Below are 71,290 nucleotides of genomic sequence, written 5' to 3' on the forward strand. Positions count from 1 at the left end.
CCATACCCGTGTAGGCACTCATGGAATATATGTGTTTTGAGGTGTCCCCCAAATGGATGTACCACAGGCTGGCTGTCCACCAAATGTACACGCACTTTAACAGCTGAGAACTCAGTTTTCCCTCCTTTCAGGGTGAGCGGATTTGACGTAATGGGTGAAGCCAGACTCAGCTTGGAACCCAGAAGATGTATCCTCTGGCTTTGTGATGGGGACACATCCAGGATGAAGTGTCTGGTCCCGAACGGGCCCCAGTCCAGGCATCCAGGGCCGCTGTGGACAGAGGATGCGCAGAAACACCGAACACAGTGATTCTCGGTGTTTGCGGTTCCATTGCTTCAGCAGCAGCAGCGCCTGGACCAGAACTGACGCAGCCACGGAGCCGCACACATCAAGAATCGTTCCTTCGGTTCGGTGTGTGTACGCTTCTCTCTCAATAGCTGCCCTCGATTCCTGGACTGCTGGGTGTTGGGTCCCCTCAACTTTAACTTTTCTGTGTCCCCATAAAAAGTCTTGTGGAGACATGCTCTTCGTTCAAATCTTACCGTCTTCACTGATTTCTTCAAATCTGTTCAAACTGAAAAGAAGTGAAAATTAAGTGCGTTATCAGCTGTTAATGTGTCTACATTTTGGGGGGATACTACATGTACATTCAATGGAGAGAATTTTCCATCAGTTGTCTGAGCTCTTTGTACCTGTTTTGGGGGACAGCCTGTATTTACATTCAATGGGGACTCATTGTCCATCAGCAGCCCTACCTCTCTTTACCTCTTTGGGGGACAGCCCATACTAATATCCAATGGGGACTCATTTTCCATCAGCAGCCCTACATCTCTTTACCTTTTTGGGGGACAGCCCATATTAACATCCAATGGGGACTCATTTTCCATCAGCAGCCCTACATCTCTTTACCTTTTTGGGGGAAAGCCCATATTAACATCCAATGGGGACTCATTTTCCATCAGCAGCCCAACCTCTCTTTACCTTTTTGGGGGACAGCCCATTTTTAAATCCAATGGGGACTCATTTTCCATCAGCAGCCCTACCTCTTTTTACCTTTTTGGGGCACAGCCTATATTGACATCAGTTGGCATCAATCTTTCTCTTTGGGAGTCACACCTCTAGTGTGTATATGGCCGGTTTCCTGACACATGGTTTCCGGTTTCCTAAGGTGCTCTCCTGGGATGGGCTTGGCCTGGGGACCGGGGATCTATAAAGAGGTTTTCCTTTGGCCTTAATGTGCTGACAAAGAACTGGGTGTGCAAAAGTGTTGTGTCTCTGAGTGCTGTGACCTGTACTGATTAGCCATTGATTTTGGAACACAAGGATGGGTTTGTAATAAAATGAGTTGGAGTCGAATTGAGTCCTGGATTTCCTCACCGCTCGTCACTGGCAGCGATGCCCGGGCTCCAGGCTCCCCGCTTCCGCCCCCGGGTCCTGGACCCCTGGAATGCAGACCTCCCTCGGCCAGGAGGCCAGAGAAGGGGAAGCCAGGTTTCCTGTTTCCCAGGCAGCCGCTCTTCCCAGGCCTTGGTGTATTTTAAGTCCCTCTAAGTGGAATCCCATTTTGATTTGGGATTTCTATCACAGCAGGAGCTCAGCTTAAAATGATCCTTGGGTTTTCCAAGGCCACTCAACTAGGAAGAGGCCGAGGAGGGAGGAGGACGGCAGGTGAAGATCCCCCCTGACCTGACCTCATGGCGGCCCGTCCAGCTGCCGCCTGCGTGTCCCTCCTCCCTCACCAGCCTCTTCTGTAAGGTGCTTCCTGTGGCCTCCTTTCCCCTTCTTTCCAAGGCCCTGCCCCCGGGGGAGCCGCCCCCTCTGCGAGCTGCCCTCCCCAAAGATGGGAGCCAAACTGAGGGTGTGGACACCTGAGGCCGCCTCCCCTCCGCCATTGGCTGTTGCAGGGTCTGAACCTGACCGGTCACCCCTGAGAGCTCTAAGCCTCTGTCCCCTGATTCTCTCCCCTCTGGGACAGCTCTTCAGGGTGCACACTGGCCGGTCCCTGGGTCCCCCCTCATCCTTTCCACAAACACTCATTGGAGTTCCCTGTGTGCTCACTCCCAGGTTCCATCGTGGAGGCAGCCCCCTCCCTGCTCCTCTGCAGGGCTGAGCCACCTGCTCCCCAGCACTGACCGCTCCTGAGCTTCAGGCCTGAGGTCGCTGCCTTAGACCCCCTGCCTGGGCTGCAGGCTTCTCCACTGTCCCTGACTCCTCTGGGCTCCCTGCTTATCCAAGGCCACCTGCTGTCAATCACAGAAGCCAAAACCTGGGTTGCGGGCTGGACCCCTCCTCTCTCCACTTCCCACAGGTGTTCGCTCCCCTGAACCTGGGTCTGGAACGGATCTGGAATGTGCCCACCCCTCTTAGCTGACTGTTCTCATCCCAGGTCCCCCCGACACCCCTGTCCCTGGGTCTTGGCAGGGCCTGGCCAACTGGTCTGCCTGCCTCCCACAACTTCTCAGCCCCCTGGCACCTCTGGCATCCACCCCGCTGACCTACCTTTGTTAACCTCCCTCCCTCAGCCTCCACACCAGCTACACCCGTCCTTCTGCGGACTATGTGTTCCACGTGACTCACCGCGGGGTGCACCCCACCCGCTCTCACCCCCCTCCAGCCCCAGACAAGATGGTCGTACCCACAGCTTTCACTGCCATCTTCCCAGAAGGCTCCCAGCACCACTAGCCCAGGCCTCTCCTGGGAACCCCCAGATCTGTTCCCAGCTTGGAGGTCCCAAAGACACCTCCACCCCACAATGCTCAGCACACCGTTCACGCTCCTCCCCCACCGAAGCCTCTGTGCTCCTCCTCTCATCCCCTCTGTCCCCTTGCCCCAGACCATGCTGGGCATCGCCCTCCCTTCCCCGTGTCCTATCCCTCACTCCCCCAGTTGCTCCCAACTCTGACTTCTCACTCACATACCACCCAACCCAGGGGGTGGTCCTCCCAGGGCTGTGCCACGGGATCCTGTTGCTGAGGGAGCACCCAAACCAGGCCCTCCTGAGCTCCAGGGCCCCACCTCTCTGCACTGGCTGGGAGCTGCGCGATCCGGGGGGTGGTAAACATCCACGTGACTGCTCAGGGCTGAGGTCTGCCTGCAGAGAGGGCGGGGTCACCTGTGGCACCAGAGGGGCTCCCCCTGGGGAGAGCAGGAAAGTGAGAAAATGGGAAAAGCTCAGACACACCTCGGGAAAGAAGCATCCAGCCACATATTTATCAACCAACCAGAGGAAGAGGAGGGAGTGTGTTTATATGTCCACACACACATACACAAACACAGACACACACAGAGACACACACATAAACACACACAGACACACACACACACACGAGAATATAAACATGTAGATACACAGCCCATTGACTCCCTTTGAAAGCTCTTCTTGATTTTTGCCAAACAGGTGAATTTATAGCCACCCTATGCTTGCCCTCAACTGACGGATGAGTGTCATTCCAATGAGAATGTTGGGTGATGCTTGCTGTTATGTTAGCAAGTAAGACAAACTGGAGGTGCCTATGAGACGCTCACTCTTTTGTTCATGATGTGGTGACTACTCAGTCAGGTAGTGGTTTTCTGAATGCCAGCCCAGTCCCTCAATTCTTATAATGTGTTGGCACTGCAAGGCCTACAGAGGTCTTTTTAAAAAACAGAGAGACGATTTACGTGTCATAATATTCACCCAGGGCACACTTTTAGGTTTAATCTTCACTATTAACATTTTCTGCATCACTTTCTCAAGTCTAGAGACCACAGGCACAGAAGAAAACAAATCAAGTCCCGATTTGGTAACACTGGCCAATTACTAGGGTGCAAATATTTTCACCAGAGGTGATTTCAGGATGCTGACATGGTGTCCCAACCACGAACCTGGGGATAGATGTATGGTCCACCCTGCTCTATAATATCACCTCCATGCAGGTACGATAGGTCTGAATAACCCCAAGAGTATGGGTAACAGGGAAAAAATTACAAGTAACCAGTTTTGGGTTTTTTTTTTTAATCTATTTTTATTGATTTCAGAAAGGAAGGGAGAGAGAGTGAGAGAAAAGAGAAACATCAATGATGAGAAAATTATATATCGGCTGCCTCCTGTACACCCCCCACTGGGGATCAAGCCTGCAATCCAGGCATGTGCCCTTGACTGGGAATTGAACCGTGACCTCCTGTTTCATTGGATTCTGCTCAACCACTGAGCCATGCCAACTAGGCCAAGGGGCAAGTTTTGAGTATTTATAACCTTTCTTTCTTATTATGTTTTTATTGATTTTGAAAGAGGATTAGGGAGAGAAAGAGAGAGAGAGACATTGACCAGTTGCCTCTGCCAACACCCCTACCATGAACTGAACATGCAACATGGGCCTAAATCCTGACTGGGAATGGAATTGGTGACCTTTGGGAGCACAGGACAATCAATGCCCAACCACCTGAGCGACACCGGCCAGGGTTACCACCTTTGCTTTTAATATAATTTATTGAATTCCAAGTTCAAATAAGTTAATTGTTAGCCATGTCTGTGTGTATCACGTGGCCTCTGAAGCCCCTGGACACACCCATGGGCTCTCACCAGCAGCACAGGCTGCTGCAGCTCAGCCAGGGCCACTGCCTGGTAGGGTGGGCTGAATGGCAGGGGCCTGTGAGGGTGAGAGTGAGCCCTCTGCCAGCGCGTGCACTGAAGAGGACCCGCAGGAGGAGCGGCAGGACCATGGTCACAAGGATGGGAGAAGAGACTGGGCAGCTCCCAGGGTCTGACCGAATGTTCTCCCCAGGCTCAGGGGGGAAAACAGCTGGGTGTGGCTGGGTGGCTGGCTGGAGGGAGCTGAAGAAGAGGGTTGGGTGACCTTGCAGCCTAGGGTCCCCCGTATCCCTTCCCGTCTCACAGGGTCTCTCTATGCTGATCTTCCACCTACCAGATGGGCAAAGATGAAAACCCAGGAAGGAGTCAATGAAGGAGGCGGTGTGGCGAACAGGCGCTCACTCTCCATTTGAGTGTGAGCTGGCACAGAAGGAGCTTGGACATTTGCACTTACCTTTTCATTAAAATAGATTCATGCATTTTCCCTAAGCTAGTTCTAGGATGACAGCCTAGGAAACACTGCATGTCCTGCAAACACACACACACAGACTCTCTCTCTCTCCCTCCCTCTCTCTCTCTCATGCACACATGTGTGCACACCAGCACCCTGTCCCTAGCACTTGCCCTGTAGCACACCTGTCAGTCTCTGTCATGCTTGAACTGTCCTATGTTTGCGACCAGGCCTTTCACCAGGAGCAGAGAAACAGAACTTCCTGTCCACCATCTGCCCTGAGTGCCTGTGGAGGCCGCTGGTATTTATTCACTGAGCCTCTGTGCCAGAGCCCTTGTCAGCACTCCGTGGGAATAAATCGATTCACTTCATTTGGTTCCTGTGAAAGGGGGTGACTGACTCCCTCTTCCCAATTAGCAACGGAGAAACCACTGAATGACAAAGAGGCATGGGCTCCAGGGTGTAAGACAGAGGGAGACGCTGTAGAGACTTGGGTGGGGGTAGTGAGGGTGCTTAGTGTACGCAGTCCTGCAGGCGGTGGGAACCGATTGAAGGAGAGCTTTGTCACTCCTGCTCTTGAGTTTCCCTCGCACAGCCCTGCGCCCTGGTCCTCAGGCCCTCTGGGCAGATATAAACCCAGGGCCACAGGTCAGGGCACAGGAGACAGTGCCCGGGCGTGTGGGCAGGGACCGGAGCTCTTCATGCTGCCTGAGAGACTCTCACCCCTGGGATCAGGGAGAGGGCAAGGCTGGTCCTCCTGGGGCTGCAGAGAAAACCTCTCCCAGCTTCGGGTGGAGCCAGCTGTCCTAGGTTCCTGGGCTGGGAGCCCCATCCTCCCACCCATCTCTGCGCCCAAGTCATATGACCATCTCTCTGCCAGCGAGTCCCATTTCCCTCCACAAGGACACCTGTCACTCAGTGAGGCCCACCCACCCCAGACCCTGAGACCCCTCTGACCTGGATTACACTGGCCAAGGAGTACACCGCTCTGGGCTCCGCTCTGGGCTCCGCTCCAGGGCTTCCAGGGCCCAAGGCCTGTGGTGTCGGACCCTCATCCTCCTCAGCCAGAGGGTTCGACTGAGACAGAAAGTCCCGTCGGGAGTGAGAGCCATGGACCCCGACCACCCGCTGCCCGACGTGGCCCAGGAGGTCACTGTGCACTTGGCGCTGCAGTCTTCCCCCGCAGCAGGACGGACACCGGCCATGACGCGCTCAGGGACAGCCTTCAGCTCCAGGCCTGTCGCGACCGGGGCGTCCTCGTGGGGCCCAAAGTGTGTCCCCAGCCCGTGCCCCCCCCACCCCTCCCGAGCTGCTCTCGGCTCCTGGATTACACCGGCCATGTTGGGCCACGGTCACTCTGTCCCATCTGCATGGGCCTGGGGGCACAGAACACACCCCAGAAGAGGCACCACGCCGCACAGGGAGGCAGGAGGCCCCGGGTTGAGTGGCAACACCAGGCTCAGCACAGCAAGCAGAGTAGAAATTGCCCGTAAATTCTGGCCAATATGCGCCCAGGCCACGGGCACATTCCCTATGGCATGTTCTCACCAGTCCATGCGCCCACCTGTACATGACATGAAGCCTGCGACAATCAGGGCCCTTCCTTGGCGGGGTGGGCAGAGGCCTCTGCACCAGGACCTGCAGGGCTTCCCTGTGGCAGCGAGAGCGCCCCCTGCCTCCCCTGCTCAGGGCACAGTGTTCCCACAGGAGGCACCTGGCAGCAGTCCCTTCCCTGTGCTGCTGCCTCCCGCCACCAGGGGCAGCCAGGGACCCTCGCTGGTACCGCCCACCGCGCGGAAGTCCCGCCCCTTCCAGAAGTCAGCCAGGTGCCTGTGGAGCCAATAGCATGGAGGTGCGTGGACTGTCTGACCTGAGTGGCTGCTGGCAGCTTGGGGCCGGACAGCCTCCAGGCTTCTGCGGGGTAGATGGCGAGTGGGGGCCCCCGGGCTGAGGACCGCCCTGCTCAGGCCCCGGGTCCTCGGGGCGGCGGACCCTCGCTCTGCCCTCACCAGCGTCTGGGGGAGGCGCCTTCCTAGTCAGGGTTTTGTGTCTGAGGAAGACGCCCCCTCACAGGCCAGGCCGCCCGCCTCCCTGTGGTGGGCACTGGACCTGGCGCCGGCCCTGCCCTGTGTGGCCCCACTCTGGGCTCTGCTCCAGGGCTTCCCGGGCCCAAGGCCTGTGGTGTCGGACCCGCATCCTCCTCAGCCACAGGGTTTGGCTCAGACAGAAAGTCCCGTGGGGAGTGAGAGCCACGGACCCCGACCTCCCGCTGCCCCACGTGGTCCAGGAGGTCCCTGTGCACTTGGCGCTGCAGCCTTCCCCACGGCAGGACGGACACCTGCCATGACGCACTCAGGGACGGCCTTCAGCTACAGGCCTGTGGCGACAGGGGCGTCCTCTTGGGGCCCAGAGTGTGTCCCCAGCCCATGGGCCGTCCCCGAGCTGCTCTGGGCTACTGGATCCATCAGACAGCAGGTCTGCAGAATGTGTGCACGTCCCATCGGAATCACTGTAGGTGCTCGAGTAACTCCAGCCACATGAATGCTATTGCTCGTTTTAAAGGCTCTACTAAGCTCTATTTTATTTATTTTCATTTTTTATTTCTTTGGCATTTTCTGTCTCTTTTTCAAGAAAAAAGATTGTAAATATACTAATGTTACATGCAGTAAACAATATTTTAAGAAAAAGAATTTAAATATAACTAGAGGCCTGGTGCCCAGATTTGTGCACCAGTGGGTTCCCTTGGCCTGGCCTGCGCCCTCTCACCATCTGGGACCCCTCAGGACATGTCCAAGCCCCACAGGCCAGGTGAGGGTCCCCATGGGGCCTCTAGTGTGCATATAAGATCTTTGGTGCATCTCTTCCAGCCCTCCCCCAACCCCTTCCCTCTGAGATTCATCTTTCTGTTCAATGTTTCCATGCCTGAGCTTTGAGTGTCTGACCCCTAGTGGTCAGTGCACATCATAGCACTGGACCAAGAGTAGCTTAGGACTTTATATACACTGAGGGGCTAGATTATTATGACCACCTGATGTGTGTAGGCAAATAAGCCATACACTGCATTGTTTGGGATATGGAAGCTGAAGGCTTGGTCGAACACCTTTGCTGTCTGCAGTTACCAAATAAAACATCTCCAATTTGCATAGGAACACAAGGATTGGATAGTTGAGCATTGGAAAAAAGTCATGTGGTCCGAAGAATGATGTTTCCAGTTGCATCATGCAGATGGCAGAGTGAGAATTTGGTGGAAACAGCATGAAAGCATGCACCCCACATGCATGAGTACAGCCCTTCAAGCTGGTGGGGGCAGTGTTATGGTCTGGGGCATGTTTTCCTTGGCATGATTTGGGCCCTTTAATTGGTATGGAACAACATCTGAATAGCACAACATACCTAAGTTCATGCTATCATGTTGAGGGCGTATCCCAATGGAGATGGCTTCTTCCAACAAGACAATGTGCCATGACGGTGCTCGTATGGTGCAGGAGTGGTTTCATCAACATGAGGGAGACTTTACCTTGCTTAGGTGGCCCCCACAATCACCAGATCTCAATCCAATTGAGCATTTGCGGGACGAAGTTAAAAGAACCATCAGGCAGCTGGTTCCACAACCATCAAATCTCACAGAACTGGACAGTGCTATTCATCAGGCATGGTGTCAGATTCCTCACATCACTTTTTAACATCTCGGGGAGCCAATGCCAAGAGGATTCGCCGCAGTATTGAAGGCAAAACGTGGCCTAACGAAATACTGATGGTGTCATAATAATCTGGCCACTCAGTGTATATAGGCTTGTGGCCCAGTGCCCGAAATTCGTGTGTGTGGGCGGTGCGGTGTCTCTCAGCCCTGCCTGCACCCTCTCCAATCTAGGACCCCTTGGGGTGGTCTGAATGCTGGTTTAGGCATGATTTCAGGGATCGGGCCTAAACTAGCAGTCAAACATCCCTCTCAGCATCCAGGACCGCTGGCTCCTTACTGCCCACCTGCCTGATTGCCCCTAACCACTCTGCCTGCCAGCCTGTGTACCCGCAGCTGCCTCCCAGCCATCTGTCTTACCCTCAACTGCCCTGCTTGCCAGCCTGCTCACCCTCAACTGCCCCCCACTGCCAGTCTGCTCACCCACCACTGGCCCCCAATGCTGGCCTGCTCGCCCCCAATTGCCCACAATTACCGGTCTGCTCCCCGCATCTTCCATTCCTGCTGGCCTGCTTGCCCCCCAACTGACCCCCCTCATGGCCTGCTTGCCCCCCAACTGACCCCCCTCATGGCCTGCTTGCTCCCAACTTCCCCCTACTGCCGGCCTGCTTGCCCGCTGCTGCCCTCTCCTCCTGGCCTAATCACCCCTAACCGCCTCTGCCTCGGCCTCACTACCATGGTTTTGTTCCAAAAGACATCTAGAACAAGGGTCCTCAAACTATGGCCCGCGGGCCACATGCGGCCCGCCGAGAACATTTATCAGGCCCGCCAGGTGTTTTTGCCGCTGCTGCCTGTCCTGCTTAGCAGCCAACTCGTCCCGGGCCCGCAGTGCGCATGCGTGGAATGTCTGAGGGACAGTGAACTGGCCCCCTTTTAAAAAGTTTGAGGACCTCTGATCTAGAAGGTCTCCTGGTCTAATTAACATATTAACCTCTTATTAGTAAAGATGTTATGTGCAATAAACATGAATATTTCAAGAAAAACTTTTAAATATAATATTACCTGTAATAAACATTAATATTTCAAGGAAAAAAGATTCAAATTATAATAATATTACCAAAACTATACTAACATAGTATATCACAAAAGTTGTAGGAAATATTAAAAATCTGCAAATAACAGGATTACTTCTATTATATTCTAAAATAGTTTTTGTTCTGGCTCTATTTTTTGTTCATCAGTTTACGTTTTTCATTATATTCCACAAATGAGTGAGCTCACATGATATTTGTCTTTCTCCAACTAGCTTATTTTGCTTAGCATAATGCTCTCCAGGTCCATCCATGCTGTTGCAAATAGTAAAAGTTCCTTCTCTTTTAGGGCAGCGTCGTATTCCATTGTATAGACGTACCACGGTTTTCTAATCCACTCATCTGCTAAGTGGGGCGCGTAGGCTGTTTCCAAATCTTAGCTCTTGTACATTGTGCTGCTATGAACATAGGGGTGCATATGTCCTTCCTGATTGGTGTTTCTGATTTCTTGGGATATAGTCCTACAACTGGGATTACTGGATCAAATGGGAGTTCCATTTTTAATTTTTTGAGGAAACTCCACACTGTCTTCCACAGTGGTTGCACCAGTCTGCATTCCCACCAGCAGTGCAAAAGGGTACTGTTTTCTCCCCATCCTCGCCAGCACTTGTGTTTGTTGATTTGTTGATGATAACCATTCTGACAGGTGTGAGATTGTATGTCCTTGTCGTTTTGATTTGCATCGCTCTGATGATTATTGTCTGATATTTTGCTGCCTATGGATTCTTCTGCGTATGGATATATGCCTGATATTTTTCTGCCTATGGATTCTTCTAAGATTTTTATGGTTTCCCGCCTTTAAATCCTTTATCCATTTTGAGTTTATTTTTGTGTTTGGTGTAACTTGGTGGTCTAGTTTCTTTCTTTCTTCCTTCCTTTCTTCCTTCCTTTCTTTCTTTCTTTCTTTCTTTCTTTTTTTTTTTTGCTTGTATCTATCCAATTTTCCCAACACCATTTATTGAAGAGACTATCTTGACTCCATTGTATACTCTTGTCTCCTTTGTCAAATATGAATTGAGTTTAATAGCCTGGGTTGATTTCTGGATTCTCTGTTTGATTTCATTAGTCTACACGTCTGTCCTTGTTCCAGTACCAGGCAGTGTTGAGAACTGAGGCTTTGTAATATGGCTTGATATCTGGCATTGTGAGCCCTCCAACTTTGTTGTTCTGTCTCAGGATTCCTGTGGCTATTCGGGGTCTTTTTAAATTCCATATGAATTTTTGAAGAGTTTGTTGTAGGTCTGTGAAATATTCCGTTTGTATCTTAATGGGATTTTCATTGAACCTATAGATTGCTATCAGTGGTATGGACATTTTAATGATGTTGATTCTACCAATCCATGAACACGGTATATCCTTCCATTTGTTTATGTCTTCCTCTATCTCTTTTTTCAACATCCTGTAGTTTTCCGAGTACAGGTGCTTTACCTCGTGAGTTAAGTTTATTCCTAGGTATCTTAATTTTTTTGGTGCAGGGGTAAATGGAATTGTTTTATTAGTTTCTCTCTGTGTGAGTTCATTATTGGTGGATTTTCTGAAACAGTCTGAGGAGTATACTAGTAGGTGTTAGTTCTTCTTTGAATGTTCGGTAAAACTCCCCTGTGAAGCCATGTGTTAGATGATTAGTGACTTTGACTAGGTTTTCATATGTCTCTTGGCCTTCTGTGTGTCCTCTTTCGAAAAATATCTATTTAGGTCCTTTGCCCATTTTTTGATTGGATTATTTACCTTGGTTTTGTTAAGCTGTAGGAGTTCTCTGTAATTTTTGGAGAATAAACCCTTATTGGACATAACATTGGCGAATGTGTTCTCCCATAAAGTGGGCTTTCTTGTTCTTTTGGTTGATGGGTTTTCTTTTGATGTAGTCCCATTTGTTTCTTTTCTCCTTAGTTTCCATTGCCCTAGGAGCTGTATGGGTCAAGGTATTGCTGTACTTTATTTTAAAGACTTCAAATAAATTCAAACTTTGAGAAAATTTGATGTAGTTAAGTAATTCCATTAGTGTGTTGAAAACATTCAACCATTCAAACGTTCAGTTTTATACATAATTTTTATATCTGTAGAATTCTAATTTCTCTTTTAGAAAATCTATTTCTGTTGATTTAGGAGAAGAAGGGAGAGGGTGAGATAGAAACATCAATGATGAGAGAGAATCATTGACCATCTGCCTCCTGCACGCCCCACAGTGGGGATTGAACTGGGCATGTGCCCTGACCAGGAATTGAACTGTGACTTCCTGCTTCCTAGGTCGGCGCTCCACCCCTGAGTCATGCCGGCTTGGCTAATTTCTCTTTTTTAAGTTCTATTTGAACATAATGTCGTGGTCATGGTTTGCTCTCCAGGTTGATTAGTGAAAAGGCTCCAATTGGGAGTTTACAGGTTAAATGTATTATTTATTAAATTAGGAGTAGCCCCTGTCTATGGGCGCTGGCCTCTGTGAAGTCATGGTTCCCTCCTGCTCATCTGCGCCCCTCCTGGAGCCTTCTAGAATTTAGTGTTTGCCTTCAGCAGTGACACGTGTTCATGAGACCCTGACCTGGCGGGCCGAGCTCACCTGCACCCACAATTGAAGCTGCCCCCCAAAACCTGCTCTTCCCCCCCCAGGTTTCCTCTTCCAGCTCCTGGTCCTCAGAGTTTGATCTTTTCCATCTAGTGGCTGCGTGGCTGGTCACAGCTGCTGGGTCTCCGGTCTTCCTTCCTGAGTCCCAAGGGACTGCGTCTGGCAGGTCTCCCTTCTGGACTGCCCCTTACACAGGGCTCCAAGTCCCCACCTGGTGCTGCTCCTGCCCCCTCCCCCGGGCTCACCTGGGCGTCAGAATGAGGGCTGTGGGATGTGCAGCACTGCAGACAGATGTGCGGTGCTCCGTTTCCAAGGAGCCAGACGGCTGCTGGCTGAGGCGGCCCCGCTGGACTGAGAGGGCCAGAGGGCGGCTCCCAGGCAGGGCCCAGTGCTCTGGCAGGTGCTCTGGGCTGCAGCCAGCAGTCCTTGTGGCCCTGTGCCAATGCTGCACACTCAGACCGGGTCTACAGGGTATGTCCTGTGGCCCTGAGTGTCCTACCAGGTGTGTGTTAATGCGCTGGTTCTAAAAGGACTGACTCTTTCAGCATAAACGCCTCAGCTGGCTGAGAAGAAGGGTCCCTGAGAGGAACGCGCTGCCGAGATGGTCAGGTGTGTGCGAATAGGCTGGGTCTGCTTCACTCCTGCAGGTCGGAGCTCCCTCTCTGGAGGCCGCGCTGAGGAAGTTCCATGACGTCTACAGAAAGGGAACCAGGGGCACAGAGGGTGGCAACCGGCTTGCCATCCTTGCCCTTTTGTATGACTTCCACCTGCTACAGTCTCTCCGCATCTTCCACATTTTGGAAAAACTGACAGGAACTTTCACAGAGAAAGATAAGGAACTGATCCTGTTCAGGCTGAGAAGTGGGGATTTTCATTTAGAAAACACGATGCTATGTCCCTGGCAATGATCAGAGAGACCAGGGCAAAGCCAGAGGGGCCGTCAGCACGTTCCGGGACCAGACCAGGGACGGTGGGTCCCTCGACCTGCCTCCTAAGTGCCTAAGTGCGCAGATGCTGAGCAGCAGGTGAAATAAGTGGGGAAATGCTGTGTGCCATGCCCTAGCCATCTGTTATCGTGTGCTCCTGGGATGAAGATGTTTTTATCGTGAGTGTGTGAGCAAACCTTATTCCTTTACTAAAACTCGGGTCTTTTGTGAGTTAAGAATCGATTTAATTCACACTCATCTGTTCAACAAATGTTCACTGAGGAAGGCCGTGTGGCTCGGGGCTCAGGTGTCAGCGACCTGGACTTCTGGCTCAGCAGTGGACAGCAATGTGACCTGAGTCTTCCAAGCCTCAGTTTCCCCTTGTAGAACACAGGGCTGAGCAGAGCTCCTGCCTCTTTTCCTTTTGTGCAGATCAGAGATAGGGGAGGGCGGGGGAGCCCCGAGGGATGTGTGAGGAGCCGGGAGAGGGTGCGTGTGGGGCCCACAGGGGAGCAGGGCAGAGGCTGTTGCAAGGACTTGGGCGTTGATCCTGGAGGCACCTGGAGGCTTCTGAGTGGGAAAATGGACTGGGAAGGGTTCGTGCTAACGGTCACCCTGGCTACAACGTAGAAGACGGAGGTGGTCAGGCAGGAAGACCCCCTTCAGGGGTCAGAGATGGTGGTGGGAGGATTAGCTCTGTGGTAGTGGACGTGGGTGTGGGAGAGGGTGTGGGAGTTGGAACTGACCAGGCGGAGAATGGGTGGGAGGGAAGGCGGGGTCAGCGCATGTTCTCAGCTGGGCCTTTAGTGGACAGCACTACATGCAGGAGACACGGGCTCAAAAGGGAGGACGGGATCATCCTGAAACCTGAAATGCTCACTGGGATGTGCTGTGGTCTGAGCCCTCTGAGGACGCACAGCCCTTAACATACGCAGTGGACACTGTGCATGGGTGGGTGTGATGCTGTGTAAATGTCCTCACTGAAAAGTGAATACTTGGAGAAATCTCAGACAGGGGTATCTGGGAGGTCTCTGAATTGTGCTTGCGACTTTTCTCTCAGTGTAACATTCTTTCCAGTTGAAAAGTTAAAGAGGGTACAGGCCAGGAGTGGGGAAGGAATGGCCAATGTCGTGGAGAGGAGGGGTGGCTCAGAGCCCAGGGCCAGGAGGGAGGAGTGCAGGGAAGGGGGGGAGAATCCATGAGCAGGAGAGGGAAGGGGAGCTCTGTGGGTAGTGGTCCAGGCCCCGGTGGAGGTCTGGCGGGAGTCCGGTGCCGGGTCATGTTAAAAGGCTGCAGAGGCTGGTGTGGGGATGGTCTGCCTGTGACCATCGGGTTTATCAGCAGTGGCGGCCACGTGCAGAGTTGGTTTGTTTCTTCCCAAGTTGAAGTGATGACCATTTGAAATGGATGGCTCTCTCTTTCTTTTCTTTATGTTTTTAAGGTTCGCTGTGTGCTGGAAACAATGTTGGTGCTGAAGAGCAGTGGCGTGCAGAGGATTCCGGGCTGTGAGCCTGAGCCTGTGGAGAAACTGAGGAAATTGCTAAGAGGGGAAGTGAGTGCCCTGTGGACGTGGACCCACCGTGGAAGGCTGGGAGGTAGTTGGAGCCGCGAGTCGGGTGCCCGGCCTGGTCAGCAAGAGTTGCGAGGGATCGAATGGCAGCTGTGTTTCTGCAGTGAGACCCTGTGAGGGGCCCGTGTGCAGTGAGTCCCTGTGAGTTCAGCATCTCCCACACTTAGCCGGTGGTGCTGGACTCGGCTGTGCAGCAGAATCACCAGAGACCTTCTGACCACTTTGGAAGAGGGCCCACCAGGACCAGAGGCGTTAGCCCAGCAGTTGAGGGGCTTGCCTATGTAACCACCCCAGGTATGTTTACGTGGGCCACAGCAGAGACCCACTACCATCTCCAGTCAGGGCGTCCTCTACCATTACTTCTTTATTCATTTTTCTGAGGAGAATTCTTATTTTATATATACTTTTATTGATTTCACAGAAAACTGGAGACAGAGCGCGAGAGAGAAACACCAATGATGAGAATCACTGATTGGCTGTCTCCTGGACACCCCGCATTGGGGATGGAGGCCACAACTGGGACATGGGCCCCAACCTGGAAGCCAACCATAACTGCCTGGTTCTGGTTCATAGGTTGACACTCAACCACTGGACCAGGCCGACAAGGCTCGGGTGCCGGTAAACCTGCTTGTATAAAGAAAAGAATGGTATTGCTGGTTTAGTTAGCTTCAGGGTATTCTTTAAACTATTGGGGAGGATGCTAAGAATTTATAACTGAAAATTTGAGAATGACTTTCTACGACCTAATGGAACCCACTTTTTCTTTAAATCCTATGGCAAGGATGTGCTTATTGATTTGAGAGAGAGAATCATTGATGTGAGAGAAAAGCATCAGTTGGTTGCTTCTCATACACACTCCCACTGGAGACTGAACGCCCAACCTAGGTATGTGCCCTGACCGGGAATTGAACCCACAGCCTTTCCGTGTAGAGTATGATGCTCCAGCAAACTGATCCACACCGGCCAGGTCGTGGACCAATTTTTAGGAAAGAAAACTTTCTGTGACTCCTAACCTTTGTGCATATCCGTGGTCCAAAATACAGCTCAGTCCATGGGCGTTCATGGAACACCTTGATGACTTTGAGTTGAGTGAATGAGATGCAATGTGTGCAATGTGCTCATCACTGTGCCAGGCTTGTGCTCACTCTTTTGTGGTTTCAGTCGGCCTCATCCTGTTTTCTGTGTCATTCTTATGTATTTTCCTTAAAAATAGCACTAGGTTCATAACTTTTGCATCGTTTCTCTAAAATGTTGGCCCTGAAAACGGGGAGCAGAGAGTTTGAATTTTTATCATCCAGTTTATATCCCTTTGGCATAAGCTCATCAATTCAACTGTTCTTGAAATCTTGATTTGCATAATGATAAATAATTTTCATTATCTCAAGATTCCTTAAAGTATATGTTATTCGCTGTGTTCTCACTTCAGGTCACTGCATCTATAAATTTGTTTCCAGGTTAGATCACATTTCGTTGGACATGAATTGAAATCTCATCATGCTGCCCACAAATGAAGGCGGTTAGATTTATGGAATAGCTTCTGTACGAGGAATTGATTGAGATAGGTATGAAAAAGTAACCACTTTAGGTGAGATTTTTTTCAGTTTTGTTCTTTTGTTCGGGGCAGGAATAAACTGCTGGGGACTCGCTATGATTACAAGGAATATTAATGGTGCTCTGTTAAGCATGATTGTTCTGTTCTAATGAGGGAAAGCACGTTCTGATCTGGTGGAGAGTTGTCCGCCCTGGGACATGGGAGCTAACAAGGGAATGCAGGCCACCCTCCTTTCTGAGAAAGGCCTAGATCAGCAACCTCGTTGCCTGTAATCTGGTCCCGGAGCCACCCGGCATCTGCCAACACCCAGCCCGAGTTGCCTGTAACCTGTAACCACTATAACTTCCTAATTTCCCAGGCCTGAAATGTCTGCTTTCCCGTGTGATCTTTGTCCTTCTACCCAAGATAAGCAGCTGGCTTATTGGGGGAGGGGGACAGGGGGTAGAGCAGACGTTTGTGGGTTACCTGCTGCTCTCTCCTTCTGCTGCATTCATGGAATAAATGATCTCAACCCTGTCTCTGCTCATTGGCTCAAGGAGTGACCAGCAGCCCGGACCCATTGCTTGTCCAGATTCACTTTCAGTAATTTTATAACAGTCATTGGAGCTGGATAATGAATCGAAATGCTAATCAGTACTCTCCCCCCACCCCCAATCTAAGTCCAAAGATTTCATCTACTTTAAACAATTTAAATTTGTCTTAAATTAAGAATGAGTTTTTTAATTAACCCAAGTAAACCATTACTAGTTTAGAAATAATTGATTGGCAGCCTAAATGTTTAAATTCTGTTCTGAGGGTGCCTGTATATTTGTTCTCTAAATGTCTTTCTTGCATGTGCTAATTTAGTACTCCTTGCACTGAAAGCTACGTACAAAGTCCTTTTGTTAAAATATTTTCCAGTCCGGCCGGCACGGCTCAGTGATTGAGTGTATCACTACGACCAGGAGGTCACCATTAGATACCCAGTCAGGGCATATGCCCTGGTTGGGGGCTTGATCCCCATTATGGGGCGTGCAGGAGGCAATTGATCAATGCTTCTCTCTCATCATTGATGTTTCTCTCTCGCTATCTCTCCTTTCCCCTCGGAACTCAATAAAGATATATTTTTTTAAAATATATAAAGTATAGCCCTAGCCAGTTTGGCTCACTGGATAGAGGGCTGACCTGGGGATTGAAGGGACCCAGGTTTGATTCTGGTCAAGAGCATGTACCTTGGTTGTGGGCACATCCCCAGTGGGGAGTGTGCAGGATGCAGCTGATCGATGCTTCTCTCTCATCAATGATTCTCTCTATCCCTCTCCCTTCCTCTCTGTAAAAAATCAATAAAATATATATTTTTAAAAATATATATGTATATAAAATATTTCTCAAATATATAGCTTTACTTTGTTCATTTTTCTTATAAACTACACATTAGTGAGTGGTCTGTCAAATTGTTTTTTAGGCAATTGACTGGTGGACTTGAGGGGTCTTACGTATGAACTATTGACAGTCGATGGTGAGAATTTCCGAGCTGGGCTCTGTAGGTAAGACTTCACAAAATAAAATGATTGTGTAGTTCCCTGAAAGGAACGAATCAAATTTCTGTAATGTGGCTGATGGGAAAAAATAATTTTTTGAAACATAGACAGACATATCAGAATGACGTGGTTAATTTCCATTGATAATGGTATAGGATCTATAAACATAACCTTTATGTTTCTTTATATTTTATGTGCCAGATAGATCTTAATCTTGATGGGGAGAGTGTCCTAATTTTTGCGTATTCCTAAAGCAGTTGGCATGGGGCATGAGCCTCTGGCAGAGCCGTTTGGAATGCTTGGCCTAGAGCAGTTTGGTTGGGGAGCCATGGAGACAGTGGAATGTTAGGTGTGAGGTCGGTGGGCGTGGAGTCGGTGGGCGTGGAGTTGGAGGGTGAGGAGACGGTGTTTGCGGAGTTGGTGGTGCGGAGTTGGTGGTGCGGAGTCTGTGCGAATTGTCAGTGTGTGAAGAGTCCGTTTGAAGAGTTGGAGTAAGAAGAGTCGGTGGTCGTAGAGTCGGTGAGTGCAGAGCCTCTTCCTGTGTGAGAATGGACTGTCCCTGCCTCCCCCTCAGGGCTCTTGTGAGGAGTGACTGTGCAAGGACAGAGGGCACCTGGCGCAGGGCCGGGATGGGCAGAGAGACAGTGTCCAGGTGACTCCCAAGTCTGTGAACAAACCTTTCCCGCTGCCAGGCTTTGACCAGAACCGTGTCCACTGGCGGCAGGTCCACAGCTTCCCTTCTACCAATTGGGATCCCTTGGCCTGGCCTACGGGAATTGGGCTGAAACTGGCTCTCTGACAGCCCCTGAGGAGTCCCAGATTGCGAGAGGGCATAGGCGAGGCAGTGGGACTCCACTGGTATATGATGAGGGCGGGGAGGGACACAGGAGGTTGGCTAGTGGGGAGGGACCCTCGGAGGGCCCCAGGGCATGTCAGGCCTGTCTAGTTCAGCCCCAATCAGCCAGACCCCAGCAGCAAGCCAACCTGCCAGTTGCAGCGTCTGCCACCCAGTGGTCAGTGCACGTCATAGCAAGCTGTTGAGTGGCCTTAGCATATCATTCGTGTATTATGCTTTCATTGGTTGAATGGATGACCGGACACTTAGCATATTAGGCTTTTATTCTATAGGTTGTTAAAAAAAAAACCAAAAAAAAACAAAAAAAAACAAAAAAAAAAAACGGATAGGGCCTGACTGCTGTGTTGCTTTCTGTAAGGATGGATGTAGGTGGGTGACTGGCAATAAGGGTTTCTGCTGGCAACTAGGATGTGGGCCGAGCTGTGATTTGGGAGTCCCTACGGCCTTTCCAAGACATGGTAAACCAGCTAAGGGGCCTGAGAGCCGCCCGTCCTCCTGTCACCTGCTTTACAGCCCTGTGCTGTGCGTCACTTTGCTCAGACACCACAGAGGCCTCATGGGTCTTCATCACCTACAACGGGGTCAGCATGTCTTTTAGTGGCTGTAGGTCTCCCAGAAGGACCCTGTGTTGGAGTCCCTTCTGTGAAGCTGAGCTCTAGGAAGCGAGCAGGTGCATGGAGGCCCTTCATCCTGGGGAATGAGGGTAGCTGCACTGGGGCGGGGCAGGCCAGCGGGTTCCATGGTGCGCATCCTCACCCCACCCCTCTTCCTGCACTAGGATCGTGGACACATCCCCCAGCAGTTCCTTGAGGAGCTGCTGGGGGACATCATGGCCCTCGAGGCTGAACAGGTCCAGAGGAGGAACCAGCCCGCCCACCAGAGCTGGGACCTGGAGCTGCTGATAGAAGGTAGGCAGCAACCCCTGGCGCCGGGGAGCCAGCCTGGCTGTGGCTTCTCCCTCACCCAGGGAGCTGAGCCCTTGGTTCTGAATCTCCTGGGTCAGCCCACCCTCAGCCCAAGTCAGTAGGGTGTGATTCAGGGGCCATTTGGGACCGTTTCATTGCCATTCTACCCAAGGGGAACATGAGGGGCCTGGCAGCCTCAAAGTCAGGACATGAACTACAAGTAAGTAGATTCAGATTTCTCAGCGCCCGTGTGGGCAGTCCCGGGAGCTTCCAGATGACAGCACGCTGACCCCAGAGGCTGTCTTAGATCTGTCCGTGGGGGATTGAAAGCTCTGGATGGCAGGAGCTTCCCCAGTGCTCACTCACCTGCATTATAACAGAGGCCTGGGCTGATTTCCTCCATTCATGTCCTCCTCGGGCAGATGGGTGCAGTCTGCACTCTGTCTCCCTGGGCAGAGACTGCTCAATGACCTCTCCTCCCGAAGGACCTAACCCACGGGTGGCAAGTCCTCGACACACGCGCCCCAGATCCGCTACCCCCCGCAGGCATACTGGTCAATTACCGTGCCTCCCAATCCCCAGCTGAGCCACCCAGACCCCCCCCCCCCCACTCTGACGGCTGGCCCGGACCATGCCATGTCTTTGCCATCTCTGTGAGTCTCTGAAATCCTTGACTAGACAGTCAGTTTAGAACTCGGTAAAAAGTGGTTCCAGAAGTTCCAACGTTTGGAACTTCTGCTTTGGCCTCTCCAAGGTCACCTGCCTTCTTCTTAAGGTCTGGATGGCTCCCCTACCGGCCCCCAGCTGAGCCAGCACAGGGGCCACAACCAACAACGGCAGCACCTTGTGTACGACACCCAGCTGACCATCCCCGGCCCTCACACCTTGGCCTCGGGGTGGGGGGGTGGCCGTCTGGGGTGATGGTCCTCTCGGGGCCAGAGTCAGAGAGGGGAAGTGGAGGCCCTGGAAGCTGGGCTCTGACTCCACTTTGTTTTTCAGCCTGCACGCGGATCACTGATTTGGAGGAGAATACCCATGCCCTCCGGGGCACAGTAAAGACGCTGCAGGAGGAGAACCAGCAGCTCCGGAAAGAGGTAACGGTGGGCGGTGTCCGGAATAGACGGGCAAGCCGGTGGCCAGGTGTCCCGTGGGGTGACAGGTTTGGGGTTTGCTCTCAAGCCAAGTTCACTCTGTGACCTGACTGTGTCACGGGCTGGGTCTTTGGCTCTGCAGCTGGAAGAGTTGGGGACCCAACTCACCCAGGACAAGGCCAACAGCCAAAAGGAAGAGCTGGAGGGAGAACCCCAGTCTAAAATCGCCAACACCGTGAGGCCCTCCAGGGCCACGCAGGTAGGCCCTCCAGAGCGCATGTCCCCCTGGCGCCCCCGCCTGCCTGAGGGAGCCTCCGGGATCACAGCCGTGTCCTGGTCATTGATCAGTGATTCCTGGGTGACCATATTCCCTCGCTCAGCTGCAGCTCAGGCCAGCAATTCTCAGCCGCTGCCGGCCGCGGGGGCAGGTGTTGCCTCCCTGGGACACTGGCCATCTTGGTGGTGGTTGACAGGACTGAGGGGAGGAGGAGGGCGGTGCTGCTGGCTGTGCCCATTCGATGGTTGTTCCGTAAATATCAGGGTCAGTTGGCTGCTAGTGTTGTTCAGATATTCTGTATCCTGACTGCTGTGCTATGTACTTTTTCTTTTTCTTTTCTTTTTAAAATATTTTTATTGATTAAGTTATTATTTTTTTGTGTGATTTATCACTATGCTTTTATTATGTTCAATTTGTAACAATGAAATTGGGGGTCACCGCAACATGAGACACTGTATTAAAGGGTCGCAGCATTAGGAAGGTTGAGAACCACTGGTTTAAGGTTTATTTCGACCTCGATTGCTGGCCCCTACCTAGCCTGGCCCTGTTCCGGGCTTGGGCAGGAGGCAACCAACTGATGTGTTTCTCTCACATCGATTCTTTCTTTCTTTCCCTCTCTCCCCTACTCTCTCTAAACATCAGATATCCTCTCTGGGTGGTAAACGTGGTCGGGGGTGAATGTTCTTGAGCATCCCCAGGAAGGCCTGCGGGGATGCTGCCTCCACATTCTGGAAGGTGTTCTGGACTCTGCCAAACAGGATGAAGGCTTTCTCCTCCAGATCGATGAACCCCAAGTGGTTCTCATCGAACAGGATGACGACTCCAGGGTAGCGCCAGTGTGAGGGACATACGGGAACAGTTTCCATGCCATAGAAACACATCCTGCAGGTCCAGGGGTAGTTCTGGTCCCCTGGGCTCACGCCCACAGGCAGAACAAACGGGATAGGCTGCTCCTCTGCAGCTGCAGCCCCGGACTCCCCTACGCTGGGCTGGGCGGGGCTCTGCCAGCCATGGCCCTCGCTTTCCTCGGTCCCGTCTTCTTGTTGCTGCTGCTGCTCCCGGAGCACCTGCTCCTCCATCTCCCGGACCACGCGGGAGAGCTCCTGGAAGTCGCGGAAGATCTCGCCATCTCGCAGCTGGATGCAGCGCGTGAGGTGGATCTCTAATATGTGGAATGCGATTCCCGTGCTGTGCGTGAGCCTGGCACACTTCCCGTGGAAGCTGAGCATGAAAATCGTGAGGCCCAAGCGATCCGATCGCATTTGCCTTGGAAGAGGCCTGGCCTGATGAGGTCCTCCGGGTGGCTGGGCAGGAGGTAGAGGCAGCGGTAGGTCCAGCAGTGATGCCGCACTGACTGTGACATTCCATATCAGCGCCCGCAGTCCCGAATTCCTCCCTAAGCCGCGTGGGTGAATCCCTTCCGTGGTCTCTCTTCTGGCACTGGCTGGTGAGCCTGTCCTTCCGAAGCTGCAGGTGGCGGCTGTGGGGCCTGCGGTGGCGGCCTTCCATGCACTCCACCGTGGCTGATTTCCGCTCCGTCAGGCGGATTCGGAACGCGGGCTTGAATTGCATTGGGACGTCCACATGGGTGTTAAGACCAGGCCTGTACGTCCAACCAGTAATGCCTAAGACGTCCACCGCTACATACAGCAGTGTTTTATAGAGCTCAATATCTCGCCCCCACAAACCCAAAATGTGTCTGTCTGGGTGGAACAGCTTTGCATAGACTTCTCGGTAAGACTTGCCTACTGCCTCCAGATTCTGCAAGGTCTCACAAACGCCAACCTCCTCCCGGCAGCGCCGTCTCCAGATGTTGTCCAGGTGCAGGGTGCGGCAGAATTTGGTGCAGACCTGGGCCAGGCTGGCCAGGTCTGTGACGGGGAGCGAGGCACAGATAACCACCAGCATCTCCACCCGCAGGTCCTGCAGCGAGCAGTGCGGGGGCGGCCTGGGGCTCGCGATTCTTCCACTTCCCACCCAGCACCCCACTGCGGAGTCCGCCTCGTGCTGCTTTTCTGCTGGGGCCCGCTTGCCCTCGGCCGCTGCCTTCTCAGCCGGGCCCTGGCTCTTCTGAGGACACCGCTTGCCCTGGGCCTTTGCCATCTCAGCCGGGCCCTGGCGCTCCTGAGGACACCCACATCCCCGCGAAGAGTCCAAGCCCCAGAGGCAAGCGCACTCCTCCATGCCTCCTTGCTTACCAGCCACCACAGTCCATTAAGTTATTACATATGTGTCCATATCCCCACATTGCCCCCTATTGGTGTGGGGAGGGAACTCATGCTCTCAGCCCCGTGTTGTCCGTGTCCATTGGTTAGGCCTATATGCTGGCATAGAAGTCCTTTGGTTGATCTCTATGTCCTTTTAAAAAAATAGGCTTTTACATGTGGTCACAGAGGGCAGCCAAGGAGCTGATCCAGAGAGTGGGCATCCTGTGCCCCTAAAGGTCCCGAGTGTGGAGAGGGCGCAGGGCTCCCGTAACACCATGTGGGCCCGGCCAGCGAAGTTCCTTCAGTGCTGGGGGAACCGCACTCAGCACGGCTGGTGCTGCCTGCCCCGAGGGTCCCTGCTCTTCTGGGGTCTGCACTTGCCCTGCTCTTGGCCCCTCACTGCATGTGGGGGTGCAGGGATACGGGGTCTGTTGCTCCCCGGGGCCGGCACCCAGTGAGGCATCCTCACCTTTTCCCTCTGGGCAGGAGGATCCTTCCAGTCTGGGCCCCCAGAACCAACAGGGGGCCGAGGAGAGGGAGCTGGAGGAGCCGGGGCAGCAGGACAAGCAGGTGCCCGAAGCCCAGGAGGCCCTGAAGCAGGAGCAGGAGGCCAAGGCCCTGGCCGCCGCCAGAGAGAACCACGGAGAGGAGGAGAGGCTGCGGCAGGAGAACGACAGGTACCCGCCTGCCCCTGCAGTAGCATCTCCGCCTTCAGTCACACCAGCTCCCTCAGCTCCCGCTGCGCTCAGCTCAGGGGAGTCCCCTGGTAATGGTGCCCTTTCACCTGCCCTGTCACGGTCACAGCTGATGGTCAGGAGGGAAGGGCCTCCAGCTGGTGGCTGGGATGGAGCATCGTCCAGGTGTGTGTGACCGCCCCTCCATCATGGATGATGGGGATGACTGTGTCGGATACGGCCATCTTCATCCTCTCTCACCAGCCATTCCAGAAGGACATATGCTTGCTCCCCGTCATTCCCGCGTTCCCTGTTGGCGAACTCACCTCCTCACTGAGATGCACTTGTCACCCCCCTTTGGTCCCCATGGCCTGTCAGGGGCCTGTCCATAGGGCGAGATCCTGGAATCGCCTGATGTGCACATTTGCAGCTGCGGTTGAACAAGGCCTCTGACTCCTGCCTGTTTCAGCTCTCACACTCCACACGAGCGTCCCTTCTGTGGTCCATGGAGTGCCATGGAGTCCTCTTCTCTTGCTTTTTGGTGGCGATTTCGCTGTTTGAAACGGCCCCCAGATGGAGTGCTGCAGTGCTGTCTAGTGTCCCAAGTGCACGCTGCGCTGGGCCTCAGGGAAAATATCCGAGTGGCACATGAGGGTCGTTCCGGCCCGAGGTCTGGTGCTGTTGGCTGTCCCAGTGAGCATATGGCACAAAGCGTCCTTATGTCTTGATTGGTTGACAGAAATGTGGCCAGAGAACTGGTGGGGACAGTTGCAGTCTACACTGCTCAGTGCTCGCGGGGGCTCCATAGGACATTATACCGCGAATCCTGAGAATTGACTGCGTTTTTATCCTTCTCTTCAAACAGATGAGGAAAGAGGCTCAGAGAGATTCAATAACTTGTTCGGGCCAGTCCTGAGTGTAGTGGCCCAGTCAGGACTCAAATCCAGGTCTTGTCTCAGCCCAGTGGCCTGACCACGTGAAGCCTTCCTTCGCACAGCCTTGTTTTAATATGTTTGGGGCTACACAGTCAGGTGCCTGCGGGGCCAGGCAGGTCCAGCAGGTGGGGAGGGAGTGTCAGCGGCAGGGCAGGCCCTCGTGGAGAATACACACCCTCTGAAGGCGGTCAGCTGCGGGGCGGACCCGGGCTGCCAGGCCATCCTTTTGTTTCTACTTTTTTATTCTTCTTATTATTTAATCCTCATCCCAGGATACTTTTTCCATTGCCCTTCTGAGAGAGAGGGAGGGAGGGCTGGGACGGAGGGAGGGAGAGAGAAAAAGCGATGGGAGAGACACATCTATTGGATGCCTACAGCACACACCCCTCTATGCCGGGGAGCAATCCCACAGCCCAGGGACATGCCACTGGGAATCCAACCCGTGACCATTCCGGACACAGGCTGATGCTATCACTGCTGAGCTGCCCCTGCCAGGGCCTTTGCTTGATGCGTTCTCCCCACCCTCCCAGAATCTCGGTCGCTGAATGTTGATGTGAAACGGAACATTTTTAGAAATATTGAATAACTAATTACTTTAAATTAAATCACGGAGACTGTGTGGGCCTCACAGGGCCCATCTGTGTTCACATGGAGTCCATGAGCCTCTGGTCGTTGAGATTTCAGGTAGAACCCTTACTCCTGGAAAGCCAGTCGGGTAATTATGCTGATGATAATGATGATGATGATGTCAGTGGCTTTACATAATGCTCCAGAATCTCTTATTTGTGTCAGGAGTTGGGATCAGAAAGGGACTTGGAATTGGGGAGAAGAGCTGGGCAAAGGCAGAGTTTCAGAGCAAAGATGATCTGATTCCAAGTTTATCAAGAGTGTTTCAGTCGAAGAACCCTTTTTCCAAGGAGGCAGACATGCAAAGCCTTCCATGGGAAGGATTTTTCACAGGCTGCTTTGTTGAATTGTGTCCCAGCCTGCCTGTCCTGTGTCCCAGCCCTGAGTGTGGTAGCCGGGGTGGCCGCATAGAACCCCAAGGGACACAGTTTAAGAACCTCTGAATGTGCTCAGCCCTCATTTCCACAGGGGAAAACCTGAGGCCCAGAGAGGATGGGGGTGTGATTGAGGTGTATGTGGGACAGAGGCTGGGAGTGCTCCTGAGCCCTGGGCCATGTGGCTCTCCACCCACAGGCTTACTTCCTGGACTGAGCTGCTTCAGGCGGAGCAGGAGGAACTACGCTCCCACAGGCAGGAGCTGCAGGCCTCCATAGAGGAGGTGGAGCAGAAGATGCGGATCTGGGAGGCTGAGTACCAAGACCTGAAGGCGGAGCAACTGCCCAAGGAAATCTTGCTCTACAAGCTGAGCATGCTGTGTGAGGTGAGGCCGGGGGCTGGTGGGCCTCAGGACACCGGGCCTGAACCCGGGGCTGACAGCCTGGGGCTCAGCCAGGTCCGAGTGGGTCCTCATTGGCATCTGTGCCCAAACACTGTGCGGGAATGTCACCCAGAGGCCGCGAGGAAGCCAGAGGCATTTAACAGGGACAAGCACCTTGGCTGGAGGGGATGTGTTAGAAAAGACCTCTCACCAACCTTTGCTTTTGTATTTTTTAAAGCTATTTTTCTTGATTTGAGAGAACAAGGGAGAGGGAGAGAGAGATGGAAACATCTATGAGGACAGAGAATCGTGGTTCCGCTGCCTCCTGCACCACCCCCGCGGGGTGCCAGCCCACAACTGGGGCATGTGTCCTTGACCGGATTCGAACCTGGGACCTTTAGTTCGCAGTCCGATGCTCTCTCCACTGTGCTAAACTGGTTAGGGCCTGACCTTTCCTTTGCGCAGGGCCGGGGGGCGGGGGCCGTGCATGGAAGCAGCTAAGTGCTGTTTTCATTCTGTCCTCGCGGCTGAGCTCTTTGCTCTGTGCTCCCCGTGTCATCTCACTGAATTCTCACAATGCTTTTGTGAGCTGGCGCCCATCCTCATCCTCTGAGGTTGGGTCTGAACTCAGTTTGTTTGAAGCCAAAGCTTGGGCTTTCCCGCCACTCCAGCCCGATGATGTTCTGGGTGGAGAGTTGAGCAACCTCAGCCCCGAATTCCTATTCAGCCCGGCATTTATTTTTCTGATGTCAGAGAGAGGAAGGGAGAGGGAGAGAGGGATGGGAACTTCAATGAGGAGAGAGAACCTCTGATGGGCTGCCTCCTGCACGCCCTGTACTGGGGATCAACCCCTCATCCTGGGCGTGTTCCTTGACCAGGCATCTCTTTTGTGAACTCCTGGTGCATGGGGGGCCGCTCCACCACCTGAGCCACACCCTTTGGGCTGCTTCCTAATGAGATACTTTACATTCCTTTTGAAAATGGCTGTCAAGTCCTCAGAGCCTCTTGTACATTTTCCACTGATGGCGCCTCTCTGCTCAGACTGGCTGTGTTTTCAGTGCTCAGTGGCCACACGTGGGCAGGGCTGCGCGACTGGCCGGTGCACTCGGCCATCCCCATGTCATTGGCTGTGTTGGTCCTTGCGACTGGTGAAGCTCATGCCGAAATGGCCATGTTCATGCACGTGGCCCTTTTCTCCTTTTGGGAGCAGTTTCCCAGCAGTGGAGTCACAGGGGCCCGTGGTGTTGAGGACATTGTTGATCTGTGTTTCAGTCGCTCACCCTTGCGGAGAAGGACTGGCAAGAGGAGAAATGTCGCCTGAGGAAGGAGATAGACACCTTGAAAGAGCTGAACCAGAGCCTCCTGGACGCATGGGGCCAGCACTGCACTGAGAACGTGTAAGGGGGAGGGGTGACCGACACCTGTCCGCACAGGGCTGCGGGCTTCCAGCTCCACGCCCAGGCCTCCACGTTCTGGGCAGAGAGCCCGCCAGCGAACTGGTGTCCCCAGGGCAAGGGAACAGACCATCTTCCCAGTGCAGCCTGCTCTCCTCTCCCCGGAATGGCTCTAGAATTCTGTAAGGAGCGATGGTTGGAATTTTCTGGCTTCAACGACATGGCCCACTGCCAGCTGCTTCTTAATCTCCTTTTGGAATTAAGCTCAGTTTAAAAATGATGACAGAGGCAAAGAGAGGTACCTAGGGAAGCCATCCAGGTCGCGGATTGAGCCCGTTCTCTGTCTGATTTCCGCTTGAGGGGCTGGAGAGAGGGTTGTGGGTGCGCCCCGGTTGTCCTCCCTCTGCTGACATGACACGGACCTGGCTGTGGCGGAGGCCCTGCGAGGTGCACAGAACCAGTGACCTGGTGGCCACACACAGTCAGGGGTGATGGCGTGTGAGCAGAGCTGTGTGCCCAGCAGACAGATGTTGAGGAGATCCAAGGAGGCGGAGAAGGAAGCATGGTGTGGGAGTTGGGGTTCTGCAGCTGACCCGGATGTGGACAGGGCTAGCCGGGGGGGCGGGAGTTGGGGGGACGTGAAGGTGGAGCACGGGTGGTCGGGGTGCAGGGAAGGTGCAGGCAGTGGCAGGAGGGAAGGCTGGAGCAGGGGGCACTCAGATGGGGAAGGCCTCCATGCCTTGCTAAGGAGTCAGATTCCCTGGGAGTGAGTGTTTACGGGAGGCTGGTCTAAGGGCCGAGGGAGCTGCCAGAGAGGAATCAGGAGGAAGAGGCTTGGTGCTGGAAACCTTGTGGTTGGAAGTCAAGTGACCCGAGATGCATCTGGTGGGCCCAGGGTGCTCTTCACCCCTCAGTGCTGAGCTGTGGGACTGTCCTTCCTTGTGATGGGGAGTGGCTGGCCAGGAGGGACAGAGGGACACGGTCACAGTGGCCACAGGGGCACTGACCCAGCCCAGCGGGGTCACGGTGCTGCTTCACTTTTCTCCCGGGTTCTTCTGCTCGTCTACAGCTGGCTCGCCACCTACCCAGGATGGTTTTCGGGGAAAGCCACACTGTAGTTTGGGGTGGAAATGACCGTGGCCTGAGTTGGCTCTCTTCAGCGCAGCGGGTCCCAATGACCAGCAGAGGTTGGGTAGGTGCCAACTAGAAGCATCGGGGCCTGGTACCCAGGGGGATGATCTGATGAAGGTCTTGCATTAGACAGTGTGTGCAGGAGGCCAGGGAGTGGGCAGGCTTCCTGAGCTGCGCCGAGTGGAGTCTTCCCAGCCCGGGGTGGGTTGGGGGCCTGTCTTGTGTGAATTTGTGCTCCTAGTGGTGGGGGTCGGTCAGAGCCAGACAGGAAAGCGCTCTAGCATAAGGCCCAGCAGCACGGCTGAGGGAAGAGAGGAACACAGACTTGAAGAACAGATGCCGAGCCAAGGCCGCTGGGAGCAGGTCAGGGTCGGTGGTCCTGGGCCCAGCGGTTTGCGAGTCATCGCTTTTCACAGCTGCTCACTTCACGGTGAAGTCTCAGAAAAGCCCGCGTCTTAGGTGGGACCTGGGCAGCCTCATGGCCAAAGGAGCCTGAGCTGCTGCTTCGATCCAGGGGACTCATGTTCAAGCAAGGAAGCCAGGGTCTCTGCCGTCATGGCCCACGGGTTTGCCATCCTGAGTTGCACATGTTTCGGGGCTTGCTCTCCTGAGATGTGGTCCAGCCTGCTCCTTGGTGCTACAGCAGGTCTCCTCATGTGTTAGGGTTCCCAGACCCACGCCACAAGTTCCCCTCCCCATCTTCACCCCTCGGCGAGCTTGACGGTCATGAGCACTGTGATGTCCGAATCCCCAGAAAATGCCGGCCCTTCTGGGCCATGTCCCAGCCAGGGCCGATGAGTCCATTGACACGTTTTATATAAAACCAGACTGTGCTTTCTTTCTCCTCTGTTTCCAGCGACACCCGGCAGACTATGCCTACAGGAGAGGCGGAAGAGGACAGAATTGGGGCTCCAAAGGAGGCTCAGTGTCCTGCTCCTAGGAAGTGAGTTGATTTCAGCAGCAGGAACTTCAACTCAGAACAGGAAGCTGCTCTTTCACGAGTGGGGAAAGCCATGTGGAGCAGTGACCAGTGTGTGGGGCCCTCACCTTCCCCTCTAGGGCAGGTCCCCTGAGCGCACCTCCCTCCCAGCTCTGAAAGAACTGAGAGTTTCTCTCCGGCCTTCCTCGGGGTTATCCTCTGAGGGTGGCGAATGCCAGCTGCCATGTCCGGTTGAAGGGGCAGAGCGTCTGGATTAGAGCCACTGAAGCAGGACTATCAGGCTGTGTCTCCAGGTTTCAGGACCTAGAAAGCCATGTTTCTGTTTTGGGAAGGAAGCGTGGGCCGGACACCTGGGCCCGCACCCATGGTCTTCAGTCACAGGAACCTCTTGGTCTTCCCTACATTCCTCTGGAGTCTCTGGACGCCAGGGTGGTTCTCAAACACGTTCCCTTCTGCAGAGCAGCAGCCCCGGTGGTGGGCGGCTCGGTCCCCGAGGCTGTGGGCTTCCGTCCAGCAGGCCTTCCCCTGTGTCCGGGCCTGAGCCCCAGGAGCTGGGCCTTCAGATTGTCCTGCCCCAGCCCAGCCTTGAGGGCAAATCACCATGAATCCTGCAAGGGCTCTCTGTTGACATCACAAAACCACATAATTTGCCACCCTCTTCCTGTCCCTTGTGTTGGCGGGGACATTGAGGCCTCGATGAGGAAAGTACTCGAGTTGAGTCAGCACAGTGTCGCTCTGTGGCAGAGCCAGGATTAGAACCAGCTGCGGTTCTTCTTGTGACATTAGAATGCCTCCATTTCCGGTTAGCTGCACTGTATGACCCTTTAAGTTCACTGTTTTCATTGATTTGTTTTTATTTTACTATATATATATATGTATATGTATATATATTAGTATATTTTAACTGAATTCAGAGAAGAAGGCTGAGGGTGAGAGAGAGAAACATCAGTGATGAAAGAGAATCATTAATTGGCTGCTACCAGCACACCCCCCACCGGGAATTGAGTCTGTAACCCGGGTATGTGCCCTTGACCAGAATGGAGCCCAGAACCCTTCAGTCCATAGAGTGATGCTCTACCCACTGAGCCCAACCGGCTAGGGCTATTTTAATTTTGCTCAATCCTCACCTGAGGATTTTTTTTTCATTGATTTTTGGAGAGAGTAGAGGGGAACAAAGGGTTGGGGGGAAGAGAGAGAGACATCAATGAGAGAGACATCAATATGAGAGACACATTGATTGGTTGCCATCCAGCACACGCCCCCAGTGGGCCCAGGGATAAAACTGCAACCCAGGTACAATCCCTTGACCCAGAATCAAACCCTTGACCCTTCAGTGCTTGGGCCACTGCTCTAACCCCTGGGGAACACCAGCCAGTGTCCACTCTTTTTCATCCACATGGCCCACTGGGCCAACCCTGTTCCCCCCTCACCCAGATTCCTCAGTGCCCGGAAGGGGCTAAGTCTGCCCCCCTGTCTCACCTATTGGGAGCTCCAGTGGGAAATGAGGAGGCCCTGACTCTCCCTGACATGGCCCTGGGATGCACAATTGCCAGCACACCTAGATGAGCACAGCACCTCTCCCGGTGCCTCCCGGTGACGCAGAGTGGAGGCTGCATGTGAGGTTCTGTTTCCCGAGAGGCTAGTGCGGGTTTCTGCCACAAGGAACGCTTCTCCCGTCCCTGGGTCTGTGCGAATGAACTGCCAATGGTGCCCCACGCCCTGAGGCCACATGCGATGGTCCTGGTGCTGGCCATGCAGATTCGTGGGGAACCTGGTGCTGAACCCCAAGGGAAGGGCTGCTTCCCCGGCTGGAGGGGCAGTGGGGGTTGGCAGTGTCCTAACCCTCTACTCCTAATAGGAAAAAGCGCTGGAGTCGAGCCAGAGCCTTCCTCAAATTGTTCCAACGCCAGAGCGACCGCTCACGAGGACAAGCCAATGGCCGTCCTGGGCCCCTGGAGGCCACCCCATCATGCTCACACTGGGAGGAGAAGGGAGACGCCCGCAGTCGGCCCCCACCAAAAGGTAGGAGGGGCTGGCCTGGCTGCAAGAGGGCAGTGAAGGGGAGGATCTCAGGCCTTCCTCAAGGTCAGGGCAGAACCGATGAGATGCGAGCTGGGTGCGCACACGTGTGCTTGGAGCCTGAAGGGGGCTCCGCACGCCCTCGTCTGCCCCCTCAGGTGTGTGAACACCCAAGTAGAACATGTAAGCCCACGTCACTGTGGAGGCAGTTTCATCCAGATCCATTTAGTTCCTTCAGCATGAGGAGCCTCCCCATCACGTACACTGTGGTAGGTCCTCGGATATCCAGAGCGGATCTCCAGACAGTTACCGCGGAGACACGCTCAGGAGAGGATGTGTTTGGGGCTCCTTGTCTCTGCCAGGCCTCAGATTAGCCATTTCTGTCGGGGGAGCCCCCATGTAACCCGTCGTGGACATCTGCCAGGCCTTCAGCCAGGCTCGGGCTCTGCTCTTGCTGTTGCTCTGAAAAGCAGGGGTGGTTCTCTTCTCCCACCTGACCTGGCCCTGAGTCCTCCCACCAGGGGGCGCTGGACCTGCTCATTGAGGGCTGTGATGGGAGTGAGCCATTGGCTCCACAGTGGATTTGTAGCTGCATGTGCTGCCTGTGTTTCCTGGGATCTAAGAGGCTGTCAGCTGTCAGCTGCCCGATTTTGTGCTCATAGAAAGAAAGTGATCCGGTGGTGGCAGTGAGGGTTTTGTCAGAATCGCCACCAGCTGACAGTGACTGGGAGGGATGCTCCAAGCTGCACCCTGATTTCAGAGATGGAAGGTTGAGGGGGGGTGGGGGGAGTCCTCTTAGAACCAATTAAACAAAGCCATTGACTGAAAGGTGGTTTAGTTTTCACATTCACTTTGAAATATCATTTTATTGATTATTTGCCGATAAACCTGCCAAACATGCCCCCTGAGAAAGTTAACAATTTGATGAAGGACACTAGGACTTTCTGAAGACGGGGCCAGGCCCGAGACTCGTGGGCTCCCAGGGGCTGGGGGGACAGGACCTGACAGGACCCGGGGCCGTGACAAGGCGCCCTGTGGCTGTGACGGGTGCAGCAGCCATTCCGGGTGGCAGTCACCACTGCAAGTCCTGCTGTGTCACTCGAGATGCAGAAATGAAGTGTGCGCACGCGGACACACTGTCTGGGGGCTGCTGCTTGCGTTCCCGGTCTCACAGGAGGTGAAGTCGGGGAAACGCTCACGTGCAGGTAAATGATCATGAAGCTTACTGCCTTGTTAGCATGGGTTTTCTCCAGAGGGTTCTGTGGCCTGGGGTTTTCCTACTGGCTCCTCACACTTTTGGACATGTATCACATCCACTTGTGTGATTGGCTAAGTTGATGAATGAGCTATAATCAGCCCAATTGAGTCAGCAAAACCTTCTGAGAAAAAACTGCTTGACAGATCCCCACTGTGGTTTGGATCCCTGAGTGAGCAGGTCAGGGGCTGCAGTTAGTAACGGCAGCCGTGCGAGGGGGCTTTCTGGGCTCAGCAGCCTTTCGGTAGTTGACCCACTTTGTCCGTCTCCTTGAGGTCTAGCTGCCGTGGGAGGTCGGCGCCATTCCTGTCCCCCGTTCAGAGCTGGGAGGGGAGCTCAGGAATGCTTGACCAGGCTCAGCACTGGCCCAGAGAGTCAGTGTTGGAGCTGGGACCCGAACCCGCGTCTGACAGGTTCCGGGGCCCGAGCTCTTAACCGCTGTGAGCACTGCCTGCCCTTCAAGCTGCTGTGGTCCCTGAAGATGCTCAACCAACTTGGGGCCCCAGCACTGAGGAGTGGGTCCCTTCTCTGTGGTGTGAGCTGTGTCAGCAGGTGGCGCTGCGGGGGGAGAAATAGCAGAGGTGCAGCTGTGCACTTGAATCCTCCATCAGGACTGGAGAAATCCCTTCTGTTCATGGATTGACGTGTTGAGGAAGTCACTAGACCAATTGCCTGCTCTCATAAGACTAGAACTTAAAGGCTGTGAGGGCTAAACCAAGAGGAGAGGGTGCGCCGCGATCTACACTGGAAGAATGCTTGCGTTTGAGGGTGTTTTGGTATCAGATAGAGGTAGGTATTTTCATTATGTGCAAAGTCATCCTGCCATCAGAGGCTATGAGAGGTACCAGAATTCTTAGTGAGCCTGCCTGCTTGTCTCAGTGGTTAGAGCATCGAAGGACCGAAGGGGCGCAACTTAGATTTCCAGTCAAGCGCACATACCTCGGTTGCAGGGTTGATCCTGGCCGCGGTTGGGGTTTGTGAGAGAGGCAACCAGTGGATGTATCTCTCTCCCATCGATGTTTCCCTCTCTTGCTCTCTCCCTCCCTTCACCTACGTCCTCCCATCCACTCTCTCTCTAAAGACCAATGGAAAAAAATCCTCCCGTGAGGAGTATTTAAAAAGAAGTATTATGACTGAGGTGTCCAGGTGGACTGTTTCACTGCCTGCAGCAGGCCAGAAGCATGCCACTAAGTGTTTGGAGGGGAGCAGGAGTTAGTTGTGTGTGAGACAGGATGCCAGGGAGCCTGTCATTAAAATGGATGAGTAAGCGCAGCTGGTGTGGCTCAGTTGGGTGAGCATCGTCCCATGAACCAGGAGATCACCTTCTGATTCCCGGTCAGGGCACACTAGTATGGGCGTGCAGAAGACAGCCGATCCATCTTTCTCATCATTGATGTTTCTATCTCCCTCTCCCTCCCCCTCTCTGAAAATCAATAAAAACACATTGGACAAAAAAGCGGATGAGTAAGGAAAGCTGCCCCCTACATCAATAAACACCCTTGCTTAATAATGTAACCCATGGAAATGGAAAAGCAGTCTAAGACATCCACTCCTTGAGCAGTACAGAATGCTCCTCTCGTGCTACGTGGAGCCCTGGCTCCAGCTGCCACTCCAACACTTGACTGGAGTCCGAGCAGAAAGGGTCCACGGGGCCCTGATGCTGGTTGTGCTGGGGGGAATGTTGCCGTCTCTCCCGGGCTGGACTGGATTCTGACTTCCCAAGTACATTTGGCGAATGTAGCGTCATTTGTCCATTATTCAGTTCATTTACTTGCTGTTTTCTGTGTTTTGATCCTTCCTCCCTTGGTTATCCGGGATGACAATTTAGCGACGGAACAACGCAAGAGTGCCTTTTGGAACAGAAAGAAGCATGTTGCGGTCAAAGACAAGCCTCCAGTGGCCAGAGGGTTGTTCGGGTGGTAACCAACTTGGTCTAACGTCATGAAAAGCTGCATTTAATGCACCCACCCTCTCCTCCCTAACTTGCCTCTCCCTTTTTTCCGACCACGAAGATTTATAATCCTTTCCCTTTATCCCTGTCTTGAACATATACCCTTTATTTCTGAAAAATTTTTAAGTTTCTTTTAAAAGAACAAAAAAACTCCAACAACAACGACAACAACAAAAGCCCAAAGAAAACCAGTTCGCTTGGAAGCAGAAAAATCCTGAACCTAATGGAAACCTCAGTCGCCATGACAACAAGGCCACGCCAAAGCAGGAGTCACCATCGCCCTGACTTAGTGGCTTGATGTGTCCCCTACTTGGCCTCTTGCACCGGCTGTAGCTCCTGGGCTGGCACAGCCTGGTCCTCCCTCGGCCTGTCTCTGTGGGCGCAGTTGGAAACCGGAGGTCTCTCTGGCTTGGCTGTGTGCGCCCCTCTGCTCCTCCAGGTGACGCCAAGCAGTGGAGGCCTGATGTCAAGCGGTAAGATTTGGGTGCTTCAGACTTCATGGTGGGTGTGACATTGAGTGGCTGAGGGGTAGGGGGGCAGGTCCTGGGAGAGTGAGGAGGGGCCCGCAATCCCCACAGTGGGTGTGGCTCCGGGCCCACAGCCCCAGGGCTGCCTGGAGCCTACGCTGTGCAAACAGCCTGTCCTCCTGCTCCCGGAGCTCCTCCACACACCTGTGCCACTGGGATTGGAGAGCCCATCGCCTGTCCCACGATGAGGTAGTTGCAGGTCTTTTCGGGGTTTTGCCCTCATGTTTTTTTTTTTAATTGGGATTCTGTTTAGCTTTGACAAGAGTATACGTTCATGGTAGAAAATTCAGAGATTGCAGAAAGCACAAAATACCAGGTAAACTCATGGTGCAGTCAAAGTCACCATGCAGAGAGGAGGACTTCTTAAACAGAGGGTTGTTCGGGTGGTAACCAACTTGGTTCTCAAATCCTAAGGGTGCCCTCCTGGACCGTGAGGGCCCGGACCACAGGTGTGGAGTGGTCCTAGGCAGACTTGGGTCAGGGTGCTTTGAAATCAGGGATCTGAGGACACAGTGTCTCACGGCAGGTGTGCCCAGGAGTTATGTTTTGGCCTTGTGCCAACATTTGGTGCAGCCTCGTGAGTTGGTCCCCCAAGTTCTCCCAGCTGCTCAGAGCCCGCCCTGTGAGCGATGGGTAGAGTGAAGGCCTCCACTCAGGCCTGCGGCCAGGGCCTCCCAATCAGACCACAGCCCGTGAGGCGCAGCCCCACCTCTGTCCCTGGGCTCCGTGGGCCCCGCTGCCTCTGCTGCTGGGCCTCGGTGTGGTCGCCCCCCCTTGGCATGGGGTGTTGCAGCCCCATTTCTCACTGTCCTTCTCTGCCCCAGGCCCTGGGGACCCGATACTGAAGGGAGTGGCCCTCCACGGAGGCAGCCTTGACCACTCAGATGCCTCTGCTGACCCAGTACCCAGGCCTGGCGTACTGACCAAAGGCGCTGCGGGAGCTGGGGTGACGCTAGGCTGTGAACAGGCTGAGCAGGAGCGGAAACTTTGGTCCTGGCCATGTGGCCTGTGAGGGGCGGCCCTGGGAGGGGAGGGCTCTCTGAGAACCCTCCTGCCCTCACTCCGTCCTCTCCTTCCTTCCTCTCTTCTCTGTAGGACACTCCCAGGTGCCCAATGACCTGCCAAGGTACCTGCTCAGAAACACCTTCATCTCCTGACCACCGGGGGCCAGGCAGGCGCACCTGCCAGTAGCAAAGGGAGGATGCCCTCCAGCTCTGTGCCCGTAGGAGGACTGTCAGCCCCTTGCGAGGGAAGCTGCTGAAGGCGGGGCGGTATGTGAAGCCCAACTGGAGACCTGCTGAGCCCGAGGCCCACCCAGTGCGCCCTGAGGCAGCCCTGCCTCCCCAGAGCCTTTCTCTGGGCAGAGCCAGGCCACCCCATTCCCCCCTTGCCCCCCCACCTCCCACACAGCTGCCCGCTGGTGCCTGTCCCTAAATAGGGCGGTCAGCCTAGCCTCAGCCCAGCTGCTTGGGACCGCAGGCCACAGGCCGGCAAACAGGAGTCACCTGAAGGCGGGGGCTCTGAGGACTCGAGGGTCAGAAACAGCCAGCCACACCCTCTGCCCCAGCTCCTTCACCGCCAGGGTCCCCAGTGCCAACCACTGGACAGGAGGCGCTTCTCACTGGCTCCCCCAAAGGAGGAGAGACTGGCTCCCCTGCAGCCTCCGCCACGGCCCCGCCATGGCCACGGGAGGTGGCGGCAGCAGCAGCTCCAGCCCCAGCACCACACAGTGACTGCAGCCCCGGCTGCCAGGACGAGGCCTCAGCCCGGGACGTTCAGGGCAAGTGGCCACCGTGGCCCCTGTCCTGGCAGTGTCAGTTTCTCAGAGCCCGACGGGTCCAGGGCAGGACCACAGGGAGGGGCTCCCTGCCAAGAGCCCACGCAAGTCACCGGACGTGGCTCCCACGCCAACGGGCCCCTGAGAACGTCAGTCATGGGAACAACTCAGAGAGTAGGCGGGCGTCGCCACAGCTGAGTGGGACCAGCAGGTGGAGCTCAGACGATGAGCGTGGCTGTGGGCGACTGGTCTTTTGGACCCGCAGCCCCTGAGCCTTCAAACTCCTGACGCCCATTCTGACCACCAGGGCCCCCTCTCCCATCGGCCTGAGGGGCCGGGAGCGACTTTGGAACGGGGAAGCCCAGACCGGCCAGACGACCAAGACCTCGCAGCCCTGGGTGGACCTTGGAGTCGGGCTCACTGTTACCCCAGAGCGTTGCTGAGCCAGGCCTGGGCCCCACACTCCTGAGCCCGGGGCCGTCCAGGCAGGTGGCCTCAGCCTGTGCCTCTCTCCAGCTGGCTCCTGGGCCCCGGACCTGCCCCCGGGTTCACTTTTCTACCATCATGGGCTCTGCTCCGCCTGGCACAGAGAAGCCCTGCCCGCCCCCTCCCTGCAGAGGCCACAGTGTGCAGAGGGGAGCGTGTGCGAGAGGCGGGTGCAGCCTGGTCGCTAACGTGGCTGTAGCCCCCGGTGTCCAACATCGAGGATGACACTTTGAGTCTTTGTTTCTGAGTCACTCCCCGGGATAGAAACCCAATTTACTACATTCCATACCCGTGTAGGCACTCATGAAATATATGTGTTTGGAGGTGTCCCCCAAATGGATGTTCCACAGGCTGGCTGTCCACCAAATGTACACGCACTTTAACAGCTGAGAACTCAATTTTCCCTCCTTTCAGGGTGAGCGGATTTGACGTAATGGGTGAAGCCAGACTCAGCTTGGAACCAAGAAGACGTATCCTCTGGACTTTGTGATGGGGACACATCCAGGATGAAGTGTCTGGTCCCGAACGGGCCCCAGTCCAGGCATCCAGGGCCGCTGTGGACAGAGGATGCGCAGAAACACCGAACGCAGCGATTCTCGGTGTGTGCGGTTCCATTGCTTCAGCAGCAGCAGCACCTGGACCAGAACTGACGCAGCCACGGAGCCGCACACATCAAGAATCGTTCCTTCGGTTCGGTGTTTGTACGCTTCTCTCTCAATAGCTGCCCTCGATTCCTGGACTGCTGGGTGTTGGGTCCCCTCAACTTTATCTTTTCTGTGTCCCCATAAAAAGTCTTGTGGAGACATGGTCTTCGTTCAAATCTTACCGTCTTCACTGATTTCTTCAAATCTGTTCAAACTGAAAAGAAGTGAAAATTAAGTGCGTTATCAGCTGTTAATGTGTCTACATTTTGGGGGGATACTACATGTACATTCAATGGAGAGAATTTTCCATCAGTTGTCTGACCTCTTTGTACCTGTTTTGGGGGACAGCCTGTATTTACATTCAATGGGGACTCATTGTCCATCAGCAGCCCTACCTCTCTTTACCTCTTTGGGGGACAGCCCATATTAACATCCAATGGGGACTCATTTTCCATCAGCAGCCCAACCTCTCTTTACCTTTTTGGGGGACAGCCCATTTTTAAATCCAATGGGGACTCATTGTCCATCAGCAGCCCAACCTCTCTTTACCTCTTTGGGGGACAGCCCATATTAATATCCAATGGGGACTCATTTTCCATCAGCAGCCCTCCATCTCTTTACCTTTTTGGGGGACAGCCCGTATTAACATCCAATGGGGACTCATTTTCCATCAGCAGCCCAACCTCTCTTTACCTTTTTGGGGGACAGCCCATTTTTAAATCCAATGGGGACTCATTTTCCATCAGCAGCCCTACATCTCTTTACCTTTTTGGGGGACAGCCCATATTAACATCCAATGGGGACTCATTTTCCATCAGCAGCCCAACCTCTCTTTACCTTTTTGGGGGACAGCCCATTTTTAAATCCAATGGGGACTCATTGTCCATCAGCAGCCCTACCTCTCTTTACCTCTTTGGGGGACAGCCCATATTAATATCCAATGGGGACTCATTGTCCATCAGCAGCCCTACATCTCTTTACCTTTTTGGGGGACAGCCCATATTAACATCCAATGGGGACTCATTTTCCATCAGCAGCCCAACCTCTCTTTACCTTTTTGGGGGACAGCCCATTTTTAAATCCAATGGGGACTCATTTTCCATCAGCAGCCCTACATCTCTTTACCTTTTTGGGGGACAGCCCATATTAACATCCAATGGGGACTCATTTTCCATCAGCAGCCCAACCTCTCTTTACCTTTTTGGGGGACAGCCCATTTTTAAATCCAATGGGGACTCATTGTCCATCAGCAGCCCTACCTCTCTTTACCTCTTTGGGGGACAGCCCATATTAATATCCAATGGGGACTCATTGTCCATCAGCAGCCCTACATCTCTTTACCTTTTTGGGGGACAGCCCATATTAACATCCAATGGGGACTCATTTTCCATCAGCAGCCCAACCTCTCTTTACCTTTTTGGGGGACAGCCCATATTAACATCCAATGGGGACTCATTTTCCATCAGCAGCCCAACCTCTCTTTACCTTTTTGGGGGACAGCCCATTTTTAAATCCAATGGGGACTCATTTTCCATCAGCAGCCCTACCTCTTTTTACCTTTTTGGGGCACAGCCTATATTGACATCAGTTGGCATCAATCTTTCTCTTTGGGAGTCACACCTCTAGTGTGTATATGGCTGGTTTCCTGACACATGGTTTCCGGTTTCCTAAGGTGCTCTCCTGGGATGGGCTTGGCCTGGGGACCGGGGATCTATAAAGAGGTTTTCCTTTGGCCTTAATGTGCTGACAAAGAACTGGGTGTTCAAATGTGTTCTATCTCCGAGTGCTGTGACCTGTACTGATTAGCCATTGATTTTGGAACACAAGGATGGGTTTGTAATAAAATGAGTTGGAGTAGAATTGAGTCCTGGATTTCCTCACCGCTCGTCACTGGCAGCGATGCCCGGGCTCCAGGCTCCCCGCTTCTGCCCCCGGGTCCTGGGCCCCTGGAATGCAGACCTCCCTCGGCCAGGAGCCAGAGAAGGGGAAGCCAGGTTTCCTGTTTCCCAGGCAGCCGCTCTTCCCAGGCCTTGGTGTATTTTAAGTCCCTCTAAGTGGAATCCCATTTTGATTTGGGATTTCTATCACAGCAGGAGCTCAGCTTAAAATGATCCTTGGGTTTTCCAAGGCCACTCAACTAGGAAGAGGCCGAGGAGGGAGGAGGACGGCAGGTGAAGATCCCCCCTGACCTGACCTCATGGCGGCCTGTCCAGCTGCCGCCTGCGTGTCCCTCCTCCCTCACCAGCCTCTTCTGTAAGGTGCTTCCTGTGGCCTCCTTTCCCCTTCTTTCCAAGGCCCTGCCCCTGGGGGAGCCACCCCCTCTGCGAGCTGCCCTCCCCAAAGATGGGAGCCAAACTGAGGGTGTGGACACCTGAGGCCGCCTCCCCTCCGCCATTGGCTGTTGCAGGGTCTGAACCTGACCGGTCACCCCTGAGAGCTCTAAGCCTCTGTCCCCTGATTCTCTCCCCTCTGGGACAGCTCTTCAGGGTGCACACTGGCCGGTCCCTGGGTCCCCCCTCATCCTTTCCACAAACACTCATTGGAGTTCCCTGTGTGCTCACTCCCAGGTTCCATCGTGGAGGCAGCCCCCTCCCTGCTCCTCTGCAGGGCTGAGCCACCTGCTCCCCAGCACTGACCGCTCCTGAGCTTCAGGCCTGAGGTCGCTGCCTTAGACCCCCTGCCTGGGCTGCAGGCTTCTCCACTGTCCCTGACTCCTCTGGGCTCCCTGCTTATCCAAGGCCACCTGCTGTCAATCACAGAAGCCAAAACCTGGGTTGCGGGTTGGACCCCTCCTCTCTCCACTTCCCACAGGTGTTCGCTCCCCTGAACCTGGGTCTGGAACGGATCTGGAATGTGCCCACCCCTCTTAGCTGACTGTTCTCATCCCAGGTCCCCCCGACACCCCTGTCCCTGGGTCTTGGCAGGGCCTGGCCAACTGGTCTGCCTGCCTCCCACAACTTCTCAGCCCCCTGGCACCTCTGGCATCCACCCCGCTGACCTACCTTTGTTAACCTCCCTCCCTCAGCCTCCACACCAGCTACACCCGTCCTTCTGCGGACTATGTGTTCCACGTGACTCACCGCGGGGTGCACCCCACCCGCTCTCACCCCCCTCCAGCCCCAGACAAGATGGTCGTACCCACAGCTTTCACTGCCATCTTCCCAGAAGGCTCCCAGCACCACTAGCCCAGGCCTCTCCTGGGAACCCCCAGATCTGTTCCCAGCTTGGAGGTCCCAAAGACACCTCCACCCCACAATGCTCAGCACACCGTTCACGCTCCTCCCCCACCGAAGCCTCTGTGCTCCTCCTCTCATCCCCTCTGTCCCCTTGCCCCAGACCATGCTGGGCATCGCCCTCCCTTCCCCGTGTCCTATCCCTCACTCCCCCAGTTGCTCCCAACTCTGACTTCTCACTCACATACCACCCAACCCAGGGGGTGGTCCTCCCAGGGCTGTGCCACGGGATCCTGTTGCTGAGGGAGCACCCAAACCAGGCCCTCCTGAGCTCCAGGGCCCCACCTCTCTGCACTGGCTGGGAGCTGCACGCTCCGGGGGGTGGTAAACATCCACGTGACTGCTCAGGGCTGAGGTCTGCCTGCAGAGAGGGCGGGGTCACCTGTGGCACCAGAGGGGCTCCCCCTGGGGAGAGCAGGAAAGTGAGAAAATGGGAAAAGCTCAGACACACCTCGGGAAAGAAGCATCCAGCCACATATTTATCAACCAACCAGAGGAAGAGGAGGGAGTGTGTTTATATGTCCACACACACATACACAAACACAGACACACACAGAGACACACACATAAACACACACAGACACACACACACACACGAGAATATAAACATGTAGATACACAGCCCATTGACTCCCTTTGAAAGCTCTTCTTGATTTTTGCCAAACAGGTGAATTTATAGCCACCCTATGCTTGCCCTCAACTGACGGATGAGTGTCATTCCAATGAGAATGTTGGGTGATGCTTGCTGTTATGTTAGCAAGTAAGACAAACTGGAGGTGCCTATGAGACGCTCACTCTTTTGTTCATGATGTGGTGACTACTCAGTCAGGTAGTGGTTTTCTGAATGCCAGCCCAGTCCCTCAATTCTTATAATGTGTTGGCACTGCAAGGCCTACAGAGGTCTTTTTAAAAAACAGAGAGACGATTTACGTGTCATAATATTCACCCAGGGCACACTTTTAGGTTTAATCTTCACTATTAACATTTTCTGCATCACTTTCTCAAGTCTAGAGACCACAGGCACAGAAGAAAACAAATCAAGTCCCGATTTGGTAACACTGGCCAATTACTAGGGTGCAAATATTTTCACCAGAGGTGATTTCAGGATGCTGACATGGTGTCCCAACCACGAACCTGGGGATAGATGTATGGTCCACCCTGCTCTATAATATCACCTCCATGCAGGTACGATAGGTCTGAATAACCCCAAGAGTATGGGTAACAGGGAAAAAATTACAAGTAACCAGTTTTGGGTTTTTTTTTTTTAATCTATTTTTATTGATTTCAGAAAGGAAGGGAGAGAGAGTGAGAGAAAAGAGAAACATCAATGATGAGAAAATTATATATCGGCTGCCTCCTGTACACCCCCCACTGGGGATCAAGCCTGCAATCCAGGCATGTGCCCTTGACTGGGAATTGAACCGTGACCTCCTGTTTCATTGGATTCTGCTCAACCACTGAGCCATGCCAACTAGGCCAAGGGGCAAGTTTTGAGTATTTATAACCTTTCTTTCTTATTATGTTTTTATTGATTTTGAAAGAGGATTAGGGAGAGAAAGAGAGAGAGAGACATTGACCAGTTGCCTCTGCCAACACCCCTACCATGAACTGAACATGCAACATGGGCCTAAATCCTGACTGGGAATGGAATTGGTGACCTTTGGGAGCACAGGACAATCAATGCCCAACCACCTGAGCGACACCGGCCAGGGTTACCACCTTTGCTTTTAATATAATTTATTGAATTCCAAGTTCAAATAAGTTAATTGTTAGCCATGTCTGTGTGTATCACGTGGCCTCTGAAGCCCCTGGACACACCCATGGGCTCTCACCAGCAGCACAGGCTGCTGCAGCTCAGCCAGGGCCACTGCCTGGTAGGGTGGGCTGAATGGCAGGGGCCTGTGAGGGTGAGAGTGAGCCCTCTGCCAGCGCGTGCACTGAAGAGGACCCGCAGGAGGAGCGGCAGGACCATGGTCACAAGGATGGGAGAAGAGACTGGGCAGCTCCCAGGGTCTGACCGAATGTTCTCCCCAGGCTCAGGGGGGAAAACAGCTGGGTGTGGCTGGGTGGCTGGCTGGAGGGAGCTGAAGAAGAGGGTTGGGTGACCTTGCAGCCTAGGGTCCCCCGTATCCCTTCCCGTCTCACAGGGTCTCTCTATGCTGATCTTCCACCTACCAGATGGGCAAAGATGAAAACCCAGGAAGGAGTCAATGAAGGAGGCGGTGTGGCGAACAGGCGCTCACTCTCCATTTGAGTGTGAGCTGGCACAGAAGGAGCTTGGACATTTGCACTTACCTTTTCATTAAAATAGATTCATGCATTTTCCCTAAGCTAGTTCTAGGATGACAGCCTAGGAAACACTGCATGTCCTGCAAACACACACACACAGACTCTCTCTCTCTCCCTCCCTCTCTCTCTCTCATGCACACATGTGTGCACACCAGCACCCTGTCCCTAGCACTTGCCCTGTAGCACACCTGTCAGTCTCTGTCATGCTTGAACTGTCCTATGTTTGCGACCAGGCCTTTCACCAGGAGCAGAGAAACAGAACTTCCTGTCCACCATCTGCCCTGAGTGCCTGTGGAGGCCGCTGGTATTTATTCACTGAGCCTCTGTGCCAGAGCCCTTGTCAGCACTCCGTGGGAATAAATCGATTCACTTCATTTGGTTCCTGTGAAAGGGGGTGACTGACTCCCTCTTCCCAATTAGCAACGGAGAAACCACTGAATGACAAAGAGGCATGGGCTCCAGGGTGTAAGACAGAGGGAGACGCTGTAGAGACTTGGGTGGGGGTAGTGAGGGTGCTTAGTGTACGCAGTCCTGCAGGCGGTGGGAACCGATTGAAGGAGAGCTTTGTCACTCCTGCTCTTGAGTTTCCCTCGCACAGCCCTGCGCCCTGGTCCTCAGGCCCTCTGGGCAGATATAAACCCAGGGCCACAGGTCAGGGCACAGGAGACAGTGCCCGGGCGTGTGGGCAGGGACCGGAGCTCTTCATGCTGCCTGAGAGACTCTCACCCCTGGGATCAGGGAGAGGGCAAGGCTGGTCCTCCTGGGGCTGCAGAGAAAACCTCTCCCAGCTTCGGGTGGAGCCAGCTGTCCTAGGTTCCTGGGCTGGGAGCCCCATCCTCCCACCCATCTCTGCGCCCAAGTCATATGACCATCTCTCTGCCAGCGAGTCCCATTTCCCTCCACAAGGACACCTGTCACTCAGTGAGGCCCACCCACCCCAGACCCTGAGACCCCTCTGACCTGGATTACACTGGCCAAGGAGTACACCGCTCTGGGCTCCGCTCTGGGCTCCGCTCCAGGGCTTCCAGGGCCCAAGGCCTGTGGTGTCGGACCCTCATCCTCCTCAGCCAGAGGGTTCGACTGAGACAGAAAGTCCCGTCGGGAGTGAGAGCCATGGACCCCGACCACCCGCTGCCCGACGTGGCCCAGGAGGTCACTGTGCACTTGGCGCTGCAGTCTTCCCCCGCAGCAGGACGGACACCGGCCATGACGCGCTCAGGGACAGCCTTCAGCTCCAGGCCTGTCGCGACCGGGGCGTCCTCGTGGGGCCCAAAGTGTGTCCCCAGCCCGTGCCCCCCCCACCCCTCCCGAGCTGCTCTCGGCTCCTGGATTACACCGGCCATGTTGGGCCACGGTCACTCTGTCCCATCTGCATGGGCCTGGGGGCACAGAACACACCCCAGAAGAGGCACCACGCCGCACAGGGAGGCAGGAGGCCCCGGGTTGAGTGGCAACACCAGGCTCAGCACAGCAAGCAGAGTAGAAATTGCCCGTAAATTCTGGCCAATATGCGCCCAGGCCACGGGCACATTCCCTATGGCATGTTCTCACCAGTCCATGCGCCCACCTGTACATGACATGAAGCCTGCGACAATCAGGGCCCTTCCTTGGCGGGGTGGGCAGAGGCCTCTGCACCAGGACCTGCAGGGCTTCCCTGTGGCAGCGAGAGCGCCCCCTGCCTCCCCTGCTCAGGGCACAGTGTTCCCACAGGAGGCACCTGGCAGCAGTCCCTTCCCTGTGCTGCTGCCTCCCGCCACCAGGGGCAGCCAGGGACCCTCGCTGGTACCGCCCACCGCGCGGAAGTCCCGCCCCTTCCAGAAGTCAGCCAGGTGCCTGTGGAGCCAATAGCATGGAGGTGCGTGGACTGTCTGACCTGAGTGGCTGCTGGCAGCTTGGGGCCGGACAGCCTCCAGGCTTCTGCGGGGTAGATGGCGAGTGGGGGCCCCCGGGCTGAGGACCGCCCTGCTCAGGCCCCGGGTCCTCGGGGCGGCGGACCCTCGCTCTGCCCTCACCAGCGTCTGGGGGAGGCGCCTTCCTAGTCAGGGTTTTGTGTCTGAGGAAGACGCCCCCTCACAGGCCAGGCCGCCCGCCTCCCTGTGGTGGGCACTGGACCTGGCGCCGGCCCTGCCCTGTGTGGCCCCACTCTGGGCTCTGCTCCAGGGCTTCCCGGGCCCAAGGCCTGTGGTGTCGGACCCGCATCCTCCTCAGCCACAGGGTTTGGCTCAGACAGAAAGTCCCGTGGGGAGTGAGAGCCACGGACCCCGACCTCCCGCTGCCCCACGTGGTCCAGGAGGTCCCTGTGCACTTGGCGCTGCAGCCTTCCCCACGGCAGGACGGACACCTGCCATGACGCACTCAGGGACGGCCTTCAGCTACAGGCCTGTGGCGACAGGGGCGTCCTCTTGGGGCCCAGAGTGTGTCCCCAGCCCATGGGCCGTCCCCGAGCTGCTCTGGGCTACTGGATCCATCAGACAGCAGGTCTGCAGAATGTGTGCACGTCCCATCGGAATCACTGTAGGTGCTCGAGTAACTCCAGCCACATGAATGCTATTGCTCGTTTTAAAGGCTCTACTAAGCTCTATTTTATTTATTTTCATTTTTTATTTCTTTGGCATTTTCTGTCTCTTTTTCAAGAAAAAAGATTGTAAATATACTAATGTTACATGCAGTAAACAATATTTTAAGAAAAAGAATTTAAATATAACTAGAGGCCTGGTGCCCAGATTTGTGCACCAGTGGGTTCCCTTGGCCTGGCCTGCGCCCTCTCACCATCTGGGACCCCTCAGGACATGTCCAAGCCCCACAGGCCAGGTGAGGGTCCCCATGGGGCCTCTAGTGTGCATATAAGATCTTTGGTGCATCTCTTCCAGCCCTCCCCCAACCCCTTCCCTCTGAGATTCATCTTTCTGTTCAATGTTTCCATGCCTGAGCTTTGAGTGTCTGACCCCTAGTGGTCAGTGCACATCATAGCACTGGACCAAGAGTAGCTTAGGACTTTATATACACTGAGGGGCTAGATTATTATGACCACCTGATGTGTGTAGGCAAATAAGCCATACACTGCATTGTTTGGGATATGGAAGCTGAAGGCTTGGTCGAACACCTTTGCTGTCTGCAGTTACCAAATAAAACATCTCCAATTTGCATAGGAACACAAGGATTGGATAGTTGAGCATTGGAAAAAAGTCATGTGGTCCGAAGAATGATGTTTCCAGTTGCATCATGCAGATGGCAGAGTGAGAATTTGGTGGAAACAGCATGAAAGCATGCACCCCACATGCATGAGTACAGCCCTTCAAGCTGGTGGGGGCAGTGTTATGGTCTGGGGCATGTTTTCCTTGGCATGATTTGGGCCCTTTAATTGGTATGGAACAACATCTGAATAGCACAACATACCTAAGTTCATGCTATCATGTTGAGGGCGTATCCCAATGGAGATGGCTTCTTCCAACAAGACAATGTGCCATGACGGTGCTCGTATGGTGCAGGAGTGGTTTCATCAACATGAGGGAGACTTTACCTTGCTTAGGTGGCCCCCACAATCACCAGATCTCAATCCAATTGAGCATTTGCGGGACGAAGTTAAAAGAACCATCAGGCAGCTGGTTCCACAACCATCAAATCTCACAGAACTGGACAGTGCTATTCATCAGGCATGGTGTCAGATTCCTCACATCACTTTTTAACATCTCGGGGAGCCAATGCCAAGAGGATTCGCCGCAGTATTGAAGGCAAAACGTGGCCTAACGAAATACTGATGGTGTCATAATAATCTGGCCACTCAGTGTATATAGGCTTGTGGCCCAGTGCCCGAAATTCGTGTGTGTGGGCGGTGCGGTGTCTCTCAGCCCTGCCTGCACCCTCTCCAATCTAGGACCCCTTGGGGTGGTCTGAATGCTGGTTTAGGCATGATTTCAGGGATCGGGCCTAAACTAGCAGTCAAACATCCCTCTCAGCATCCAGGACCGCTGGCTCCTTACTGCCCACCTGCCTGATTGCCCCTAACCACTCTGCCTGCCAGCCTGTGTACCCGCAGCTGCCTCCCAGCCATCTGTCTTACCCTCAACTGCCCTGCTTGCCAGCCTGCTCACCCTCAACTGCCCCCCACTGCCAGTCTGCTCACCCACCACTGGCCCCCAATGCTGGCCTGCTCGCCCCCAATTGCCCACAATTACCGGTCTGCTCCCCGCATCTTCCATTCCTGCTGGCCTGCTTGCCCCCCAACTGACCCCCCTCATGGCCTGCTTGCCCCCCAACTGACCCCCCTCATGGCCTGCTTGCTCCCAACTTCCCCCTACTGCCGGCCTGCTTGCCCGCTGCTGCCCTCTCCTCCTGGCCTAATCACCCCTAACCGCCTCTGCCTCGGCCTCACTACCATGGTTTTGTTCCAAAAGACATCTAGAACAAGGGTCCTCAAACTATGGCCCGCGGGCCACATGCGGCCCGCCGAGAACATTTATCAGGCCCGCCAGGTGTTTTTGCCGCTGCTGCCTGTCCTGCTTAGCAGCCAACTCGTCCCGGGCCCGCAGTGCGCATGCGTGGAATGTCTGAGGGACAGTGAACTGGCCCCCTTTTAAAAAGTTTGAGGACCTCTGATCTAGAAGGTCTCCTGGTCTAATTAACATATTAACCTCTTATTAGTAAAGATGTTATGTGCAATAAACATGAATATTTCAAGAAAAACTTTTAAATATAATATTACCTGTAATAAACATTAATATTTCAAGGAAAAAAGATTCAAATTATAATAATATTACCAAAACTATACTAACATAGTATATCACAAAAGTTGTAGGAAATATTAAAAATCTGCAAATAACAGGATTACTTCTATTATATTCTAAAATAGTTTTTGTTCTGGCTCTATTTTTTGTTCATCAGTTTACGTTTTTCATTATATTCCACAAATGAGTGAGCTCACATGATATTTGTCTTTCTCCAACTAGCTTATTTTGCTTAGCATAATGCTCTCCAGGTCCATCCATGCTGTTGCAAATAGTAAAAGTTCCTTCTCTTTTAGGGCAGCGTCGTATTCCATTGTATAGACGTACCACGGTTTTCTAATCCACTCATCTGCTAAGTGGGGCGCGTAGGCTGTTTCCAAATCTTAGCTCTTGTACATTGTGCTGCTATGAACATAGGGGTGCATATGTCCTTTCTGATTGGTGTTTCTGATTTCTTGGGATATAGTCCTACAAGTGGGATTACTGGATCAAATGGGAGTTCCATTTTTAATTTTTTGAGGAAACTCCACACTGTCTTCCACAGTGGTTGCACCAGTCTGCATTCCCACCAGCAGTGCAAAAGGGTACTGTTTTCTCCCCATCCTCGCCAGCACTTGTGTTTGTTGATTTGTTGATGATAACCATTCTGACAGGTGTGAGATTGTATGTCCTTGTCGTTTTGATTTGCATCGCTCTGATGATTATTGTCTGATATTTTGCTGCCTATGGATTCTTCTGCGTATGGATATATGCCTGATATTTTTCTGCCTATGGATTCTTCTAAGATTTTTATGGTTTCCCGCCTTTAAATCCTTTATCCATTTTGAGTTTATTTTTGTGTTTGGTGTAACTTGGTGGTCTAGTTTCTTTCTTTCTTCCTTCCTTTCTTCCTTCCTTTCTTTCTTTCTTTCTTTCTTTCTTTCTTTCTTTCTTTTTTTTTTTTGCTTGTATCTATCCAATTTTCCCAACACCATTTATTGAAGAGACTATCTTGACTCCATTGTATACTCTTGTCTCCTTTGTCAAATATGAATTGAGTTTAATAGCCTGGGTTGATTTCTGGATTCTCTGTTTGATTTCATTAGTCTACACGTCTGTCCTTGTTCCAGTACCAGGCAGTGTTGAGAACTGAGGCTTTGTAATATGGCTTGATATCTGGCATTGTGAGCCCTCCAACTTTGTTGTTCTGTCTCAGGATTCCTGTGGCTATTCGGGGTCTTTTTAAATTCCATATGAATTTTTGAAGAGTTTGTTGTAGGTCTGTGAAATATTCCGTTTGTATCTTAATGGGATTTTCATTGAACCTATAGATTGCTATCAGTGGTATGGACATTTTAATGATGTTGATTCTACCAATCCATGAACACGGTATATCCTTCCATTTGTTTATGTCTTCCTCTATCTCTTTTTTCAACATCCTGTAGTTTTCCGAGTACAGGTGCTTTACCTCGTGAGTTAAGTTTATTCCTAGGTATCTTAATTTTTTTGGTGCAGGGGTAAATGGAATTGTTTTATTAGTTTCTCTCTGTGTGAGTTCATTATTGGTGGATTTTCTGAAACAGTCTGAGGAGTATACTAGTAGGTGTTAGTTCTTCTTTGAATGTTCGGTAAAACTCCCCTGTGAAGCCATGTGTTAGATGATTAGTGACTTTGACTAGGTTTTCATATGTCTCTTGGCCTTCTGTGTGTCCTCTTTCGAAAAATATCTATTTAGGTCCTTTGCCCATTTTTTGATTGGATTATTTACCTTGGTTTTGTTAAGCTGTAGGAGTTCTCTGTAATTTTTGGAGAATAAACCCTTATTGGACATAACATTGGCGAATGTGTTCTCCCATAAAGTGGGCTTTCTTGTTCTTTTGGTTGATGGGTTTTCTTTTGATGTAGTCCCATTTGTTTCTTTTCTCCTTAGTTTCCATTGCCCTAGGAGCTGTATGGGTCAAGGTATTGCTGTACTTTATTTTAAAGACTTCAAATAAATTCAAACTTTGAGAAAATTTGATGTAGTTAAGTAATTCCATTAGTGTGTTGAAAACATTCAACCATTCAAACGTTCAGTTTTATACATAATTTTTATATCTGTAGAATTCTAATTTCTCTTTTAGAAAATCTATTTCTGTTGATTTAGGAGAAGAAGGGAGAGGGTGAGATAGAAACATCAATGATGAGAGAGAATCATTGACCATCTGCCTCCTGCACGCCCCACAGTGGGGATTGAACTGGGCATGTGCCCTGACCAGGAATTGAACTGTGACTTCCTGCTTCCTAGGTCGGCGCTCCACCCCTGAGTCATGCCGGCTTGGCTAATTTCTCTTTTTTAAGTTCTATTTGAACATAATGTCGTGGTCATGGTTTGCTCTCCAGGTTGATTAGTGAAAAGGCTCCAATTGGGAGTTTACAGGTTAAATGTATTATTTATTAAATTAGGAGTAGCCCCTGTCTATGGGCGCTGGCCTCTGTGAAGTCATGGTTCCCTCCTGCTCATCTGCGCCCCTCCTGGAGCCTTCTAGAATTTAGTGTTTGCCTTCAGCAGTGACACGTGTTCATGAGACCCTGACCTGGCGGGCCGAGCTCACCTGCACCCACAATTGAAGCTGCCCCCCAAAACCTGCTCTTCCCCCCCCAGGTTTCCTCTTCCAGCTCCTGGTCCTCAGAGTTTGATCTTTTCCATCTAGTGGCTGCGTGGCTGGTCACAGCTGCTGGGTCTCCGGTCTTCCTTCCTGAGTCCCAAGGGACTGCGTCTGGCAGGTCTCCCTTCTGGACTGCCCCTTACACAGGGCTCCAAGTCCCCACCTGGTGCTGCTCCTGCCCCCTCCCCCGGGCTCACCTGGGCGTCAGAATGAGGGCTGTGGGATGTGCAGCACTGCAGACAGATGTGCGGTGCTCCGTTTCCAAGGAGCCAGACGGCTGCTGGCTGAGGCGGCCCCGCTGGACTGAGAGGGCCAGAGGGCGGCTCCCAGGCAGGGCCCAGTGCTCTGGCAGGTGCTCTGGGCTGCAGCCAGCAGTCCTTGTGGCCCTGTGCCAATGCTGCACACTCAGACCGGGTCTACAGGGTATGTCCTGTGGCCCTGAGTGTCCTACCAGGTGTGTGTTAATGCGCTGGTTCTAAAAGGACTGACTCTTTCAGCATAAACGCCTCAGCTGGCTGAGAAGAAGGGTCCCTGAGAGGAACGCGCTGCCGAGATGGTCAGGTGTGTGCGAATAGGCTGGGTCTGCTTCACTCCTGCAGGTCGGAGCTCCCTCTCTGGAGGCCGCGCTGAGGAAGTTCCATGACGTCTACAGAAAGGGAACCAGGGGCACAGAGGGTGGCAACCGGCTTGCCATCCTTGCCCTTTTGTATGACTTCCACCTGCTACAGTCTCTCCGCATCTTCCACATTTTGGAAAAACTGACAGGAACTTTCACAGAGAAAGATAAGGAACTGATCCTGTTCAGGCTGAGAAGTGGGGATTTTCATTTAGAAAACACGATGCTATGTCCCTGGCAATGATCAGAGAGACCAGGGCAAAGCCAGAGGGGCCGTCAGCACGTTCCGGGACCAGACCAGGGACGGTGGGTCCCTCGACCTGCCTCCTAAGTGCCTAAGTGCGCAGATGCTGAGCAGCAGGTGAAATAAGTGGGGAAATGCTGTGTGCCATGCCCTAGCCATCTGTTATCGTGTGCTCCTGGGATGAAGATGTTTTTATCGTGAGTGTGTGAGCAAACCTTATTCCTTTACTAAAACTCGGGTCTTTTGTGAGTTAAGAATCGATTTAATTCACACTCATCTGTTCAACAAATGTTCACTGAGGAAGGCCGTGTGGCTCGGGGCTCAGGTGTCAGCGACCTGGACTTCTGGCTCAGCAGTGGACAGCAATGTGACCTGAGTCTTCCAAGCCTCAGTTTCCCCTTGTAGAACACAGGGCTGAGCAGAGCTCCTGCCTCTTTTCCTTTTGTGCAGATCAGAGATAGGGGAGGGCGGGGGAGCCCCGAGGGATGTGTGAGGAGCCGGGAGAGGGTGCGTGTGGGGCCCACAGGGGAGCAGGGCAGAGGCTGTTGCAAGGACTTGGGCGTTGATCCTGGAGGCACCTGGAGGCTTCTGAGTGGGAAAATGGACTGGGAAGGGTTCGTGCTAACGGTCACCCTGGCTACAACGTAGAAGACGGAGGTGGTCAGGCAGGAAGACCCCCTTCAGGGGTCAGAGATGGTGGTGGGAGGATTAGCTCTGTGGTAGTGGACGTGGGTGTGGGAGAGGGTGTGGGAGTTGGAACTGACCAGGCGGAGAATGGGTGGGAGGGAAGGCGGGGTCAGCGCATGTTCTCAGCTGGGCCTTTAGTGGACAGCACTACATGCAGGAGACACGGGCTCAAAAGGGAGGACGGGATCATCCTGAAACCTGAAATGCTCACTGGGATGTGCTGTGGTCTGAGCCCTCTGAGGACGCACAGCCCTTAACATACGCAGTGGACACTGTGCATGGGTGGGTGTGATGCTGTGTAAATGTCCTCACTGAAAAGTGAATACTTGGAGAAATCTCAGACAGGGGTATCTGGGAGGTCTCTGAATTGTGCTTGCGACTTTTCTCTCAGTGTAACATTCTTTCCAGTTGAAAAGTTAAAGAGGGTACAGGCCAGGAGTGGGGAAGGAATGGCCAATGTCGTGGAGAGGAGGGGTGGCTCAGAGCCCAGGGCCAGGAGGGAGGAGTGCAGGGAAGGGGGGGAGAATCCATGAGCAGGAGAGGGAAGGGGAGCTCTGTGGGTAGTGGTCCAGGCCCCGGTGGAGGTCTGGCGGGAGTCCGGTGCCGGGTCATGTTAAAAGGCTGCAGAGGCTGGTGTGGGGATGGTCTGCCTGTGACCATCGGGTTTATCAGCAGTGGCGGCCACGTGCAGAGTTGGTTTGTTTCTTCCCAAGTTGAAGTGATGACCATTTGAAATGGATGGCTCTCTCTTTCTTTTCTTTATGTTTTTAAGGTTCGCTGTGTGCTGGAAACAATGTTGGTGCTGAAGAGCAGTGGCGTGCAGAGGATTCCGGGCTGTGAGCCTGAGCCTGTGGAGAAACTGAGGAAATTGCTAAGAGGGGAAGTGAGTGCCCTGTGGACGTGGACCCACCGTGGAAGGCTGGGAGGTAGTTGGAGCCGCGAGTCTGGTGCCCGGCCTGGTCAGCAAGAGTTGCGAGGGATCGAATGGCAGCTGTGTTTCTGCAGTGAGACCCTGTGAGGGGCCCGTGTGCAGTGAGTCCCTGTGAGTTCAGCATCTCCCACACTTAGCCGGTGGTGCTGGACTCGGCTGTGCAGCAGAATCACCAGAGACCTTCTGACCACTTTGGAAGAGGGCCCACCAGGACCAGAGGCGTTAGCCCAGCAGTTGAGGGGCTTGCCTATGTAACCACCCCAGGTATGTTTACGTGGGCCACAGCAGAGACCCACTACCATCTCCAGTCAGGGCGTCCTCTACCATTACTTCTTTATTCATTTTTCTGAGGAGAATTCTTATTTTATATATACTTTTATTGATTTCACAGAAAACTGGAGACAGAGCGCGAGAGAGAAACACCAATGATGAGAATCACTGATTGGCTGTCTCCTGGACACCCCGCATTGGGGATGGAGGCCACAACTGGGACATGGGCCCCAACCTGGAAGCCAACCATAACTGCCTGGTTCTGGTTCATAGGTTGACACTCAACCACTGGACCAGGCCGACAAGGCTCGGGTGCCGGTAAACCTGCTTGTATAAAGAAAAGAATGGTATTGCTGGTTTAGTTAGCTTCAGGGTATTCTTTAAACTATTGGGGAGGATGCTAAGAATTTATAACTGAAAATTTGAGAATGACTTTCTACGACCTAATGGAACCCACTTTTTCTTTAAATCCTATGGCAAGGATGTGCTTATTGATTTGAGAGAGAGAATCATTGATGTGAGAGAAAAGCATCAGTTGGTTGCTTCTCATACACACTCCCACTGGAGACTGAACGCCCAACCTAGGTATGTGCCCTGACCGGGAATTGAACCCACAGCCTTTCCGTGTAGAGTATGATGCTCCAGCAAACTGATCCACACCGGCCAGGTTGTGGACCAATTTTTAGGAAAGAAAACTTTCTGTGACTCCTAACCTTTGTGCATATCCGTGGTCCAAAATACAGCTCAGTCCATGGGCGTTCATGGAACACCTTGATGACTTTGAGTTGAGTGAATGAGATGCAATGTGTGCAATGTGCTCATCACTGTGCCAGGCTTGTGCTCACTCTTTTGTGGTTTCAGTCGGCCTCATCCTGTTTTCTGTGTCATTCTTATGTATTTTCCTTAAAAATAGCACTAGGTTCATAACTTTTGCATCGTTTCTCTAAAATGTTGGCCCTGAAAACGGGGAGCAGAGAGTTTGAATTTTTATCATCCAGTTTATATCCCTTTGGCATAAGCTCATCAATTCAACTGTTCTTGAAATCTTGATTTGCATAATGATAAATAATTTTCATTATCTCAAGATTCCTTAAAGTATATGTTATTCGCTGTGTTCTCACTTCAGGTCACTGCATCTATAAATTTGTTTCCAGGTTAGATCACATTTCGTTGGACATGAATTGAAATCTCATCATGCTGCCCACAAATGAAGGCGGTTAGATTTATGGAATAGCTTCTGTACGAGGAATTGATTGAGATAGGTATGAAAAAGTAACCACTTTAGGTGAGATTTTTTTCAGTTTTGTTCTTTTGTTCGGGGCAGGAATAAACTGCTGGGGACTCGCTATGATTACAAGGAATATTAATGGTGCTCTGTTAAGCATGATTGTTCTGTTCTAATGAGGGAAAGCACGTTCTGATCTGGTGGAGAGTTGTCCGCCCTGGGACATGGGAGCTAACAAGGGAATGCAGGCCACCCTCCTTTCTGAGAAAGGCCTAGATCAGCAACCTCGTTGCCTGTAATCTGGTCCCGGAGCCACCCGGCATCTGCCAACACCCAGCCCGAGTTGCCTGTAACCTGTAACCACTATAACTTCCTAATTTCCCAGGCCTGAAATGTCTGCTTTCCCGTGTGATCTTTGTCCTTCTACCCAAGATAAGCAGCTGGCTTATTGGGGGAGGGGGACAGGGGGTAGAGCAGACGTTTGTGGGTTACCTGCTGCTCTCTCCTTCTGCTGCATTCATGGAATAAATGATCTCAACCCTGTCTCTGCTCATTGGCTCAAGGAGTGACCAGCAGCCCGGACCCATTGCTTGTCCAGATTCACTTTCAGTAATTTTATAACAGTCATTGGAGCTGGATAATGAATCGAAATGCTAATCAGTACTCTCCCCCCACCCCCAATCTAAGTCCAAAGATTTCATCTACTTTAAACAATTTAAATTTGTCTTAAATTAAGAATGAGTTTTTTAATTAACCCAAGTAAACCATTACTAGTTTAGAAATAATTGATTGGCAGCCTAAATGTTTAAATTCTGTTCTGAGGGTGCCTGTATATTTGTTCTCTAAATGTCTTTCTTGCATGTGCTAATTTAGTACTCCTTGCACTGAAAGCTACGTACAAAGTCCTTTTGTTAAAATATTTTCCAGTCCGGCCGGCACGGCTCAGTGATTGAGTGTATCACTACGACCAGGAGGTCACCATTAGATACCCAGTCAGGGCATATGCCCTGGTTGGGGGCTTGATCCCCATTATGGGGCGTGCAGGAGGCAATTGATCAATGCTTCTCTCTCATCATTGATGTTTCTCTCTCGCTATCTCTCCTTTCCCCTCGGAACTCAATAAAGATATATTTTTTTAAAATATATAAAGTATAGCCCTAGCCAGTTTGGCTCACTGGATAGAGGGCTGACCTGGGGATTGAAGGGACCCAGGTTTGATTCTGGTCAAGAGCATGTACCTTGGTTGTGGGCACATCCCCAGTGGGGAGTGTGCAGGATGCAGCTGATCGATGCTTCTCTCTCATCAATGATTCTCTCTATCCCTCTCCCTTCCTCTCTGTAAAAAATCAATAAAATATATATTTTTAAAAATATATATGTATATAAAATATTTCTCAAATATATAGCTTTACTTTGTTCATTTTTCTTATAAACTACACATTAGTGAGTGGTCTGTCAAATTGTTTTTTAGGCAATTGACTGGTGGACTTGAGGGGTCTTACGTATGAACTATTGACAGTCGATGGTGAGAATTTCCGAGCTGGGCTCTGTAGGTAAGACTTCACAAAATAAAATGATTGTGTAGTTCCCTGAAAGGAACGAATCAAATTTCTGTAATGTGGCTGATGGGAAAAAATAATTTTTTGAAACATAGACAGACATATCAGAATGACGTGGTTAATTTCCATTGATAATGGTATAGGATCTATAAACATAACCTTTATGTTTCTTTATATTTTATGTGCCAGATAGATCTTAATCTTGATGGGGAGAGTGTCCTAATTTTTGCGTATTCCTAAAGCAGTTGGCATGGGGCATGAGCCTCTGGCAGAGCCGTTTGGAATGCTTGGCCTAGAGCAGTTTGGTTGGGGAGCCATGGAGACAGTGGAATGTTAGGTGTGAGGTCGGTGGGCGTGGAGTCGGTGGGCGTGGAGTTGGAGGGTGAGGAGACGGTGTTTGCGGAGTTGGTGGTGCGGAGTTGGTGGTGCGGAGTCTGTGCGAATTGTCAGTGTGTGAAGAGTCCGTTTGAAGAGTTGGAGTAAGAAGAGTCGGTGGTCGTAGAGTCGGTGAGTGCAGAGCCTCTTCCTGTGTGAGAATGGACTGTCCCTGCCTCCCCCTCAGGGCTCTTGTGAGGAGTGACTGTGCAAGGACAGAGGGCACCTGGCGCAGGGCCGGGATGGGCAGAGAGACAGTGTCCAGGTGACTCCCAAGTCTGTGAACAAACCTTTCCCGCTGCCAGGCTTTGACCAGAACCGTGTCCACTGGCGGCAGGTCCACAGCTTCCCTTCTACCAATTGGGATCCCTTGGCCTGGCCTACGGGAATTGGGCTGAAACTGGCTCTCTGACAGCCCCTGAGGAGTCCCAGATTGCGAGAGGGCATAGGCGAGGCAGTGGGACTCCACTGGTATATGATGAGGGCGGGGAGGGACACAGGAGGTTGGCTAGTGGGGAGGGACCCTCGGAGGGCCCCAGGGCATGTCAGGCCTGTCTAGTTCAGCCCCAATCAGCCAGACCCCAGCAGCAAGCCAACCTGCCAGTTGCAGCGTCTGCCACCCAGTGGTCAGTGCACGTCATAGCAAGCTGTTGAGTGGCCTTAGCATATCATTCGTGTATTATGCTTTCATTGGTTGAATGGATGACCGGACACTTAGCATATTAGGCTTTTATTCTATAGGTTGTTAAAAAAAAAACCAAAAAAAAACAAAAAAAAACAAAAAAAAAAAACGGATAGGGCCTGACTGCTGTGTTGCTTTCTGTAAGGATGGATGTAGGTGGGTGACTGGCAATAAGGGTTTCTGCTGGCAACTAGGATGTGGGCCGAGCTGTGATTTGGGAGTCCCTACGGCCTTTCCAAGACATGGTAAACCAGCTAAGGGGCCTGAGAGCCGCCCGTCCTCCTGTCACCTGCTTTACAGCCCTGTGCTGTGCGTCACTTTGCTCAGACACCACAGAGGCCTCATGGGTCTTCATCACCTACAACGGGGTCAGCATGTCTTTTAGTGGCTGTAGGTCTCCCAGAAGGACCCTGTGTTGGAGTCCCTTCTGTGAAGCTGAGCTCTAGGAAGCGAGCAGGTGCATGGAGGCCCTTCATCCTGGGGAATGAGGGTAGCTGCACTGGGGCGGGGCAGGCCAGCGGGTTCCATGGTGCGCATCCTCACCCCACCCCTCTTCCTGCACTAGGATCGTGGACACATCCCCCAGCAGTTCCTTGAGGAGCTGCTGGGGGACATCATGGCCCTCGAGGCTGAACAGGTCCAGAGGAGGAACCAGCCCGCCCACCAGAGCTGGGACCTGGAGCTGCTGATAGAAGGTAGGCAGCAACCCCTGGCGCCGGGGAGCCAGCCTGGCTGTGGCTTCTCCCTCACCCAGGGAGCTGAGCCCTTGGTTCTGAATCTCCTGGGTCAGCCCACCCTCAGCCCAAGTCAGTAGGGTGTGATTCAGGGGCCATTTGGGACCGTTTCATTGCCATTCTACCCAAGGGGAACATGAGGGGCCTGGCAGCCTCAAAGTCAGGACATGAACTACAAGTAAGTAGATTCAGATTTCTCAGCGCCCGTGTGGGCAGTCCCGGGAGCTTCCAGATGACAGCACGCTGACCCCAGAGGCTGTCTTAGATCTGTCCGTGGGGGATTGAAAGCTCTGGATGGCAGGAGCTTCCCCAGTGCTCACTCACCTGCATTATAACAGAGGCCTGGGCTGATTTCCTCCATTCATGTCCTCCTCGGGCAGATGGGTGCAGTCTGCACTCTGTCTCCCTGGGCAGAGACTGCTCAATGACCTCTCCTCCCGAAGGACCTAACCCACGGGTGGCAAGTCCTCGACACACGCGCCCCAGATCCGCTACCCCCCGCAGGCATACTGGTCAATTACCGTGCCTCCCAATCCCCAGCTGAGCCACCCAGACCCCCCCCCCCCCACTCTGACGGCTGGCCCGGACCATGCCATGTCTTTGCCATCTCTGTGAGTCTCTGAAATCCTTGACTAGACAGTCAGTTTAGAACTCGGTAAAAAGTGGTTCCAGAAGTTCCAACGTTTGGAACTTCTGCTTTGGCCTCTCCAAGGTCACCTGCCTTCTTCTTAAGGTCTGGATGGCTCCCCTACCGGCCCCCAGCTGAGCCAGCACAGGGGCCACAACCAACAACGGCAGCACCTTGTGTACGACACCCAGCTGACCATCCCCGGCCCTCACACCTTGGCCTCGGGGTGGGGGGGTGGCCGTCTGGGGTGATGGTCCTCTCGGGGCCAGAGTCAGAGAGGGGAAGTGGAGGCCCTGGAAGCTGGGCTCTGACTCCACTTTGTTTTTCAGCCTGCACGCGGATCACTGATTTGGAGGAGAATACCCATGCCCTCCGGGGCACAGTAAAGACGCTGCAGGAGGAGAACCAGCAGCTCCGGAAAGAGGTAACGGTGGGCGGTGTCCGGAATAGACGGGCAAGCCGGTGGCCAGGTGTCCCGTGGGGTGACAGGTTTGGGGTTTGCTCTCAAGCCAAGTTCACTCTGTGACCTGACTGTGTCACGGGCTGGGTCTTTGGCTCTGCAGCTGGAAGAGTTGGGGACCCAACTCACCCAGGACAAGGCCAACAGCCAAAAGGAAGAGCTGGAGGGAGAACCCCAGTCTAAAATCGCCAACACCGTGAGGCCCTCCAGGGCCACGCAGGTAGGCCCTCCAGAGCGCATGTCCCCCTGGCGCCCCCGCCTGCCTGAGGGAGCCTCCGGGATCACAGCCGTGTCCTGGTCATTGATCAGTGATTCCTGGGTGACCATATTCCCTCGCTCAGCTGCAGCTCAGGCCAGCAATTCTCAGCCGCTGCCGGCCGCGGGGGCAGGTGTTGCCTCCCTGGGACACTGGCCATCTTGGTGGTGGTTGACAGGACTGAGGGGAGGAGGAGGGCGGTGCTGCTGGCTGTGCCCATTCGATGGTTGTTCCGTAAATATCAGGGTCAGTTGGCTGCTAGTGTTGTTCAGATATTCTGTATCCTGACTGCTGTGCTATGTACTTTTTCTTTTTCTTTTCTTTTTAAAATATTTTTATTGATTAAGTTATTATTTTTTTGTGTGATTTATCACTATGCTTTTATTATGTTCAATTTGTAACAATGAAATTGGGGGTCACCGCAACATGAGACACTGTATTAAAGGGTCGCAGCATTAGGAAGGTTGAGAACCACTGGTTTAAGGTTTATTTCGACCTCGATTGCTGGCCCCTACCTAGCCTGGCCCTGTTCCGGGCTTGGGCAGGAGGCAACCAACTGATGTGTTTCTCTCACATCGATTCTTTCTTTCTTTCCCTCTCTCCCCTACTCTCTCTAAACATCAGATATCCTCTCTGGGTGGTAAACGTGGTCGGGGGTGAATGTTCTTGAGCATCCCCAGGAAGGCCTGCGGGGATGCTGCCTCCACATTCTGGAAGGTGTTCTGGACTCTGCCAAACAGGATGAAGGCTTTCTCCTCCAGATCGATGAACCCCAAGTGGTTCTCATCGAACAGGATGACGACTCCAGGGTAGCGCCAGTGTGAGGGACATACGGGAACAGTTTCCATGCCATAGAAACACATCCTGCAGGTCCAGGGGTAGTTCTGGTCCCCTGGGCTCACGCCCACAGGCAGAACAAACGGGATAGGCTGCTCCTCTGCAGCTGCAGCCCCGGACTCCCCTACGCTGGGCTGGGCGGGGCTCTGCCAGCCATGGCCCTCGCTTTCCTCGGTCCCGTCTTCTTGTTGCTGCTGCTGCTCCCGGAGCACCTGCTCCTCCATCTCCCGGACCACACGGGAGAGCTCCTGGAAGTCGCGGAAGATCTCGCCATCTCGCAGCTGGATGCAGCGCGTGAGGTGGATCTCTAATATGTGGAATGCGATTCCCGTGCTGTGCGTGAGCCTGGCACACTTCCCGTGGAAGCTGAGCATGAAAATCGTGAGGCCCAAGCGATCCGATCGCATTTGCCTTGGAAGAGGCCTGGCCTGATGAGGTCCTCCGGGTGGCTGGGCAGGAGGTAGAGGCAGCGGTAGGTCCAGCAGTGATGCCGCACTGACTGTGACATTCCATATCAGCGCCCGCAGTCCCGAATTCCTCCCTAAGCCGCGTGGGTGAATCCCTTCCGTGGTCTCTCTTCTGGCACTGGCTGGTGAGCCTGTCCTTCCGAAGCTGCAGGTGGCGGCTGTGGGGCCTGCGGTGGCGGCCTTCCATGCACTCCACCGTGGCTGATTTCCGCTCCGTCAGGCGGATTCGGAACGCGGGCTTGAATTGCATTGGGACGTCCACATGGGTGTTAAGACCAGGCCTGTACGTCCAACCAGTAATGCCTAAGACGTCCACCGCTACATACAGCAGTGTTTTATAGAGCTCAATATCTCGCCCCCACAAACCCAAAATGTGTCTGTCTGGGTGGAACAGCTTCGCATAGACTTCTCGGTAAGACTTGCCTACTGCCTCCAGATTCTGCAAGGTCTCACAAACGCCAACCTCCTCCTGGCAGCGCCGTCTCCAGATGTTGTCCAGGTGCAGGGTGCGGCAGAATTTGGTGCAGACCTGGGCCAGGCTGGCCAGGTCTGTGACGGGGAGCGAGGCACAGATAACCACCAGCATCTCCACCCGCAGGTCCTGCAGCGAGCAGTGCGGGGGCGGCCTGGGGCTCGCGATTCTTCCACTTCCCACCCAGCACCCCACTGCGGAGTCCGCCTCGTGCTGCTTTTCTGCTGGGGCCCGCTTGCCCTCGGCCGCTGCCTTCTCAGCCGGGCCCTGGCTCTTCTGAGGACACCGCTTGCCCTGGGCCTTTGCCATCTCAGCCGGGCCCTGGCGCTCCTGAGGACACCCACATCCCCGCGAAGAGTCCAAGCCCCAGAGGCAAGCGCACTCCTCCATGCCTCCTTGCTTACCAGCCACCACAGTCCATTAAGTTATTACATATGTGTCCATATCCCCACATTGCCCCCTATTGGTGTGGGGAGGGAACTCATGCTCTCAGCCCCGTGTTGTCCGTGTCCATTGGTTAGGCCTATATGCTGGCATAGAAGTCCTTTGGTTGATCTCTATGTCCTTTTAAAAAAATAGGCTTTTACATGTGGTCACAGAGGGCAGCCAAGGAGCTGATCCAGAGAGTGGGCATCCTGTGCCCCTAAAGGTCCCGAGTGTGGAGAGGGCGCAGGGCTCCCGTAACACCATGTGGGCCCGGCCAGCGAAGTTCCTTCAGTGCTGGGGGAACCGCACTCAGCACGGCTGGTGCTGCCTGCCCCGAGGGTCCCTGCTCTTCTGGGGTCTGCACTTGCCCTGCTCTTGGCCCCTCACTGCATGTGGGGGTGCAGGGATACGGGGTCTGTTGCTCCCCGGGGCCGGCACCCAGTGAGGCATCCTCACCTTTTCCCTCTGGGCAGGAGGATCCTTCCAGTCTGGGCCCCCAGAACCAACAGGGGGCCGAGGAGAGGGAGCTGGAGGAGCCGGGGCAGCAGGACAAGCAGGTGCCCGAAGCCCAGGAGGCCCTGAAGCAGGAGCAGGAGGCCAAGGCCCTGGCCGCCGCCAGAGAGAACCACGGAGAGGAGGAGAGGCTGCGGCAGGAGAACGACAGGTACCCGCCTGCCCCTGCAGTAGCATCTCCGCCTTCAGTCACACCAGCTCCCTCAGCTCCCGCTGCGCTCAGCTCAGGGGAGTCCCCTGGTAATGGTGCCCTTTCACCTGCCCTGTCACGGTCACAGCTGATGGTCAGGAGGGAAGGGCCTCCAGCTGGTGGCTGGGATGGAGCATCGTCCAGGTGTGTGTGACCGCCCCTCCATCATGGATGATGGGGATGACTGTGTCGGGCACGGCCATCTTCATCCTCTCTCACCAGCCATTCCAGAAGGACATATGCTTGCTCCCCGTCATTCCCGCGTTCCCTGTTGGCGAACTCACCTCCTCACTGAGATGCACTTGTCACCCCCCTTTGGTCCCCATGGCCTGTCAGGGGCCTGTCCATAGGGCGAGATCCTGGAATCGCCTGATGTGCACATTTGCAGCTGCGGTTGAACAAGGCCTCTGACTCCTGCCTGTTTCAGCTCTCACACTGCACACGAGCGTCCCTTCTGTGGTCCATGGAGTGCCATGGAATCCTCTTCTCTTGCTTTTTGGTGGCGATTTCGCTGTTTGAAACGGCCCCCAGATGGAGTGCTGCAGTGCTGTCTAGTGTCCCAAGTGCACGCTGCGCTAGGCCTCAGGGAAAATATCCGAGTGGCACATGAGGGTCGTTCCGGCCCGAGGTCTGGTGCTGTTGGCTGTCCCAGTGAGCATATGGCACAAAGCGTCCTTATGTCTTGATTGGTTGACAGAAATGTGGCCAGAGAACTGGTGGGGACAGTTGCAGTCTACACTGCTCAGTGCTCGCGGGGGCTCCATAGGACATTATACCGCGAATCCTGAGAATTGACTGCGTTTTTATCCTTCTCTTCAAACAGATGAGGAAAGAGGCTCAGAGAGATTCAATAACTTGTTCGGGCCAGTCCTGAGTGTAGTGGCCCAGTCAGGACTCAAATCCAGGTCTTGTCTCAGCCCAGTGGCCTGACCACGTGAAGCCTTCCTTCGCACAGCCTTGTTTTAATATGTTTGGGGCTACACAGTCAGGTGCCTGCGGGGCCAGGCAGGTCCAGCAGGTGGGGAGGGAGTGTCAGCGGCAGGGCAGGCCCTCGTGGAGAATACACACCCTCTGAAGGCGGTCAGCTGCGGGGCGGACCCGGGCTGCCAGGCCATCCTTTTGTTTCTACTTTTTTATTCTTCTTATTATTTAATCCTCATCCCAGGATACTTTTTCCATTGCCCTTCTGAGAGAGAGGGAGGGAGGGCTGGGACGGAGGGAGGGAGAGAGAAAAAGCGATGGGAGAGACACATCTATTGGATGCCTACAGCACACACCCCTCTATGCCGGGGAGCAATCCCACAGCCCAGGGACATGCCACTGGGAATCCAACCCGTGACCATTCCGGACACAGGCTGATGCTATCACTGCTGAGCTGCCCCTGCCAGGGCCTTTGCTTGATGCGTTCTCCCCACCCTCCCAGAATCTCGGTCGCTGAATGTTGATGTGAAACGGAACATTTTTAGAAATATTGAATAACTAATTACTTTAAATTAAATCACGGAGACTGTGTGGGCCTCACAGGGCCCATCTGTGTTCACATGGAGTCCATGAGCCTCTGGTCGTTGAGATTTCAGGTAGAACCCTTACTCCTGGAAAGCCAGTCGGGTAATTATGCTGATGATAATGATGATGATGATGTCAGTGGCTTTACATAATGCTCCAGAATCTCTTATTTGTGTCAGGAGTTGGGATCAGAAAGGGACTTGGAATTGGGGAGAAGAGCTGGGCAAAGGCAGAGTTTCAGAGCAAAGATGATCTGATTCCAAGTTTATCAAGAGTGTTTCAGTCGAAGAACCCTTTTTCCAAGGAGGCAGACATGCAAAGCCTTCCATGGGAAGGATTTTTCACAGGCTGCTTTGTTGAATTGTGTCCCAGCCTGCCTGTCCTGTGTCCCAGCCCTGAGTGTGGTAGCCGGGGTGGCCGCATAGAACCCCAAGGGACACAGTTTAAGAACCTCTGAATGTGCTCAGCCCTCATTTCCACAGGGGAAAACCTGAGGCCCAGAGAGGATGGGGGTGTGATTGAGGTGTATGTGGGACAGAGGCTGGGAGTGCTCCTGAGCCCTGGGCCATGTGGCTCTCCACCCACAGGCTTACTTCCTGGACTGAGCTGCTTCAGGCGGAGCAGGAGGAACTACGCTCCCACAGGCAGGAGCTGCAGGCCTCCATAGAGGAGGTGGAGCAGAAGATGCGGATCTGGGAGGCTGAGTACCAAGACCTGAAGGCGGAGCAACTGCCCAAGGAAATCTTGCTCTACAAGCTGAGCATGCTGTGTGAGGTGAGGCCGGGGGCTGGTGGGCCTCAGGACACCGGGCCTGAACCCGGGGCTGACAGCCTGGGGCTCAGCCAGGTCCGAGTGGGTCCTCATTGGCATCTGTGCCCAAACACTGTGTGGGAATGTCACCCAGAGGCCGCGAGGAAGCCAGAGGCATTTAACGGGGACAAGCACCTTGGCTGGAGGGGATGTGTTAGAAAAGACCTCTCACCAACCTTTGCTTTTGTATTTTTTAAAGCTATTTTTCTTGATTTGAGAGAACAAGGGAGAGGGAGAGAGAGATGGAAACATCTATGAGGACAGAGAATCGTGGTTCCGCTGCCTCCTGCACCACCCCTGCGGGGTGCCAGCCCACAACTGGGGCATGTGTCCTTGACCGGATTCGAACCTGGGACCTTTAGTTCGCAGTCCGATGCTCTCTCCACTGTGCTAAACTGGTTAGGGCCTGACCTTTCCTTTGCGCAGGGCCGGGGGGTGGGGGCCGTGCATGGAAGCAGCTAAGTGCTGTTTTCATTCTGTCCTCGCGGCTGAGCTCTTTGCTCTGTGCTCCCCGTGTCATCTCACTGAATTCTCACAATGCTTTTGTGAGCTGGCGCCCATCCTCATCCTCTGAGGTTGGGTCTGAACTCAGTTTGTTTGAAGCCAAAGCTTGGGCTTTCCCGCCACTCCAGCCCGATGATGTTCTGGGTGGAGAGTTGAGCAACCTCAGCCCCGAATTCCTATTCAGCCCGGCATTTATTTTTCTGATGTCAGAGAGAGGAAGGGAGAGGGAGAGAGGGATGGGAACTTCAATGAGGAGAGAGAACCTCTGATGGGCTGCCTCCTGCACGCCCTGTACTGGGGATCAACCCCTCATCCTGGGCGTGTTCCTTGACCAGGCATCTCTTTTGTGAACTCCTGGTGCATGGGGGGCCGCTCCACCACCTGAGCCACACCCTTTGGGCTGCTTCCTAATGAGATACTTTACATTCCTTTTGAAAATGGCTGTCAAGTCCTCAGAGCCTCTTGTACATTTTCCACTGATGGCGCCTCTCTGCTCAGACTGGCTGTGTTTTCAGTGCTCAGTGGCCACACGTGGGCAGGGCTGCGCGACTGGCCGGTGCACTCGGCCATCCCCATGTCATTGGCTGTGTTGGTCCTTGCGACTGGTGAAGCTCATGCCGAAATGGCCATGTTCATGCACGTGGCCCTTTTCTCCTTTTGGGAGCAGTTTCCCAGCAGTGGAGTCACAGGGGCCCGTGGTGTTGAGGACATTGTTGATCTGTGTTTCAGTCGCTCACCCTTGCGGAGAAGGACTGGCAAGAGGAGAAATGTCGCCTGAGGAGGGAGATAGACACCTTGAAAGAGCTGAACCAGAGCCTCCTGGACGCATGGGGCCAGCACTGCACTGAGAACGTGTAAGGGGGAGGGGTGACCGACACCTGTCCGCACAGGGCTGCGGGCTTCCAGCTCCAAGCCCAGGCCTCCACGTTCTGGGCAGAGATCCCGCTGGCGAACTGGTGTCCCCAGGGCAAGGGAACAGACCATCTTCCCAGTTCAGCCTGCTCTCCTTTCCCCGGAATGGCTCTAGAATTCTGTAAGGAGCGATGGTTGGAATTTTCTGGCTTCAACGACATGGCCCACTGCCAGCTGCTTCTTAATCTCCTTTTGGAATTAAGCTCAGTTTAAAAATGATGACAGAGGCAAAGAGAGGTACCTAGGGAAGCCATCCAGGTCGCGGATTGAGCCCGTTCTCTGTCTGATTTCCGCTTGAGGGGCTGGAGAGAGGGTTGTGGGTGCGCCCCGGTTGTCCTCCCTCTGCTGACATGACACGGACCTGGCTGTGGCGGAGGCCCTGCGAGGTGCACAGAACCAGTGACCTGGTGGCCACACACAGTCAGGGGTGATGGCGTGTGAGCAGAGCTGTGTGCCCAGCAGACAGATGTTGAGGAGATCCAAGGAGGCGGAGAAGGAAGCATGGTGTGGGAGTTGGGGTTCTGCAGCTGACCCGGATGTGGACAGGGCTAGCCGGGGGGGCGGGAGTTGGGGGGACGTGAAGGTGGAGCACGGGTGGTCGGGGTGCAGGGAAGGTGCAGGCAGTGGCAGGAGGGAAGGCTGGAGCAGGGGGCACTCAGATGGGGAAGGCCTCCATGCCTTGCTAAGGAGTCAGATTCCCTGGGAGTGAGTGTTTACGGGAGGCTGGTCTAAGGGCCGAGGGAGCTGCCAGAGAGGAATCAGGAGGAAGAGGCTTGGTGCTGGAAACCTTGTGGTTGGAAGTCAAGTGACCCGAGATGCATCTGGTGGGCCCAGGGTGCTCTTCACCCCTCAGTGCTGAGCTGTGGGACTGTCCTTCCTTGTGATGGGGAGTGGCTGGCCAGGAGGGACAGAGGGACACGGTCACAGTGGCCACAGGGGCACTGACCCAGCCCAGCGGGGTCACGGTGCTGCTTCACTTTTCTCCCGGGTTCTTCTGCTCGTCTACAGCTGGCTCGCCACCTACCCAGGATGGTTTTCGGGGAAAGCCACACTGTAGTTTGGGGTGGAAATGACCGTGGCCTGAGTTGGCTCTCTTCAGCGCAGCGGGTCCCAATGACCAGCAGAGGTTGGGTAGGTGCCAACTAGAAGCATCGGGGCCTGGTACCCAGGGGGATGATCTGATGAAGGTCTTGCATTAGACAGTGTGTGCAGGAGGCCAGGGAGTGGGCAGGCTTCCTGAGCTGCGCCGAGTGGAGTCTTCCCAGCCCGGGGTGGGTTGGGGGCCTGTCTTGTGTGAATTTGTGCTCCTAGTGGTGGGGGTCGGTCAGAGCCAGACAGGAAAGCGCTCTAGCATAAGGCCCAGCAGCACGGCTGAGGGAAGAGAGGAACACAGACTTGAAGAACAGATGCCGAGCCAAGGCCGCTGGGAGCAGGTCAGGGTCGGTGGTCCTGGGCCCAGCGGTTTGCGAGTCATCGCTTTTCACAGCTGCTCACTTCACGGTGAAGTCTCAGAAAAGCCCGCGTCTTAGGTGGGACCTGGGCAGCCTCATGGCCAAAGGAGCCTGAGCTGCTGCTTCGATCCAGGGGACTCATGTTCAAGCAAGGAAGCCAGGGTCTCTGCCGTCATGGCCCACGGGTTTGCCATCCTGAGTTGCACATGTTTCGGGGCTTGCTCTCCTGAGATGTGGTCCAGCCTGCTCCTTGGTGCTACAGCAGGTCTCCTCATGTGTTAGGGTTCCCAGACCCACGCCACAAGTTCCCCTCCCCATCTTCACCCCTCGGCGAGCTTGACGGTCATGAGCACTGTGATGTCCGAATCCCCAGAAAATGCCGGCCCTTCTGGGCCATGTCCCAGCCAGGGCCGATGAGTCCATTGACACGTTTTATATAAAACCAGACTGTGCTTTCTTTCTCCTCTGTTTCCAGCGACACCCGGCAGACTATGCCTACAGGAGAGGCGGAAGAGGACAGAATTGGGGCTCCAAAGGAGGCTCAGTGTCCTGCTCCTAGGAAGTGAGTTGATTTCAGCAGCAGGAACTTCAACTCAGAACAGGAAGCTGCTCTTTCACGAGTGGGGAAAGCCATGTGGAGCAGTGACCAGTGTGTGGGGCCCGCACCTTCCCCTCTAGGGCAGGTCCCCTGAGCGCACCTCCCTCCCAGCTCTGAAAGAACTGAGAGTTTCTCTCCGGCCTTCCTCGGGGTTATCCTCTGAGGGTGGCGAATGCCAGCTGCCATGTCCGGTTGAAGGGGCAGAGCGTCTGGATTAGAGCCACTGAAGCAGGACTATCAGGCTGTGTCTCCAGGTTTCAGGACCTAGAAAGCCATGTTTCTGTTTTGGGAAGGAAGCGTGGGCCGGACACCTGGGCCCGCACCCATGGTCTTCAGTCACAGGAACCTCTTGGTCTTCCCTACATTCCTCTGGAGTCTCTGGACGCCAGGGTGGTTCTCAAACACGTTCCCTTCTGCAGAGCAGCAGCCCCGGTGGTGGGCGGCTCGGTCCCCGAGGCTGTGGGCTTCCGTCCAGCAGGCCTTCCCCTGTGTCCGGGCCTGAGCCCCAGGAGCTGGGCCTTCAGATTGTCCTGCCCCAGCCCAGCCTTGAGGGCAAATCACCATGAATCCTGCAAGGGCTCTCTGTTGACATCACAAAACCACATAATTTGCCACCCTCTTCCTGTCCCTTGTGTTGGCGGGGACATTGAGGCCTCGATGAGGAAAGTACTCGAGTTGAGTCAGCACAGTGTCGCTCTGTGGCAGAGCCAGGATTAGAACCAGCTGCGGTTCTTCTTGTGACATTAGAATGCCTCCATTTCCGGTTAGCTGCACTGTATGACCCTTTAAGTTCACTGTTTTCATTGATTTGTTTTTATTTTACTATATATATATATATATATATATATATATATATATATGTATGTATATGTATATATATTAGTATATTTTAACTGAATTCAGAGAAGAAGGCTGAGGGTGAGAGAGAGAAACATCAGTGATGAAAGAGAATCATTAACTGGCTGCTACCAGCACACCCCCCACCGGGAATTGAGTCTGTAACCCGGGTATGTGCCCTTGACCAGAATGGAGCCCAGAACCCTTCAGTCCATAGAGTGATGCTCTACCCACTGAGCCCAACCGGCTAGGGCTATTTTAATTTTGCTCAATCCTCACCTGAGGATTTTTTTTTCATTGATTTTTGGAGAGAGTAGAGGGGAACAAAGGGTTGGGGGGAAGAGAGAGAGACATCAATGAGAGAGACATCAATATGAGAGACACATTGATTGGTTGCCATCCAGCACACGCCCCCAGTGGGCCCAGGGATAAAACTGCAACCCAGGTACAATCCCTTGACCCAGAATCAAACCCTTGACCCTTCAGTGCTTGGGCCACTGCTCTAACCCCTGGGGAACACCAGCCAGTGTCCACTCTTTTTCATCCACATGGCCCACTGGGCCAACCCTGTTCCCCCCTCACCCAGATTCCTCAGTGCCCGGAAGGGGCTAAGTCTGCCCCCCTGTCTCACCTATTGGGAGCTCCAGTGGGAAATGAGGAGGCCCTGACTCTCCCTGACATGGCCCTGGGATGCACAATTGCCAGCACACCTAGATGAGCACAGCACCTCTCCCGGTGCCTCCCGGTGACGCAGAGTGGAGGCTGCATGTGAGGTTCTGTTTCCCGAGAGGCTAGTGCGGGTTTCTGCCACAAGGAACGCTTCTCCCGTCCCTGGGTCTGTGCGAATGAACTGCCAATGGTGCCCCACGCCCTGAGGCCACATGCGATGGTCCTGGTGCTGGCGATGCAGATTCGTGGGGAACCTGGTGCTGAACCCCAAGGGAAGGGCTGCTTCCCCGGCTGGAGGGGCAGTGGGGGTTGGCAGTGTCCTAACCCTCTACTCCTAATAGGAAAAAGCGCTGGAGTCGAGCCAGAGCCTTCCTCAAATTGTTCCAACGCCAGAGCGACCGCTCACGAGGACAAGCCAATGGCCGTCCTGGGCCCCTGGAGGCCACCCCATCATGCTCACACTGGGAGGAGAAGGGAGACGCCCGCAGTCGGCCCCCACCAAAAGGTAGGAGGGGCTGGCCTGGCTGCAAGAGGGCAGTGAAGGGGAGGATCTCAGGCCTTCCTCAAGGTCAGGGCAGAACCGATGAGATGCGAGCTGGGTGCGCACACGTGTGCTTGGAGCCTGAAGGGGGCTCCGCACGCCCTCGTCTGCCCCCTCAGGTGTGTGAACACCCAAGTAGAACATGTAAGCCCACGTCACTGTGGAGGCAGTTTCATCCAGATCCATTTAGTTCCTTCAGCATGAGGAGCCTCCCCATCACGTACACTGTGGTAGGTCCTCGGATATCCAGAGCGGATCTCCAGACAGTTACCGCGGAGACACGCTCAGGAGAGGATGTGTTTGGGGCTCCTTGTCTCTGCCAGGCCTCAGATTAGCCATTTCTGTCGGGGGAGCCCCCATGTAACCCGTCGTGGACATCTGCCAGGCCTTCAGCCAGGCTCGGGCTCTGCTCTTGCTGTTGCTCTGAAAAGCAGGGGTGGTTCTCTTCTCCCACCTGACCTGGCCCTGAGTCCTCCCACCAGGGGGCGCTGGACCTGCTCATTGAGGGCTGTGATGGGAGTGAGCCATTGGCTCCACAGTGGATTTGTAGCTGCATGTGCTGCCTGTGTTTCCTGGGATCTAAGAGGCTGTCAGCTGTCAGCTGCCCGATTTTGTGCTCATAGAAAGAAAGTGATCCGGTGGTGGCAGTGAGGGTTTTGTCAGAATCGCCACCAGCTGACAGTGACT

This window comes from Myotis nattereri (assembly GCF_964212035.1).
Source record: "Myotis nattereri genome assembly, chromosome: 10".
In the NCBI taxonomy this organism is placed as follows: Eukaryota; Metazoa; Chordata; class Mammalia; order Chiroptera; family Vespertilionidae; genus Myotis; species Myotis nattereri.